We start from the raw sequence: 72,089 nt of genomic DNA, 5'->3' as shown, positions 1-72,089 counted from the left end.
TTGTGGATACAAAGGTAAGTTGTTAATTTTCAGATTCTTTGGTTTACTTGAAGCAATTATTGACGTCTCTGAAAAACAGCACACTGTGTTCCCTAAATTGACTGTAAGGAAAAGATTTCCATGTTTTATACAGACCTAAGTCACTGGCATAGAACAACCAAGGTACCACAAGTGAATACATTTCACTTAATTGCAGGAGATGTGTGATTCTTCAAGGGGAAAAATTGAAATAGGTAACATTTCAAATGCAGGGAACTTTTGTTTCTTTAAACTATTAAATTAATAATAAGCTAAATATAAAACCCCCCAAATTTTTATTATTTGTTGACTGGAAGATGTTTATTTATCTAATTTATTTAGAACAAGAAACATTTTAAAATGTGATAGCTTTGAGTTTGCTTGGTCTGTTTTCTTAAGAATTCTTCATAACCCAGAGTGAGGGTTGAGGATAAGAAAGGTAGGAGGTGAAGATGGTAGGGCAGTATCACCAATTCAATTTAATCTTCAATTCTAAAAGCCTTTTCAAAATCAAATCAAACATAGAAGGAAAAATTAGCATAAGAATCACCAGCAATACAAGTAAAGAGAAAGAATAGAGTAATTGCTTTTCACTGAAGTTTAAAGCAAAGCAATAACAAAGAAAATACTGCAGCTTAAAAAATTATTTTCCATTGTGATGATTCATGTCTAGCCTCTAATAGGTGTTATTTCCCTGCTTTGCAGTAATGCATTCATTACATGCCCAATTTAGAGCAATTAGCCACAGAATTCTTTATAAATATGCAACAGACACTCTTCAGCTCATCTTCAATGCTACATCAGCACCACAACCCAAATGGTAGCAGTGCAGCACAAGAAAATGTGCACAATCCTTCTCTAGCACTGCCTTATTAGCTGAAAGAATAGGCAAAAATGACAGCAGTTCATTGTATAATTCATTAGTCCAGTTTGCAGTCCCTTTGGAATCAGCATTAAAATGCTTGTTGTTTGGAAAGAGTGCAGTGTCAGGAGCATTTGCTTTTCACAGGCACACCCTGGATAATGGTTAGTGCTGTACTGGGAACACTGACCTGCTGGAGGTCTTTGTGTTTTGGCGTGTGTCACATGCTGTGAGTCCAAACATGTCCTGTCAGACAGGAACCGTGGGTAAGGCCATTCTGATCTAGCAATACTTCCACACAGTCTTTGTGTCACATACAAGGTGAGGGAAAGGGGTATCCATTCAGGCCAATGAAATTACACTGAGGAAAGGTGGGCTTGGCTGAAACTAAACCCAACAGTGATTTACCACCATAACTTCATACCCATTTAGTGGTTACTGTCATTACATTAATTCTCGGATGAAAATGAGGCACTGGTTTACTGAAGGTACAATCCTGAAGAAAACCTTTTTAACTAATGTAGGTAGCTAACTTTCTCTTTGTTAAAGTCTAGGAATTTCTAGAGTATTCTACAGTAAACAGCAAGGAGTTTTCAAAGACAGCTCTGTCTTGCTCTGCTGACTGCCTATGAAACTCTCACATTTATTTTCATTGCCCCAGTCTTTAGGGAACTTAAAATTTAGGTGAAATCTGGGTACATTTGTAAACACCTCCAAAACACTACATTTTTTTCAGATGAATGGGTTATGACGCTCATTTGCAAGAAATTGTTAAGAGAAGCATTTGAAATGAAGCTTTTGTTTCAGGAAGCTTTTAAAGCACCTGTTTTTTTTACAGGTTATCAATTGTATATTGCATAGGTACTAACCTGCAAATATGAGGAACACAGTATCTACGTTTACAGTTTAACAAAGAAAGCATTGTAAAATATGTCACTCAAAACAATAGTCCAAAAAAGGTTGATTCCGCCACTTTGGACATGCCTTTGCCTACTGTCATAAAATGATTTTTAGAGCGCTCCCAGTTCCTAAGGATTGTCTGTTGAAGGAATAATATGAGGAAACAATCTATCTGTCTGGAAATGCCATTGTCAAAATAAACCAGACATATTTTCAACTCTGGGATGTAGCAGTGATGAAAATGTAATAGTGCTGAATCAATGGCAGAATTGTCCATGAGTTCAGCAGGACTGAGGTTAGCTCTGAGCTCATCTCAGAGCTGCTAATTTTCATGAGTTTATATATTCATTTTCACCCCTAAAAGGACATGTCAAGAAATACAAGCATTTAGTTATTCTGATGCACAAACCAGGAGAGCAGGCCAGGCCATCTGGCATCCAAAAAATTATGATTACTGGAGACTTGTTTCCAAAATATGAATTGCTGAATTGGTATTTTGATTCCAGCAAAAGCAAACAGGTTAAGAGCTTCCTCTCTGAAGCTGATGTTATTTCTGCACGATAAAACAGATGGAAGTGCTTTTCACCCCACTTATCACTAAGCAGGAGCATTGAGCCTTATTTTGAGAAGTCTACCAGCTGAAGTTTACAGCTTCATCAGGAACACATTCTAACTTCTGCTATCATTTCTTGAACAAGTTACAGCTTTGTGCATTGTGTTTTGTCTGGGAAATGTTCCAAGTTTCAGAGACCTGCTCTCCACCAATTTAAAGTGGATGTCGTGTGAAAAGTAAAATGTCTTTCTAATAAGGGTCTGCAAAGTCACAGCAAATTAAGGCAGTCAGCAGTGCACAGAATGACACATCTGTGCCAAGTACACCTTTGTGGGAAGGCACTGGCTCTCAGTTTGCTGCCTGGGAATCTCTGCTGCTCCTGGACAAGGTCCTCTTGCTGCAGGTTGGCTACAAAATAGAATTGGTTTAGCCTCATTTTTTGAAATAAAAAAAAAAAAAATACAGATGCTGTTAACCCACTCAGCTGAAAAAGAAACCACTGGCTCAGCTGCCACCACTACCACCATTGGGCTCCTGACTTTTGGACATCCAGTGTAAAATCAAACCAAATCATTGAACACAAAGGGCAGTGACCTCAGGTCCAAGTCAGATTCCTGCCTTAATTCCACTTCCTTTGTAAGTCCTGTGCATTAAGGACAATAATTCATTTTTTCTCAGCCGTCATAAGTGCACATAAGTCATATCTGTACCATGCATATTTGTAGGCTGTTAAAGAAGGCTGGACAAATTATTAACTCCTAATGTTCTTACCAGCATTGCATAGCTATATATGTTTGGCTGGAGATTGCTATTGACAGTAAAGGTACAAACTCTGCACTCAAGTCAATGAAAACTTTTTAAATATGAAATCCCATAGCAACCAAACTAGAAAAAGTTGAGCAGCTCCAGGAGAGCCAATAAATACCATTGAGTTTTATTACTCTGAGAACTGAGGAATGAAGAAAGTTGCACCATGAGCTTTGTGAGCTTTGGAGAGGATATTCAAAAATTCGGTTGAATTATTTTGGACCTGAGCTTTGATAGGTGGAGTACAATGGGACTGAATTCATATGAACTTTCTCTGTTACAAGCCTTGCTTTGCTGGCTGAAACTGTAACCCAGGACGAGAAGAATAAAGGAATTGGAAAACCTCTGCCTCCTTCTGCCCCTCAAGTCATTACTTGTGTAAATACTTAGGCGAGAAGAGGGTACTGTAAGACACACTGGGACAGAAGACAAGTATTTTATGACAAATTAGCTTCAGAGATTACAGGAGTCTGTATTAGGAAAATAAAGGGATGCACAAAGATCTTACCACGGCAGCCATTTAAACCATGCTGCAGCCTGGCTGAGTGCTCAGGACTGCCCTTGGTGCATTCCAGTAGTACAAGGACTTCTGTGGTTTGTCATTATTGATTGGTGGGGCACAAAATATCAGTTTGTTGTGATTTCATTTCTCCAGCCCTAGACTGTGGAAGTGGGCAATCCTCAAACACATTTACAAAGGGCTGTAGATGTAATTAATAAGCAAACCACCCTGCAGTACAGGTGGAAAAGCCCATACCTTAGGTCAAAGATGCTCAATAAAATTTCAATCTCATCTAACCCATTGGAACTTGCAGATTTGTGTTTCCTGAAGGCAAACTCTGAGAAACTGAAAAAGTATTTTCACTTACTTCAGTTTAAATAAGAAGGTGGCCTCTGTTCTCAGCTGCTGCAGCAATCTGTGTCTTGTGGTCATATCAAATCCTACTGATGCTAATTTAGATGGCAAAGAATAATATAATGAAGAGTTAAGTTTATCAGTCAAATGGATAAAAATAATCCGACTTCAAAAGAAATTATTTTTGTAATTCTCTAATGAGTACCTGATTTACATGTAAACAATGGTTATTGTTAATTAATTAAATGCCACACGATTGTTGAAAGTGCACTTTCTGCTACTTGTGATGCAGTTAAATCATAAACAACACAGCCAAGGAAGAATATTTGATACACATTTGCTTGGGCTTGCTGCTACTGGAATATCCCTGCAATTGCATTTTGCTTCCTGAAAATGGGACCTACATGGGTAGCTCCTTTTGTGGCTGTAGTACCAGCATAGCAGCAGGGCTGCTCTCCTTTACTACTGAGAAAGGAATCTGCAGTGTGTGTTTGATGTTATTACTGTACTTCCTGATTTAGAATGGAGATCTGTAGCACAGAGTGGAAATTCTCTCACTTTGGTGTTTTGGTAAACCAGAACCAACCACTGCCAAAAGGCTTTCCTGTGTTCTCAATGGCACGGTTAATGTCTCCTCCTTAGGCTCACTTTGCGGCTAGAAAATTTGATACTGACAGCTGTATGTCTTATTTTTGTTTGCTTTGTTTTCTGATGTTGATCTTTGCTGATTCTTCCCTGCAGTGTATCCTTGAATTTGAATGAATAGACAGTTCATTGTGGAGGAAGAGGAAGAATGTATGCAGAGGACAGAGAGGAGGGGAATCTGAAGGCTTTGTGGCCTTTAAATTCTGTCATAGCAATTTCATTTCTAATCAGAGACTTTGTTTATTATCCTGGCATCACCTGTCATCCTGATGAGGATAATGATGTGTGGTACATTTGTACTTCCTTTAAACTAAAAATAGGCACCTTTTAGTTCTGTGTCTTTTCAGGATGTCTTTCATTTTTCTTTGACAGCTTAACTCTGGCTTTCATTTTAACTCAGGAAATAGTTCATAAAATACAAGTAGACAAATTCTTCCAGGGACCATGATTTTTAAAAGCATTTAATGATGTAATTTTTGTAGAAGGACGGCTCTGAATGTTTTGTGCGTAAAGTAGCTATTAATCACAAACTACAATAGGTAGCAAACAAGCAAAACAAAATTGAATTCATCTCTTTTCTTAAAAAGGAGCTGTTCCCAATGATGGAAATTAGAAATATTTTAGCAAAATGGAATGCTCTCAATCACAGAGCTGAAACCCTGGACAATGCACTAAATGCTGTGAAATACGACTGGAAATTCTTATTTTCATAATCTATTACAAACTTGATGGATAAGGAAGTCATGGTTGACCTTTCAGGAAAAGCAAATCATTATGTTTTTTTCCAGAGCATTTATTATGTCCCCACTGGATTCCTTATTTATCTGGTGTGAAGAAATCATACTCATGACTTCTGTTGAAGACCATGTGTAACTGTATATATTTCTGCTTGGGCTGAAGTTCTCCCTTTATTATTACTATTGCATGGATCACCTTGGTGGGATGTATTTTTCCATGCAAAAAAAAAAAAAAAAGATGTTTTTTAATGTAAGGAATGCATGTATTCCATATCTTGAGGCTACCTTGAGCATTATTGGGGTTAAAGGAAACATTATTAGGGTTAAATTAGGATTAAATGTTAGGATTCCCACTTTGAGGGGATTGGCCTGTATTTATCTAAAGGACTGGGAAGTGTAGCATTTTCAAAACCTTTGTCTGAGGTTTCTCCCCCTTGTTTACTTTCTGTCACTGATATAAATGTATCATTTTTGGAGTTGATATTTGTCATACCAGACTATGTACATTTAGAAGGGAACACCCACATTCACATCACAACAGAACCCAAACACCAGCAAAGTGGTGACAATCCTTGAAAGAAAATTGTAATTAAGTTTTTAATTATTATTACTTCTATAATCATTTCATGTCTGAACAGTAGCTTATGATAAAAAAAATCTCCATCACCTAGAGCTGTGAGGCAAAGGCTTTCCATTAGTCATCATACCCTGCATAATGAGCAGCATTGCTAATGAGACACAAAACACTTCAAAGTTATTCAATCAGCAGTCTGAATAATGAGATTTTACACAAAAATGTAAATAGCATGCAACAAAAGCAGTAAGGTGGATTATAGCTTTTATCTTTTAAGCCACCATGAATGGATAGATTTAAAGAAAATTAATTTCATTTTATAAATAATATAATGTTCCACAGATTCCTAAGAAAACAGAACCAGCCAGGGCACTTGGTGCTTTAGAAGACTATGAAATTAAATAATAGACTTAGCTGCTAAGAATAAGCTTTATTGGAATCTCTAATATTGCCTTTAAATTTTTGTGGGAAACATCTGAAAAATGTTTCTTATAATAATCAGAAGAGTTTTAATACCATATTTGACAATTAGGTCAGACTTAGAGATCAGTCTGTAGCAAACATTGATACAAATTACATTAAAATATATATTCTAGAATATAATGGGCATCAAGCCTGTCAGAATTCAAGGAGCATCCAGACAATCCTCCAGTCATGCTGCTTAACTTTAGGTGGTCCTGTGAGGAGCACAGAACTGGACTTGATCCTTCTGTGTCCCTTCCAATCTGAGATATTCCATGGTTACAAAATACCACATCACATAACAGCAACCTGAGAAAGGATGATGGGTGACTGAGAGTTGAACATAATTTTTTCACATGTACAATCATATGGTTTTTAATCCTACTACTTGAGAGAAGCAAAATTAGAGGAAAATGTTTCGGTTTTATTTAAAATGCCATGAAAATCAGTATCAGAACTGGTAAAACTAATGGCAGCTTCATGGTAGGTATTTCTGAAAAATAAAAATTTTTACTGATGGAAACCAGGAACATTTGGGATTTGACTTTGGATGCTTTGGAAGGTCTGTGTTGCAGCATCATGCTTTTTTCAGAACAATTCCTGTACTTTTATATGAAAGAAAATATGTCTTTTGATGTAAAATTCTGCAAATCACAGAATCACATGTTCAGGTGGAGCTTTATAAATCAATCAGTAGATTATGATTATGAGCAGTAGCAAACTCAGTTTTATAGCAGTGTGCTCCCTTCTCCCTTTATAATCATGTCAGCAGGGAAAAGCTTTGCTGCTGGCCATCTGCTGTTCAGGCAGGCTGCACTAACCTTGCACCTGCCTGAAAGAATAAAGGTGTTCTTTAGAAAGAGACACCAGAATTGTATTCAAAATTATTATTTAGAGCTCCAAAATATTGTCAAAGTCTGAACCAGCAATGGATAGAGTATAACTTAGGATTACTGAGTTATGTTGCATATAAGAGAAATACATTATATGGGTCTGAATTTCTTACAAAGTCTTTTATCCCTTATGGAACAAACAAACAAACAGACCCCAAACCAAAAAAAAAATGGTCTGAAAAATAGATCAATTTCTAGTGAATATTTTTTTACATTGCTGATTTCACTATATCTGTTTTAAAAATGTAAGCCACTAATTATCTCTGGTTATCAAACCAGATTCAGTGGCTAGGAGCTGCAGTGTAATTTATTCAGACTTTAAATGCAAACCATTAAGTTCTTACTATCCCCAGTTTGGTGAGAAGCAACAGAAATCAATAAATAAATTTCAGTTGTAAGGGACTTGTACAGAAGAGACTGGGATTAGGATTTCCAGGTTTATCTGTTACACAGGGCAGAAAACTACAAAGGGCAGAAAACTTATTGAGCTGCACTTTTTGCTGCTCATAAATATCTGATGGTTTAAATACCAGTCCTCCCAAGATTCATTGCTTCCAATGATGAAATGTGTTTTTAGCTCAGCAGCACATCTCCTGGTGTGGGATAGGTAGCTGTAAACTGGACCAAGACTTTAAATAATGGCCCTATCATTTTTAATTGTTCAGTAATAATAATCATTGTGAACTCATTTAGTATTAATTTGGTTGTTATAAAATGCTTCTATCGATCCTCTCAACTAATTAGTTTGACCTTCATTTTGTAGGGTAACCAGTGACTGTCTGGTGTTCAAGCTTGAATTGGCGCAGAAGGCAGGCTGGGAGCAGATTCCTGAGCCCCAAGTTCAGCCTTTCCATATTTCCTTCCCACCCCTTGACAAGAACTTGGTTGGATAAATGCAACAATGACCTGGTTTGCTGGTTATATATGAATAATGAGACTTTATGTTCAAAATGAAAAGATTTTGTGGCTCTCCTGTGCCCGTGGATCTCCTTAATTGCTGTGATGTTTGAGGTAGTTAAAACTTCTCCACTCTTCTGGGGGTAATGATGCTTGTGCATCAGCACAGGAATGTTTAATGAAGAGTGTCTGGGATACAAGCGTATGCCTTAACAGCAAGTTTAAACAGAAAGAAAATAAGGTGTAGTTAAGATAAATTTCTTCAAAAGGGGCAACACCAGACCAAGAGGGAGAGACAAAATTCCTGAAAGATAGTGATTTCATATGTCCTACATGACTTCAATGAGATCATAAAATTTTTTTTTGAGAAATAGTGATGATTTTGCGAAACTGAGCTTTTAATGCAAAGCCAGTGACCCATCCTACACTGACAGACAGAGATGGATACTGCAAATACAATAATTTGATTGCCAGAATATGACAAAAAGTAGATAAGATATTTTATCTTTTTAATACACTAGATTATGCATTCTCCTTACTTTGGTATTTCTGATATATTTTCTGAGAATCAATTTTCTCTCATGTAAATGGTTCTCTGGAGAATTTCATAACTAGAGGCAGCAGAAATAAAAAACAAAACCTGCCATTAAGACAAAAATATTTTCCATTGTTGGCACAAAAAATAATCCAAATATGCACATGGCCAGGTTTGAGTTTGTTCAGAGAAATGTCATGCTGTTCTGTCAAAAGCAGCACAAATATCTCAAGACATCAGTCAAGATGAGCAGCCCAAGTTGTAGACACTTGGTAAATCATTCATGTTGTTAACCAAAGGAGTCTCAGCCTGAGAGCTGTATACATTTTAAAATCAAGAAGCAGTAGGAGTGATGATCATTTGCTAACAGATATGGATGCATCTCAAACCCATTGGGAAGCCAAACATTCCCTGTCTGCCAAGAGACAGGAAAGAATTTTGAGCAGAGTTGAAACTTTTAAAGGACAACAGCAATTAATGCCCTTCATTCATTACCAGGTTACGGCTGAAATAATAAGTGCACTGAAAGCAGTGACCACACAGTGAATAGAGAACGTTCCACAAGTAATGGCTGCTTCAGTAAATTCCTGGGTGCTCTTGGTCAGGATAGAACTAAACTCAGTAATTTCCAGCCCTCTTTCTCATTACCCAGCCAGGGCAATTGGTATCAAATCCCACCAGAGGTTCACATCCCACATCATTGCTGCGCAAACTCAGGCTGCATGGATGCAACTGATAAAATTTACTCACCACCTTCCAAGGAAGAGGAACATGAGAGATCCATGGTAGAAGGTACCTTTGTTCTATAGAAGGTTTAGAAGAATTCAGGGGAAAAAAATTACTTGACATTATATAGGGCTCACAGCGTTACAGGGCTCGTTCTGCTTTCTCAAAATCCAGGTTATATTTCTTGGCATCTCCTCAGACTTTATCAGAACAGAGATTCTGATTCTGTTCTGTTCATTTTCACTGCAGCCCAGATTTTCTCCTGTCACCACATGTACCATTGCTTTCCTGCTTTACACCTTCCCTCCCGTGGAAACTTCTCATTTCCATTTGGCACTTCTGTTCCCTGCCTTGCAAACTGCTATAGTTCTTTACTTTAGCTACTTTCAGGTGGCTTTGACCACCATCAAGCCTCAACACATCCACATCCCCAGACTAGACAGATCTCTTCCTGTGCCCAATATATAGACATGAACTGAAAGCAGCTGCTGTCAGGTTTCGCTTCAGCCCAGAAATTGTGACTGGAATTTAAAATCCATCTAATCCATGTTAGCAGACACTGTCAAAATTTCCTCAGATCTAGGTGTTTGGATTTCCACCTTTTATTTCCAGGGTGATACATTTTTCTAGTTAGAAACTAGTTCAGATTTCCCTGATTCTTGTTAAAATACCCACAAAGAGGTGCCAGTCTTGGATGTCCTTCCAGGAAAGTTTAAATCTATGTGCAAGAAAGAGAAAAATACTGTTTCTTTTTTTATTTTTCTAAGGTGATGAGTTAATATTAACTGTTTTCCTGTTTCTTTTGCTGTGCTTCCCCCTTCTGTGCAAATATGTGCAGAGTTGTTGCTGTTATATAAAGAACGCAAAGCAGTAGTTTATTTTCTTCTTCCAAAATAAATATTCTGAACATTTTTTTCTTGTGTTCTTTTCCCCTTTCCTGAATATCCTCGTTGCTGTTATTTTTGGTAACATGACCCTGGTTGAAAATAAATAATCTGTACAGAAACAAGAGGACTGAATTCGGGCAGAAATTGCTGCAAAGAATAAATGCTAGACTGATGTTTTCAAAAGAATAAATGCTGTTTTCAACATTTTTGGTAAGTGCACAAGTAATATTCTGCTGTAATCTATTTCAGAAGTCTTTTGCATTGTGTAAGTCACTCCTTTCATGAATGTCTAGCTGGGCAGATCACAACATTGTCAAAAGGTGTTCAAACATGATTAATATTTCTCATGTCAATGGTTATTTTCTGAGCAAATGGATTCTTGAAGATTTGAGATGTTAATGGTATATGAAGACTGAACTCAGTAATCTGCATGCAGATTTTGATGTTTAGTAAGAAACATGGCATAAATCAAGAGGCATTGTAATCTCTAATGGGTATTCTTTACCAAGGTGCTATTATTAGTTTAATTTTTAATTTTTTTCAACTTTCCTCATTCTTACTTAACTGGTCTTTTATTTTCTTTTTCTAATTAGAGTTTAATATTCCACATTTGGTTGCCAAAACTGAAAATGTGTATTCTTTGCTTACAGTAGATGTTGGAATTATTCCTTGCCATAGCACTGGTATGAAGTTTGTTTTAAAACATGAAAGATCCATTTTAGTTTCCTGAAAAGTGGCATTAAAATTTCTTGGTAGATATTGCTGATTGTGATTGAAAACCACTTCATTAAATTACAGTTCAGAGAGATGAAGGACATCTTGCAGCAATGAAAATGGTTGCAAATTTAATTAAAACATTAAATTATTGTTGGAATAAAGGTCATAATCATAAAACCTAATTGAAGGAAGTGCATTAGCATGTACCCTAAGGTATCCTTTCCATTTCCAAATATCTATTACATATTTGACATTTGAAGAGGAAAGAGGTTCCGTTTTATCTGGATGGATGAACGGCGATGGGGAGAAGTGTTATACATAATACAGTGTAAGAGCCCCATTTTTCAAAACATCACTTGCTCCTGGCATAGGTGCAAAACTCTCATTTTATGTCACTGACTGAGGAAATTTCCCTTATTTATTGAGCATCATGGACCTGCACAGGGCAGAGGACATCATATCACGTACTTAGACTTTTCCCTGTGGAAAAAGTGGAACTTTTCCACAGCCTTCAGAGAGTACCCTGGTATAACTCTGGGTATATTTATGCAATTTTTCACTCCATTTTCTCTCCCTGCAGCAGGTGAGGGAGCAAACACTGCATAGGGAGAGAAAGTAGAATCTGCGAAACATCTATCTATAAAACCCTGCTGCAAGTACACTGCTAATGCTGCTACAGGACAGCTGTCACCTTATCTCCTGGGAATCACTTTTTCTAAATAGAAAATACCCCAAACTGGAATAAACCTTCTTATTAATGATTTCTCCTAAATACTCAGCAGTAGTCTCTGAATTCAGATAAAGTCTTGCAAAATGTTATCCATACCTTTCTGCATTCACTGCTATCTTTTGGAAAAAGGAGAGGATATTTTTTGAAATATCTCAGAGGGGAAAATCAGAGTGAGTAACTTGAAAAATGAAGATATCTCTGTATAAATATTTTTTTCATGTATATTTGGGAAGAAAGTCAGGATGGCCAAACTGGATTTCATAAATCAGCTGCAGATTGAAATGCTTTATTGCAGCAAATCACTTTACACTGTGGAAACAAAATAAGAATCATGCATCAGTTTCTAACAACAAAGTAATTCTTAAGATCCTTAAATAGCAGAAATCCTCTAAACCTTCTCTAATGCCCGTCATTTTTCCTTGCTGTTTCTCCAGACATTGTTCCAGTGGCCATTTCCTCCCCTTCCTTACCAGTTCTGCCAAAGCCGTGTGAGGAGCAGCTGAAGACAGCTCAGCCTGTCTCTTCTCATCTGATAGTTCAGGTCCGTGGTATTTGCTAGAAAGCTAATGCTGAGAGAATTAGTAAAATACTTTGTAAAACTCAGGTTTTTTTGAAACTTTAAATCTACTTGTGTTAAATTTTTTTTCCTTTTTCTGCAAGTGCCAAAGGCTTCTTTGCCCTCTCCTGCTTTACCTTTTCTTTTTTTCCCTATGCTTTCTTATATTCAAATGCATTCCTTTATAAGCAAAAATATTTAATACCAAAACCAAAGGAGATGAATCAGAAATTGGAGAACATATCAGATATTGCTTCTTGAAATTATAATATGTATCCTTGTTTCCCAAATAGACGATTTCAAGACCCATACTGCTATTTTTCTGTTCTATTATATGGAAGCTTCTTCTGAATCCTTCATTACTTGCTTTACAGAGAATTGTGACATGTGACACAATGGGACACAGATTTCAATACTGTTTGGATCTGCACTGAGATCTCTAGGAACCCTGGCATGTAAGTGAATCCTAGAATTTGGCTGTTTTGGCAAATGTCAGCTCTCAGCAAACACTTAAATGAGCCAGTAGAAACCCTCCATAATAATCTTACAGCCATTATCTGAATAGGGAGTTCTGATCTATTGTCTTAATTGCTGGTCTAAATTAACCCACATATCCTGAAAGGTAATAGAAAGCATTCAGGATCATTGTATGAAACTCGTGCAGCTGCATCCTCCAGTGCTGTATTCTCTGTAGGTTATCTCACTGCTTTATCTCTCTATCCCCCTGACATGAATCATTTTTAAAAAATTAATTTTCAAAGGAATTCAGCAGGAATTATTTATTACAGTCTTTCTGCTTTAAAAACTGAAAGAACTAGATTAATTGCATTGTATTTTATAGTATTTGAAACATCAGAAAGAAATATGATAGGAAAATTAATATTTGACACTTGTGTCCATTAATGAAATTGGAAGGGATTTCCAGTTTACTGATGAGGCACTTCTGAAGACCTATTTAGAGTTCCAGCCTGAGCATGACACTGATGAAAGAGGTGAAGGAAAAAATATACATGGACCAAATGAAAAAGGAGTAGAAAGCAGAAATATTTAGAGCACAGGGGGCTAAAATGGCACTGGGTAACTGCAATAATTTCAGGGAACAAGGAAAAAATGAGAAGTGCCTGAGAGGAAGCTATATATTTTAGGAACTAAACTGAACTTGAAATTAAGATTGAGGTATTGCTACATTTCTGTTGCTCAAATAAGCAGAAGATTTTCTCTGATAAATAGTTTGGGCTTTTCTCCTTCTGCTTCCCAGCATCCTAAAACTGTTCATTATCACCACATAAAAAAAGATGGATAAAGGTATTCTAGAACAGATGAGACATGAAACTTAAGTGAAAAATGTGTAGATTTTGTTTACTTGTTCTTTTGCCAATTACTGACAAAATCTAAATGTAGTTTATTGCTAAGTGAGAGAAGGGTTGTCCTTAATTACAAAAGTCAAAGTTACTTTTCTCTTATAACCTGTATGGGTTTATACCTTTTCTGTCTATTGTCTCTGAATCAATCAGTATAAAACATACCTGTGGTAATCAGAATGGTCTCGTGGGAGCTGCTGAAACAAATTAACAAAACTGAGGGACATTTACCATTTAGAGATTAGCAGCACAAGAATTCAAAATTCCTATCACTTGCTTTAGCATGGAGAAAAACCTCTCAGCCTACAAACAGAAAAAAAAAGGAAGCAGGATGAGTCTCATGATCTGTTTATTTTTGATCACTTTTGTGGGTTCTTATCTATGTCAGTTTTTTATGTAGGTAAAAAAATTTGCAGTTTAAAAGTTTTCTAGTTTGAGTTATTGGCATCATTCCATTCCATTTGAGTTACATAAACAGATCACACCCCATCACCAGTTGTCAAACCTAGCTGGTTCTTATGACATTAATTTTTCCAATTTCAAATGCACATCATCCATAATTACTGAATACCTAACTTCCACTTCATTCATTTGAATTTGAGGCATAAAACAAGTGCCAGGTGCTTTGCTGAATCAGGAAAGCTGAACAGCACATAAGAAAATTAGAAGGAAGAGCTGCAAAGAAAACCAGATTCACTTCTACTTATTGTTTGTAAGTACTTGCCAAAGCTGCTCGGAGCTCACATGGAAGCTGCAATATCAAATCAAATGGCAGTAAAGGCAAACAGATAAGGAAAAGGAGAAATCTGGTGGCACCCAGGGAAAATGAGGCAGTGCTGCTGCTTCTGCGCCTTCAGTGAATTGCCAGTTTACATCTTAGAAACCTTGCAAGACTGCAGTGAGGCATTTAATGTAATACAGAGGGTTCTGAATGCTGGCAGAGAAAAAATCACAATACCTTGAAGAGCAATGCCATTATCTCAACATTTACAGTGATTAAAATTTTTCTAGGCTTTTTATTTTCCCTTTCTCGTCAGGAGTTTTTTCCCTTCTGACTGATAATTCATTTTCAGTCAGCTCTTGAACAGCTTTATCAAATGAAGGCTGGTGGCTCTGTAATGAGAACGCATCCAATAAAAGTGCTCTCAATTACATTTTAAAACTGCAAAATATCAAATTACTGCTGCATGAGGATACTCCATTGAAAACCCCAGGATTACAAGAGAGGTCATTTTGTTTCCCTGCTATGTGGCTTTCAAGTATAATACCAGGGTGTCTCCTTAACTATGATTCATTGGAAATGTTCCAGTGAACAAACCAATTCTTCATTTCTAGAGCTCTGCAATCAATGAAAGAGTTTATACAAAGCAAGGAACAGTGTAAACTTTAATTTCTTTATTTTGATCACTACTGGAATTTTTGGATGGTAAAATAGAAAATATTTTCTTAAAATGTGATCTAGTTTTCACTTTATCTGTGATTTACTGAATTCTAATATTTCTCCTCATTCCAGTTCTACCCATAAGTGCTTCCTTTCATCTTTTGGTTCTCTTTCACCAGCTGACATTGGGCTAGTAGAGAACTGATGGACTTGCAGGAGATCCAAGCTTAGCTCCTTATTTTGTCATTCCCATGATGCCCCTCAGAAATTAGTGTTCCAATGTAGTTAAGTTCCATTTGCAAAAGACATTTAGATACTCAGAAAGCAGTGGAGCAGAAGTGCTGAATCACCTCACCCAAATCTCTCTGTGGTCAAGTTCCCAGTTTCTCAAGTCAGTCTTTCTTTATCACTGGGATTACAGATTTTTCAAAGACGCCACGTCTGGCACAAATCACTTTTTTTATAAGAAAACACCAAGCCTCAGGCCTTTCCATTCAGCATTAATTTTACCTGCCTAAGCATTAATATCACACACTTATTAATAAAGTTGCTTAGGGCAACACAGCAGTTGTGTTCCCTAGAATAAGCCATGAGTGCAGTTTCCAAAGTAGGAAAGGTGGGAGTTGTTTCCTGCAGTATCACCTGGAGCACCCCAGTCTCAGGGTGGGCATGAGACCGTCCAGCAGTTTGTTCCCTGGGCACAAGGAGGGTCCTGTCAGGAGTGAAATGTTTGTGCCTTGCTCAAGGTTCAGATCATGAGGGGCTGTGAAAGAGAAGCAGGAAAGTGGATTTCATTACCAGCAAACAAAAATGGTGACTGCAGTTCCCAAGTGGAGCACCAGACCAAACTTAGACCACTCAGTAAAGTGTGTGCATGGAAGCAGGAGCAGCAGGATTCCTGGGTGTGGGAATTCAGAGCTCTGCACAGTGCACAGGTCACTCACAGAGCTCTGTCCATGCCCTCTGGCTTTGGAGCAGATGCCACAGAGCCCAATGGCTCCACCATCACACACAGATGAGGGAATCTCACCTTTCAAGCATCAGCTTTGTGCAGTTTTAAGAGCATACTTTGCTTTTTACACATTTTTGTGGTATCACAGAACACTATATTCCTGCTGGCAGATGGAATTAATGGTTTACCAGAACTGAGTTAACTCTCAAAAGCAAATCTGTTTTCCTCTCCCCTTGGCAGATCCTGCCTAAGAGCAACATGCCTCTCTTTAAGGCTGCATAGGGCTAAAACCTCAGGCAGCAGGGCCTCTGATTCCTGCACTGCTTGCACACCATAAAGGGGTGTTTCTGTAGCATTTGCTCTTCTAGACTGCATGAAAAACATCACATGGTACTGAGATTCCAAACAATTTTTACTTATTTCCTGCTTGATTTGTATTTTACATTAAGGATTGTTGTCTAATGATTTGCTTTCTGTTGTTCATTGAGCAGCTCAGCTTCCAGCTGTGATAACAAAAACATCTGTTCTTTTGCTGCTGCTAACGTGGGAGGCCATATGGGCACTGAGAAATTCACAGTACAAGAGCTGCATGGTAATGATCAGCAACTTCCCTTCCAGCACAAGGGGTTTTGTGATGATATAAAGTGTGATAGAATAGCAGAATAAAATACCAGAAAAATTCAGGTGAGCTCTCTGGAGGTCACCTAGTCAGAGCAGAGCTGGCTGGGTCAGGTTGCTCACAGATTGGTACAGTCATAGTCCAGGTAATTATCAAAGGTGCATGAACTGGACTAAAACCTATGGAGAATAACTCTGTCAGTGCCCCTCAGACCATTCATCCCTATCCAATCAATCCATTAATATACAGAAAGGAGTATTAGGCATGACTTCAAATGTTCCATCCTCCTTAACATTAAAAAAAATGTATTTGTGTAGTTCCAGCTATTGATTGCACCAAATGGGGATTGTGCCAATATTCATAAACACCTGAAGGGAGGGTACAAATTGAAAACAGGAAAAATGGCATTTTTTAAAGCCAGCATGCCAAAGCTGCAAGGAAATTGTGCATGTGCAAAGATATTTACAGTTATTAGTACAAACTAAGTAAAAATGTCCATGATTGCTCTGACCTTCAACTCATTACATTACTAATTATCTTCCATATAAAATAAACATGTTTTAATTATATTTATGCACAAGTGCATCTGAAGTTTGGATAAACATTCATGAATAAATTAAAAACCCAATGAACACCAGACTTTATAAGAAAAACACTGACAGAAGATTTAATTGTAGCTTTGAGAGTGGTTCTGATGCAACATCAGCCCACCTAGCATAAGTTTTAAATTATATTTGATTACAATTATTATAATCTTTTACATGAAGCAATCACTTGACTGACAATTGCATGGAAGAGAGAATAGAAACTTAGCAACATGGCAATTCTTGTTATTATATATGGACCCTTGCAGAAAGCAAAGTCTACTTGAAAACTTTGCCTTTAGTATTTGATGTGAGCTGTAATTCAGCTCAGTGAAGAATCTTTTAAGTCCTCTATGTCTGTGGTCAAGACAGGAGTTGTGGTGTTCAGGCACCTGTGGATCAAACCCATCATTTCTGAAAGATTTGGCAGGGGTTTTGTGAATGATCCATTAAATGATCCTGAATTTGACGTTTTTGACACTATCCCTGACTTTGCTATTTCTCTTTACCTGCCCATGTCTCCTTGCTAGGATTGCCTTGGTGTGTGATGTCCCTCACAGAGTTGGTTTGCTGCCAACAGGGAATTATACAGCATATGAAAGGATGGACCTGTCATACATAATTCCAGACATTATAAATCCAGCCTTAAAAGGGCTCCTAACTTTGATTTTAAGTGCTTGTCTCCAATTTTCCAAAGTGGTGACTACTTTTGCTACTACAAGTACCACAAGTACTATACCACCAACTGGTGCAAGTGCTTTTAGTGTATGCTACTGCTTATAAAATAGTTCTAATCCAGAATTTCTCTTCTCTGCTTTTCATGCTGTCTGGACTATTAAGCACAGAGATACCAGGCTGCTTACAGGTCATATCAGATATCCTTTAAGTGCATTGGGTTCCCAACACTTTTATCTTGGCAGACTGAACAGTCCAGTGCAGGACATGTGGGACAGCAGTACAGCTAAATCCCAGTGTGACTACTTCTTCAAGGCTGACAATTCCCATCTACCCCATTTTCTTGAATCATTAAAACCATGCAAATATAAAAATACCCTGTTTACAACTATGAACTGAGAATCCCACATTATATCACTCTTCTGCTGTGATCTGTTTAGGGGGAAGAATATAAATTAAGCCTATTTATTCAGCTTGAAGTTCTTGCGACTTCTTTATGAAGCACCATGAGGTCTGCAGGCCATGAAGATGTGTCTACATTTTTTTTAGGATTCAGTTAAACTGAGCCAAGAGATATCAAAACCCACCCTCTTTGCCTATAAGATAAAGGTTAAATTGTCATAGTTTTAAAAGTCTCCAGAATACAGAATTTCAACACAGAAACACCAGTAAACAACTATGTTATATTTATAGTTACATTTATATTTATTCACTAATCAGATTTTCAGTGGAGTCTAGAAAAACTAGACACTTGCTATGATAAGAAGCAATTACCACATCACTTTCAGGTTAAATTATTTTATCCAAATGTCAGTAAGAAGTTTACTCAGTTATTTTTATTGCATGTTATTTTTATATACATGGCCATGGATTATTCAGCACACATACAGAAACAGATAAATTGAGCACTTACCAGATTGTACAGCACTGCAGAAAATCAGATGGAGTATCAGTAGCTTAATTCAAATTCTTTAAAAGTACATCAAGACTAACAAAATCATTCTCCTTTTCCCATTAATATAATGTTCCTTTTTCTCCTCCTGAGCTTGACAGTTTTCCATGATAAAAGAGATCTTTCAAGCAATAAAACATAATTTTTTAAGCAATTAACAGGGCCAAGAGTTTTCTAACAAAGCTACACAAATCGATTACTGATAAAGAAAATATTTTGTGCCACTCAGATTTTCTTCTCAAACACACTTCAGCTTTATGCCCTTCTGTCCCTCAGATGTGTGTGAGCTGTTCAGGCTGTTTAAAATCAAGGAGCTTCCTCACAGCCACAGGGTGCAACAAGGGCCTCGTGTGGGAAAGTAGAGCTAGTTCTGCATGGCATTATGTGATTGCACAATAGAACTTGGGAAATATGGTTTCTAATATTCAGTTTCTGCTATTCCTATCCTGAGGATGATAGCAACCAATGAACACGGGTTTTTCAGCGAAGTTGAAATTAAAAACAAAATGAGAGGCCAGTACTACCCAGCTGGGAGGTCAAGGAACACAAACTCAGTGTGGCCTTGTCCTTCCTGCCTCTGGAAGGAGCCCCTCTGTCTCCTGGGAGCTGAAGGCTGCTGCAAAGCACCCTCCCATGCTGAGGGTTGTAGGGACAGACACACTGCCTTCCATAATGCTTTCCACCAGCTTTGCTTCCTGGCTCCTTCTCTGGAAACTCTCCAGCTGATTTGTTTGTGGGCCCTACAGGAAATTTTCCCAGACTCAGAGGTTTTGCTTTTGAGAAAGTTGAGTTACTGCAGAGAAAACAGGCACAAAGAGGGGAGCAAGGATAGAGATGTTGGGTGACAGCAAAGACACTCTCTGATACCAAGTGCTTCCAACCTGTCTGTTATATTCAGCAGTCATGTTCACTGCCTTGGAATTACCAATTAAATTTGACTTTTATTAATGAATCCTCTCAAAAACACATGACAGTAAATATCCCACACTTATATCTAGTCAGATAAACAAAATGATAAGCAGTGCAAAATAAATACTTTTTGCATCACACCAACACGAATTTCTCCCTCAAATGGGGAAAACAGCCAGCTGCCTTTGGGTGACTAAGTTACAGTGGTTGTGCTGCTCATGGAACTGAGCATCTGCTCCAGCTTCTTCCTGTCCTCAGACACCAAACAAGTCAAAGCACTGTGGTAAAATCTGTATTGGATATTGAATACTCTCACAGCAGGCCGCTCCCCTGGTGTGATTCCTCTCTTATTCCCTTCCCGCCCACACAAAAAGGGACAGTGTTAGTTTTAAATAAGTTATTTCATTTGGTGTATTCAATAAGTTTTTAACTTTGTGTACAATTCAGAGCAATTTAAATCTGTGTGTCCTGCTTTAGTCTGCAAACGCTGTTAAGATATGCTTAGGAGTGCTGGAAGAGCACAGGCTCCAGAGCCTCCTGCTGTACCCCGTGAGCTGATTCTCCATGAAACCCCTCCCAATAGTGCTGAGACAGACCTTTGCTCACTTTGTGAGGCAGCATCAGTGCCGCTTGCTAAAAATGATGAGTAATGAATTGTCAATAATGTAGATTTTCCTGCCGGCAGCACAATGGCAAGGAGCCCTCACATCCCATTCCTTTCTGTGTTAAAAATCTTCCGAGCTTAGCCGGCTAAAATGTGACCAGTTTACTGACTGCTCACCATATGCTGAGTTTAGAAGCAGTGAGGCCTTCCTGAGGGATTCAGTACATATAATGTGTTTGGAGAATGTGAGATTAACATAAAAAGTGAGCTCTCTGCTATGAGATGAGATGCTGGCAGTGACAGCTTCTAAAGGTGCTGCCTTCTGGAGATGGCATTTCAAATAGGAGCTCATTGAAAATGAAATGCACAAAGGCTTGCTGAAAAAGTAAATCCAACTTAAATTTTGGATCCTTGTGCACTCTATGCTTTTTTTGAGAAATGAAATCTTCAGTGATGTATTTATACCTGCAGATGAAAATACATCTGATTTGTCACAAAATCATTAATGAATATCCAACACTGTGTGCTCTGCCTGGATAAAATTGATCTGCTGGCATGTGAGCCCATGTGATGGATTTTCACTTGAGTAGCTTCAAAAATATTTGGGAATGTGTTTTCCTTTTTCCCTTCCAAGTTCCTTCTTCCTGCATCTTTTTGTTGCTTGTGAGCTGCACAGACCCAAAAGCTGATTCAATATCGTGAGTCAAGCGTTCCTTTCAGGATTTCTTAGCCAAGAATCAACAATGGAGAAAATCATTTGCATGGGTTTCTAGTCCATGAAACATCATTCTGTTCCTTTGAATTCAGAAACACAAAGAGAGGATTTTAATTCACCTGCAAGGTCCTGTCCTTTGAGTTTTTTTAGGTAAATTGACTTTGTGTAATGAAATTTTCATTGCTTCTGGGAATAACCAGAATAATATGTTTTTAAAAGCATTGCCTACATCAGAATTGTTCCAATTCTAGTTGTAGACTATATCGAGGAGCAGTATTACAAACCATCAGATAACCAGGACAGCATTTTAAAGGGTAGCTCTTAGAGATAAATTTATGTCCAGTGGGAAGGGCTGCCTGAGCAGAGCCCCCAGTTTGGGAGGGTGAGAGTCAGGCACTGCAGCCTGTCCATCCTAACCCTAACCCCGTCCCCTGCACAGGCAATGCCCAGTCAGTGGAGCCATCTCCTGCTGCAGCAAGGCTCCCAGCACTGTTCCACACACACCAGGGAGGAGAGGAGAGTGGCAGGTGGGGCCCTCAAAGTCCTTTTCCAGCACCTCCTCTGAGCGAGATCAGGCGAATTTTTCAGGCACTCCCGGGTTTTTGTGTAGCCCTGCCGTGGTGCTGCTGCTCTGCATTCCTGGTGAATTGGTGCTACAGGTCTGAGCGCTTGAGAACTGCAAAGCGCTGGTGATAATGGCACACAGTGCTGCAAAAAGCTCTGCCTCCCACTGCACATCTACATTTTAAAAAGGAAGGGGATAAAAGGCCCCCACAAATGCCAGGCTCCAGCATCAAGTCTGAATCATTAATGCGAAGCAGCAGATTCAGTTTCTCCTTAAGTGCAAAATTTATTGCAGCCTGAACTGCTGTACCTTGGGCTGGTGCATGCACAGTGCTCTGTTGATTTCTGTCTGGGTCACTGATTTTCCCTGGAAGATTGAATGCCATTTGAGAGGTGAATTTGTGGGTTCTGGAAACACTCTCAGCTGTAGAGGTAGAGGACAATGGCCATTATTTCTCAGTCCCTTTCCCCCTGGTGGCACAATGTGCAGTTACGTGCTTGGTTTCAGGGTGAACCTGTTCACGCTGGGTTCCTTCCTGTAGGAGAGCAGCAGATGAGGATATGGCTCATCTTCTGTCTTTTCCAGCCCTTCCCTAAGGAGTATAATGGCTACATATGGTTTTGTGAGACTTACTCCTCAGTCCATATGGAGAAACTTCTGAGCATGTGTTTACAAACAAAAACACACTTTCCTCGGGGCTGTGAGGGAGACTTCAGGATAACTGCCTGTCCAGGTCTCACTTCTTTGCCAAAACAGATGTTATCATGGGCATTTCCTGCAGCAGGTTTTCCTTTAAACAGCATTTCACTCCCTCTCCTAGTGAATGCCTCTGCATTCATTAAATAGAGTTTCAATATCTCAATATCATGTAAAGTTAAAGCAAACAAACATCAAACCTCATGCATTTTCTCATGGTAGTCTTTGGTTCAGAAAGCAGAGTGGCTCAGGGATTCTGCCAACACCTCCATAGTTCACTGTGCATCCCAGAGATCAAAGGATGCAGCTCTTGTTCTCTCAGTGTTACAGGTAAGGTTGGTTTGATTACAATGGATTTGCTTCCAGAAAAAGTGAAAATCCAGTGAAGTACCTCACACAGACAAGATTCATCAGCCTGGGAAGATCTCATTCTGCTTCGTTGCACTGCATAATATTTACCTTACTTTTTACAGTTGAGTGCTATCTAATAGACTCTGTTTAAATGAAAAAAGTGTCAATTATTCAAATACAGTATTACAATAGTCCATGAGAAATAAGCCAAGAATAATTTGTGCTGCAAAGAACTTGGCAGAAGTTGGCGAAGCCAGTATTTTCCTTGAAAATCATGAAAGATAAAGCCAATGATAATTTTTACATTATTAACAACTTATTTGTGTTTTCTATAAGCACAGTGTAGGTGTATGACATTAAGGCTATTTCTCCTGCATGAAAACCTTGCACTCATATATATTTGCTTTATTATGACTGGAAAAGTGAAAATGAAGTGAGGCAAGTAAACGTCCTGCTTGTTTCTCACATCTCACTGTGCAGACAAGACCACCTGCAGTTTGCAGCACTTTATCTCTTTCACAGAGCCTTGTCTCTAATTCTGTCTCATTAAATGGCAATACAACACTGAACTGGCACCATGCATGAGTGCCCCTCTATCACCTGCTTGGGCTGATCCTCTGTAGCTAAACTGTCAAACCCTGCCAGTGCTCTCCAGCAAACACAGCCAGCAGGAACGCTCCAAGGCTGATCAGGATTTCAGATGTGCAGGTGTAGGTGCAGCTCATGGGTCCACTGAGAACAGGCACCAAATCATCCTTTGTTTTCTTCAGTAGTTACATTAATACTGCTCAAAGGAATTGAGCATTCAGGTATGGGGTCTGCTGAAAATTAACAGCTATTCTAATCCTGTTACTTTTATTTCACGTACTAAATAGTAAATTGCTTTTGACTTTTATTGCCCAATGAATTATTCACTTCAAGTGGGAAAGGCAATTTTATAGTATCTCATAAAAAGCATTTTAAACACATTGGTTATTATACACTGTCTCTGCCACAGATTGTTTGGAATGTTTTAACTATGATATGAGATTTTAAATATTGAACATATTGGGTGCCAGTGAATATTTCAGAAAACACAGACAAGCTTTTCTGGCTTCACAGTTTGTATTATTAAACTGTCATAAAGTGGGAAAAAGCCTCTCCTGTCACGAGACTGTCAAAGAGAGAGCACAGAAGTGACTTTGAAGAAAACCTGCAATCGTAAAGGTCTGAAAGAAGGCAAGGGAGGAAGAGAATAACAAACATGATTGTAATGGAACAAAAAGATACAAAGCTGGCTGGCATATTGAAAAAGGGGGTTGAGTTTCATGGAGTCACAGTTCTGAGCTGTAAGGCTGCCTTGGCAGATGAATGGCACAGGTTAGAGAGCTCTCTGTGCAACTGTCAAGCTGTAGGATTTAAACTGGGATTCCAGCAAGTGTTTCAATCAGATAGGGAAATTTAAGGAGGAATACTGACTGCAGGGCCTCACTCTTGGGCAGATAGGTGAAGATCTTATGACAAAGCAGTTCTCAGTTTGAGGAAATAAAATGTTACCTAATACCTTCCAGACCTGTGGGTTTAGGTTTTTTTTTTTCTTTAAATAATAAAAATAATTATAATAAAAATAATTAAAATAATAAATTTAAAACTAAAATTTTATTTTCAGATTACCCTGAATTGGTCGTGGCTGCTTGAAATTCCTGAGTCTCACAAAGCCATTCTACCTTAACAGCAAGTACTTCCCTTGTGTAGGCTGTCCCAGGAAGATGTGATGTTTTCCACTACCTGACACCAAGGTAATCATTTTGGGGGAAAAGTTTTTATCAACAAGCTGACAGTATGGAACTGGATGTATTCACAGATCAGAGAAACTGATGAAAAGGGTTAACCATGGATCTAGGAATGTAAAAACTCCCTTTCATTGTTGAAATTTCATAATCAGCAAAAATTTACTTTGCCTGTATGGATAAAAAAAAATAGATATGTAAAGAGAAACAAGTCTTAAAACTTAGCAGATACACACAAATATTTAAAGCATGCCTACACTGTAGAACTGTGTTGCAATAACCTTTCTGAAGGTACTGACACATCTGCTGTTACACAACCAGGCTTCTTTTCATGCTAATCTGGCAAATCTCCTTGATCTTGAAAAGATGAAAGACATTGCAGGGGCTGTCTTTTACTTTCATCTTGTCTATTACCCGAGTCTTTACCTTATAAGTCACCTTTGTCTCACCTGCTCCCTACCCCATAACTTTCCTTTTGAAAGAGCACATTAACACAGTAAGGAGATCCACAAATTGCCTCTTCTTAGACAAAAATTATGACAGTCTCTGGAGTACAAGAAGAATGATTGTCATTTATCTGCTGTTTAGACATGCTTACGTGGGCATACTCCTTAGTGTCCTGAAGAGTCATTTTAAGGTCAATACTGTGTGTAAATAATACAATTCAGCCCAAGTTTAACTGACCAAAAAATGATGGAGGCTTCCCCATTAAGGTTCAAGATGAAATAGCAATTTTCCTACATATACTAATCATCCAATGGGTCGCTGTTCCCTTGAGGTCTAACCCTTCTTAAAAATTCCACAATAGAGGATTGCCTTTGCTTTTATGCTCCAAGTTTTCCATCCAGAAAATAATATCTCATATATATTGCATAAATAGAGAAAGGGGAAGTCTCCTCACTAAAAAAATTATAAAAAGCCAACTGAATTCCAACATAGCACAAGCTATTTTTCCCTGTAAAAAATTTCCACAGTTACTCTTGTGCGCCTATTTATACGCCAGTTCATATGGGCTTCTGATACACTTTCTTTCTTTCTGTGCAAGTAATTAATGTTTCCCTGGATCTCACTGAAGGATTCCCAGGAGCAGACCTACGTGTTTGTGAGTGTGCAGATACATGTGTAAGAAACATTTCTCCCAACAAAGACTGGTTTTTTATTTGTGGCTTAACCAAAGACTCACCAGCAATGAGCAGATTTACATAAATGCAAACATTTCCCCTCCACTCAGATTTTTCACATCTACACAGCAGTTATCTTTCTAGTGAAGATGTGTTATTTTCCTCATGAAGTTCTCAAAGCAAGTGCTTTGTATAAGAAAAGGTAAGGAAATTTATACTGCAGACTGCTTGCTGGTTTACTTTTCTTCTTTGTGGGAAAAGGACTGAATTGTTGTTACCTAAAGCCAACTTAATCCGTTAAAATGTTTCCATCAAGCACAGACTCCATGCTAAATAAATTATGAGTAAGTAAAACCAGAAATCATGAAGAATTGGGAGTTTCCCTTGTGCACTGATCTTTGTTCATGACTTGTATTGAATCTCACTGTGAATGCTCCAAATTTGAAAAACTGCCTTTCCAAATAGGAAGCAGGACTGGAAACCTGCACCATTGGTGAAGGAAATTTCTAGCAGCTCTGCTTCCTCTTGAAAATGAAGCAGATTAAGTGAGGGGGAAAGTGATGATACTCCTTATCCAGGGGGCATTTTCTTTTTTCATGGAGCCTTTTATTACATGACACAATTACATGGAGAAGTTGGAACAAGCAAAAGCAAATGCTAAATACCTGGTCTGATGTATCAAAAAGCAACCTCTTAAGAGCAATGATGTTAAATAGATGATACTGTGTAAACAAAGCTGGATCTGGGGATTTTTAGAAAAAGACTTACATTAAATCAGAAGTCAAACAATGCCCTTGAAAGAGGATTTTTCATTGTCATTATCAGGAGAAGGAAGGCATTTTCCAGTAATAAATGGTGAGGTAAAATGGATTTTCCTGTCATGGTGTTAAATTCTACTGTCAATAGGATTAACTGGATGTTAAAAACTTCAGGTGTTTCCTTCTGAATTATAAACATTTTTAAAAGAAGAAAAATTGCCACATAAATTCCAAGGAGAAGCTAAAACACCAGGAAGTACAGGTGACTGCTTTAAACTGGAAAAGCAGCTCACTCTGGACAATGAAATGGAGGATGATATGTTTTGCTTAGAAAGCTTTTTTGTTTTTCAGCCAGATGAAAGATTTTGCATGAAAAAAAAAAAAAAGGTGATGTACACAAAGCCCTCTGCCTTTCCTGCTCTATAAAGTAGCTTGAGTGAAGTCTGAGGGGCGTGGGGCAGCTGTTAAACAGCAGTTCCTCCCTTCCCTGGCAAAATGTGATGCCAAGTAGCTGCATGGTCCCAGATTTGGACAGACCAAAGGAAAAGGCAAAAGTAACTTCCAGTAGTAAGGAAAAATATTTTTGTGATGTGTCAGCAGACATGGATTTAGAAACCAAACTGCACTAACATGAGAAGATCCATTGAAACTCCAGCATGGGTGTTGAGCCACAGCAGGCTGGATTGTTTCACACTCAGCTGGGGAATTTTCCAAGGTAGTAAAGTGTGCAAATCCAGAGATATGAGTAACACTTACAGGCATCTTACAGCTTCTGTAAGAAATCTCATTCTTTCCACGCTTCCAAGTTCTCAGATAAATACAACAATTGCAGAAATTAGATGAAGACAGGTGGAATAAATGGAATTTAATGCGGTCATCACAAATTAAGGCTCATGTAAAGCTAACATTTATTATCATGGGCTGATAATCTGCAGGCTACCTAAAGTTCCTTTGCTGCCATACACCCCTTACTTTAGCACAAACTCACTGTGGCCATAGCAAAATCTGAGTACAAACCATCAACAGTCAGGTTTTGACATTAACAGAAGGGGATTTCTTGGGCCAGGTGCTCTCATTGACTAAAGACAGGCTTATTAATCTTTCATTTCAAGTGTACTGCTTGACAAGCCTGCCCTAATTTCCACACTACATGCTCACCTGCCAGCCTTCTCCAGCCTGTGACACCAATTCCTGAGAACAGACCCAAATTAGCATTTGACCTTTAGAAAGTTAGTTCAGAATGCAAGTGCATGTCCAAAACCCACATAAAAAACTAATCTTTTCTTGGCCAAAACCAATGAGAAGCTAGGAAGACACTGCAGGTCATGAGCACAAGGAAAGAGCACAAAAATAGGGAGTTTACAGGGTGTGATTTACTTGTGGCAAAAATTGTAACTTGCCTGCATTCACAGCCCACAGTTGCAAGGAAATAAATAGAAAAAAAATACTGTTCAATAACACCTGAAATAATTAAATTACTGTCTTCAGAATGCTGAGGAAGAATGGGATATAGAGAAAAACATCTCTAATTTTTGAGCAAAATTGAATAGTCTACTGTTTCACGTCAAGTGTTCTGGTGAAACAATGCTTTAACTTTGGTGCCTTTTTTTTCCAATGTTTTTAAGAGGAAAACATAAACACAACCTTACAGAGCACTTGAAAAAGTAACTCTCTCTCTCTCTATATATATATATAATATATATACTTATCTATGTATATAATAGCTGTATCACAATTTCTTTCCCTTATGTTTTTTTCCTCTCTTCCCACATGATTGGAAGCCCCAAGCAGAGGCATTTCAATCAACTTGCTCTGGACTCCCTCTATAGCCAGTGGAGGAAAAAGGACCTCTAGAGAGCACTGCAGCACATAAATTCTGAACCACCTTCAGCAGGGCTCTCTCCCTTGTCTCTCAGCTCTCAGGAGAGCCTTGGAATATTCTCAGTTAAATGGGAAAAAAGGTAGATCCACATTCCTGTTGTGAGGCGGCAAATAGGTCTCCGTTGCTTTAAAGATATGAAGTGCCTGTCTGAAGCTGCTGGAAAAGAATTCCTTGTTTCAATGATTTCCCTGATTAATTTTCTTTTTTATTTTCCATAATTAACTGCAAACTAGACACATTTACCTGATTTAATATAGCATCACCAGAACTCAGAGGTCCTGGCATTTTGAGCCGACCAGGTTCTTTTTAACTTGAAAGAAGTGGAATGAATTTTCAAATATTTGGGTCGCACAAACAATTTTTCATGTTCATTTATAAAATCAAAAACTTATACCAGACTGTTGATCCAAAAGCTACAGTTGCTAAAAAATACTGTTGCAAAATACAAAGTTGAAAGACATGATCTTGAAAATTGTCTTTATGCCTCTACTGGTAAGAAACAAAATACAAAGTTTTATATTTTATGCCAAAACCTTTGCAACACAATGTGCTTGAAGAAGTGTATTTTTTTAAATACTGGTATTTCAATGGAATCAAGGGTATGATGCACAAGTCTCTTCAAAGAATAATGTCCTGATTTTATCTATTTTTCTAAAAGTTGCTTCAAAGAATTTTAGGCACTTCACAAACTCCAAGCCAAAAAACTCAGTACTAATGAATTGGTAATATGATCCTTTTTAGAGGCAATTACATTTTCTTAAGTCTAAAATGATTGCAGTTAAGATGAATCTTTAATTTTCATTCCCTACCCATGCACATTATCCTTTAACACAAAAACAGTTTTTCCTCTATTTTTTTGTGCTAAAGTTTTCTTCCCACAAATCAAACCTCCCTTTCACTTTCCATGGAAAAACACTGAACTTGTTAATGCTTTTGCAAGATTTATCCCCAACACCTTCTGGAACGTTTAATCAAAGGTACCAATAGATACCACTTCTGTTTCTTTTAAAATAACCAGTCAGCTTACAAATAAGTGACATTTTAAATACTTTGTGCTACTTTCAGCAGCGCTCTACTCCAGTAAGCAAAATGAGACATGACACAAGCAGTGTAACTCCATTAAATGACAAGTATTTCCCATGTCCCTGAACTCTCAAGGTATGTTAAAAGACAAAGAATTCTATTTGCATTTTGTCTCCACAATCCAGGTCTATACATTGCAGGTACCTGGATGACATGCAGAAATAAAAGAAAAATAATTCAGGGCACAATAGTTTATCCTCAATAACCAGAAGTCAAATGTTGCAGTAAAAAGCTTTTAGAAAATCAGCAAAGGAGTAAACTTAATGTCTAATAGAAGCAAGAAAATGTAGCCCTACCTAAATTATGTTGCCTGGCATGGTGAGGTAACTGATAAAAGCTTTCAAGCTTTTGTATGATTAATAGAATTCCAACACAATGAAAATATGATCAGATTAGTCTTAACATTTTATGCAACAAGCTGTGCTTTAGCAATTGTCATTTTGTTTTGATTGGCAGAGAAAATATTATTGATATTGACATAATAACATTCTTGTTTTACTAACTTTATTAAAAGTAGCTACAAAAGAGAAAAGTTCATAAATATATAATTCAAATTAAATCAAGCAAATGTGCCCTGCTTTATCAATGTGATTTCTTTTTCCACTGGCAATATGAATTAATGACTCCTTTGTTCTGCTCAAAACAAGATTGTTTTCTCATTTGCTAAACAGTTGTTAAATTGGTGAAACAGACCCAACATATGGGAGCCCCAAAGGACTGATGTTCTTCTGTCAGCCTTTCAGGACTCAGGGTAGGTAAGGACAAGTGATAACTAAATACAACGCTACAAAAAAACTGCAGAAATACCAATTCATCCCATAATCTGTCTCCACTCTTCAGTTGCACAGACACCAACTGTAGCATTGACTTCTATTTCTCAGGCCTTCCTTCACAAGGGCTGCTATTTGGATTGCTCTCTCCTTTGAACATTACTCCGTCTGCTTTCCATCTTTAACTTCCTCACAAACAGGTTTTTGCTTTTCCTCACCTATCAGGTCACTCCCATTTCAACCTATTATGGCTCCCTTCCTTATTTCATTTTTTCCTTTACTGTAGAATTCCTTCCAGCCATTTTTTACAGAGAGTGCTCTTCCAGTCACCTTTCTTTTCTTTACAGCCACCTTGTAGGAAGGAGATGTTCTTGATGGGGTCTTCACACAAGTAACAGATCCAGGATGAAAGAGATTCAGGTTCTGCCAGTGGAGGTTTAGGTTATTTGGAAACATGTCTTCAAAAAGAGGTTAGTCAGACCCTGGAACAGGCTTCCCAGGGGTCAGGGGTGGAGTCAGTGCTCCCAGAGAGATTTAAGAAAAGGGTGGATGTGGCACTTGGGACAGGGCTAGGGAGTGGCCTTGGTAGGGTTACACTTCATCTTAATGTTTTGTTTCCATCTAATTGAATCTGTTTCTATGGCCCCTGTAACTCCTGTAAGAGTTTTGTTGTCATCTTATTGCAAAAGCTCCATACCTTCTTGGTGATGGCTCATGAGCAGATCCTCACAGCACTGACTCTTTCATCACAGCCAACTGCTCCAACTCTCCCCTCACCCAGCTCACCCACTCTTTTGTAGCACTCATCTTCTTATTGGGCACAGATGTGGCCTGTTAAGGGCAGGGCTGTTCCTGATCTTTGGTGATCAGTACAGCTGCAACCCCTCAGGTATGAGACTACCTTCTGCACTATTCTCTTACATTCTGTCCCTCCACAGAGTTTAACTGAAGAGAATTTTCCAAATTTATCTGGAGGGGAAAAATAGTTTAAAAATGCCTCACCAACAAGAAGATAAAACCTATGAACTTTTTCTACTAAACATTTTGTAGAACTTTGCAGTGACAGCAGCAATCTTACGCAATACTACCCACAGAAACCATTTGTCCATTCAAGTCAGTAAAAGTAAAGCTCTTCAGGGAAAAAAGAAAAACTAAGTTTTAATACAATCTGAAACATGCTTACCTTTCAATATTTTTTTTCTTTAATTTCATTCACCTCAATCATCACACTTAAAATAACATTCATCAAGAAAATTATTGTGGCAACATTGACAGCTGTGGAATATCTATCTTTTAATGTTGTATCTGAGTTTTAAAAACATTCTTCCTGCCTGATACAACCTAGAGACTTCTTGTACTTCAGAAATCCTATGTTCCTGTGGCATTTCAAAGTTCTTTTCCTTCCTGCAACTGCTGCAGGTTTCCTTTGTGGTCCTGGAAAAGTCAGTCCTCATGACCCATGAAAATAGGATTTAATTTCTTCCAATCTCATTCTGAAGCAAGATCCAGCTTGGTGTTAAACTTGTTGGGTACAACTTTGCAATCAATTCTGCCATCAGATCCTGCTCAGGGTCCTGGGAACATCCTATTATCTGGGATACCTGGGTGCTCTCATAAAGCCAGCAATAATCACTACCAGAGAAATAATTGGCACAAAGACACACATTAGTGAACACTCCAACCTGGCCAGCCCATGAGGCACTGAGCTGACATTAATTGGGGAGTTTCAGTGATTTGGGCCAAGTACTGTAATGCACACATGATGGGAACTCGCCTCAGTAATTTCTGCTCACAAAACCAGATGAATTTTAAGGCTAAAAACTTCCCTTTTAAAGCCCTTTTCACATCTACTGACAACCTTCATTGTTAGCTGCTAACTTGCTTGGGTGTGTTGATCTGCAAGTCTCATTTGAATATATTCATTATTATACTGCCAGAAGAAACAAAATAAACTTAATTAGAGGTCGCATCACTTCCAGCTCAAGTTAATTAAAAGCCTAATCAAACCTTTTGGGAAACAGTGGCCTGTCAGTGAAAAAATGATAAGGGGAATAAATGGCATTATCCCCACACTAAGGACAGTAATCTCTCCGATTGCCTTTTCTTCCTCCCCCACCTGATGTTGAACAAGTATAAACACACAGGATAGTATATATACTCTTACATAACATTCATACTAAATAAATGAGTTTGCCAGCTTTCCCTCAGCCTGGGAATCAATGCATGTTGCAGAAGGAAATGCAGGAATGATGCTGCACATCTTTATGCTGCCTAGCACATAAAAATGATCAGCCATTACAAGGTCAACTTTCCAACCAAACTTCATTTGGGAGAAGTATGGAAACCAGCTGGAGGCCTAACAGGACTGAATCTCCAATTAATAAAGATGATAGGCAGAACTCATGGGGTGCACACTCCAACTGCTGCTGTCAGCACACCTGAGCTCTCACAAATCACTGACCTGCTGTGTAACCTGGAAAAGCCATTGCCTCTCTTGGATCTTGGCTTTGGCCTTTTAAATCTGCTCACAAAATGTGCATTTCAGACAATGTTTGCTTCTTGGTAAAACACTCTCTTCACTTACTGCTATAATACCAATTAGTACCAGTCACATTGTAAGGAAGCTACAAAGAAAGTCATTTCTCACATAGAAAGTCTAATGAGGAAAAGCTTTATCAACAGATGCTGAAAAAATGTGATAGCCACTTGTTTCATATCACCAACAACCTCATGCAACAGCCTTTCCCATCAGGAGCCCACAGATGAATTTTATAAAAGATAAATACTGATTTTTCAATTAAAATTGTTTATTGGACTCAAAGAGAAGTCCTGAACAGAAAGCACCTAAGGAGAAATCTGGGATACTCAATATGTTCATTATCTGTATTTCTTCAACCCCAGGTACTTTCTGAGTCCGGCAAGAACCCGTTAGTTTTAATCCAAACTGCTTCCTTGGGCATTGTAAGTAATATTCATTATTGAACACAAAATCTCAAATTGTGTCAAACTAACAGCTCAGTATCATGTCCCTGTTCCATACTGGATTCATAAAATTCCTAAAAAATGAGATCCAAATGTGTGCTTCCAAATTTTTCTGCTTGTCCTCACCCTTATTTGCTCCTCCTGGAGAATGAGGAGCTGTTCAAGCTAAGCTGAGCTGAAGTTTTCCCCAAAACAACTTTTTATGCCAAACTCTGAGAAAACACATATTGATTTCAGTGTTGATTTGGAAGGAAAATCCAAAGGAAACTTTTAGAAGACTATTTTGAAATTAAAATTCAGAGACATGAAGCTTCATTTAAAATTTTATCCTTAACTATGCTGTTCACATCTGTTCTGGATTGCTCTTTCCATAACTTCATGATACATAGAATATTATTGCTACTCCTGAGGGCTCCACTTAATGTTGACTGAAAGGCATTATCTACTTAAATGAAAATACATTTCCTACTTGTGGGAGGAGCAAAGCCACAAGCATGGCTGTGTTTTCCTGGATTGTCCCAGAGCAGTCACTTTTCTTACACATTTGAAGAATCCAGGTTTACATGAACAGAGCAAAACCAGCTTAACATGGAAAAGCAGAAAACAGATCAGGAAGAAATTGCTAACATTGGATATATCAGCATTTTATTTTGGTATTGTTTTTCTCTTGTGACCTGTTTTCAGGGAGGGAAAATTAGGACAACACACAAATTTGATTTTTCACCTCCTGTCATTCTCTCACAAATGTTGTTCTCAATTCCAGCACAAAATGGAAATATCTAACATGGCTTACAGATTTTGGCAGCTGAGCAAATTCTTCATACAAATTAACATTTCAGTTGCAAATCAAGACTAAAATAGAGATTTATTATGTCTGGAACTCAACTGGAAGAACTTACATTCCATTTTCCTTCTTCTCATGACAGTTCCCACCCAGTATGCATAGTATGCTGCTCATAAAAATACATCTGTGCTTAGAGTGAAGGTGGGCACAAATCTCTTAATCAGATGAAAGAATTCAGGTCAGCCTTCATCAGAGCAAGTGAAAGAAAATTCAGGACAATTTTCTTCATTCAGGAGAATTTTGTTTATTTTAAAAATAAAAGACTACTGAGATCTACTAGAAACCATGGAACCACAGAGGCATCATAAGTGTAGGGAGGCCAATATCTAGGAATGCTAAAATTAGAAGGAAAAAGCAATCAGTGCTAAAACAAAGCACCGGAAATGATGGATGTCAGGAATGAAAGAGCTGTGTCATGAAAGGAAAACAGGTAAGTGGATATTGAAAGGAAGGTTCATTGGAAAGACAAAGATGAAGGACAAAGTAAAAATCAATGAGAATAAAATATACATAAAGTGAGTCATAACAGGATGCTTGTATTTTGTCAGATGGAGCCATCAGCCTGTGAAAAGCAATAAAGATGCAAAGCTGTGGAAAAAAGAACCAGCAGAGCTGCATTGGAAATGCACTGGAGCTTCCCTGGGGCAGCACAGTGCCAGGGGCTCCCCTGAGCTCCACTGTCCCAGCATCAGAGTTTTGGTGCCTTCCCTTCAGGGGGGAGCCATCTCACAGGGATTGTTAGCTCTGAGTGTGAAAGGCAAAGCTGGTACACAGGAGCTTCTTGGGCAGGCAGAAACGTGGGCTCCTTGGAGCGCTTTGCACTCTTGAACTTGGGCAAGCCAAGCTGAAACCAAAAGCAGAGTTTGTGTAACCTTGGTGAGGGTAGGAAGCCAAGTCAGCTATGGTGAATGGAGACAGATCATGGCAGAGTCCATCAGAGAACAGGACAAGAAGCAATGGGATACTATTGGCTTCTTGAAAAAGCACAAGACGACAGCAGTCCACAAAGACCTCAGTATTCAAGCCATTTCTAACACATTTCTGAGCTCTGGGAGGGAATTTTGGCTGTAGCTTGTATACATGAGAGATGGAGTTCACAATAAAGACTTGATGTGGAAGTCACTGCTATAGAAGCAAATGGCTTTGTGAAAAGAATCTTGGAAGTTGTTACATCTTGAAACCTCTCCTCCTCTAAAGCAAGCTTTTGAATGAGGAAATGTTGAGGTTTGGAGCAGAAGAAATAAAGCCATTTCCAGGATTATTTGCCAAGGGTTCTATGAAACAAGAACAGACACTGATGCTACAGATCCTGCAGGTGCTTTTCCCAGCTGCCTGCCAGATCAAGGGCCTGCTTAGCTGTGTCCTCCCTCCCTAAAATGTGCCAGAGTCAGCTCAGGTGGAAAAAACAATTTTCTCCCTACCAAGAAGAAGTTTCCAGGCAGATTCTTTTGTAAGAGGGATTTAGCAGCAAATCTTCAGCTGATGTTATGCACATATGTCTCCTTGGCACTCCTCACTGGAACTCTGACATGGATAAATTTGCCTCAGATATTGAAGTCAACCTGGTAACCAATACATATGTGTAGAATTTAAAGTACCAGCCCCTATTCTACGGAAGCAAGATAACCACATTCTTTTTTGTTACAATATTTTCCTCACTGATAGGAAAAAATAAAGATGCAGGATTCTCCATCCTCTTTTCTCTACCCCCCCACAAAGGCCTGATCTTTATTTCTCACAACTGCTGTTCCTTGCTCAAACACCACCTTTATCATTGCTAAATATGGTCTTTCAGTTGCAGAGCCATACACAACTTTACAGCATACAGACACCACAGCACTTTGTGCTTGGTTTCATACAGGTTTGTTTAATCTTTTCATCTGAAACTTTCAAAAGAACAATGTATGGTGAAATTGCAAATAAACCTTCAGAAATACCTAATTCATACCAGAGAATGCTTGTTAATCTTAGGAAACGTACTTGATGCACTACTTTAAGATATTTAAAAAGCTGTTTGAATCACTGCTTTAAAAAATTCCATAAGCTTCACAGAACAACGAAATAAGTCAGCTGTGAAAGGTTCCCTGCCTTTAACAGGACAGGAAAGGTTCCCTGCCTTCAGTAGAAAAAATGAAGGAGTCTGAAACACAAGACCTCATTTCTTCTGTCACAATGATATTTCTTACTTTCATTTATATTAAATACTGTTATCCTGTCTCAAAAATATTAATATCTGCCCTGGTACTTTACCATTTCTTAGGAGTCTGTGGAGTTTTCTTCCTCTCACACGCTAATTCCATTATCCTGGGCTCAAAACTATTCCTGCTACATTCAGTTACTCTATTTACACCTGAGAGATGGGGAAGGAGGAATAAATCTCTATGCTAAAAGTACGCAAAAACTTGAAAATTGTTTTAAAATTAAATCACACATTTGTTTTCCTTCAGGATTTTGCCATTCTGTCACTTCAGAATAGCTCTTTACCTCTCTACATTTTCCAACACACTTTAGGGGAAAGGGTGGGCATGTTCTTGGAAACATTGACAGCGATGAGTTCCAGATGCAGACACTGATGCATCTCCTCTTTATTGACCATTTCCTTCAGAAATAGGCTGTGTTATTCCATACCAATAGAATTACTAGTTATTCATAGAGCATTTGGCTACTCCAACTGGAGTTCTGGGTGTTGTCCACATGCATACTTGAGTGTTAATCTCTGTGCCTGAATCTTCTGCAGGACAGTAAAGTAGAGCTTACAGAAGAAGTATACAAATTATTTTGGCAAATTAATTGATTATGTAAAACATCACATGGCCTGAATTAACAGGCTTAAAGCAGCATTTCTGAAACTGAGACTGTTGGGAAGGTGGACAGCATTAAACATCTGCAGCTAGCCGTAGTTCATTTGCTCTCAGGCTGAGCATAGGAAATCACTAGCTCGATGTGAGTATTCCAGCCAGGAAACCACTAATGAGCCAGGGTAATTGTACAAGAGCACTTCTAACCAGTCATAATCACAATTCATTGCTTTGTCTGAGTGAGTGCAAGCCATTCCCACTTTCAGGTCCAAATTGAGAGTTTAAAACTGACCTGGCAGCTTTGGACAGCTTCCCCCTTCCATAGTTTAGTGTTTGCCATGGCATTGATGTGGCATCTCTTCATCGTATGGATCACATCGCTAATGCGGATCTGAATCTACACAAACCTCAGCTTTGATGCCCTTGGTAAATGTTTCACATTGAAGAAAAATTTCATATTTTCTTGTGACTTGTTGACAACTGATAGTGATCTGACACCATTTTCCTCCCCAGTCACATTCTCCCCCAAACATGCATTTCAGAACTGGAAAGAATAAATGAGGGGTATAAAAGGAGACTATTAAATGTGAACTGTTGTGGGTTAACCCCTACCTGGCAAGTTAGTGCCATGCAGCCAATTGCCCACACCCCCCCAGGGAACAGAAGAGTGTCACCATTACATTGCAAGAGTTCTATTATTATTATATTGCAAAGGTTCCTCATTGCTAGAATCTCATACCTCCTCAAAGTTTATCATAGGCAGCTCCTCAAAGCACTGACCCTTCCTTCTTCTCATAGCAGCCAACTGACTCCAGTTCTCCTCAGCCAACCAGCCCACTCTTTTATAGCACTCTTCTTATTGGCTACAGCTGCAGCTCCTTAAGGGGTAAGATTACTTTCTGTACTAACTTTATTTTCTTATCTTGTATCCCTCTACAGAAGGGTGTACGAGATTTATGTGAATTGAGATTTCCTTGTCACACCAAGTACAAACACTGAGCAACCCCTTCCCCCAGGCACAAGCTCTCCTTCCACTTCATAAGGTCTCATATGACAGAAGGCTGACAAGTTCCTGAGATCCTGGGATCTTGCCCTGTCAGGCCAGCACAGAACATGGGACCCTCTTCTAGTGCCCAGAAAAGAGCTGAAGAAAAGCTGAGGGGCAAGGGCTGAGATGCTGAATTTGGTGGAATTTGCTTTCTACTGATGCATGAATAGATCTGCTACAATTCATGTGGGAATTTTGTTTTGCCTTGGTTTGTTTGGATCATGAAAAACTGGGAGGTCAAAGCATTGCCTTAATTATAATCTCTTTCTAATTCTTGCAATTTTAAAAGGAAAATGATATTATTATTTTACATAATGGTATGCAGCAGAATCTGTGTTTGAACAATAACCACTGCTAAATGCATTAATGTTTCCCCAGACAACTAGTTTTTACTTTTTTCTTTTCCATTTATATGCACATTCTCAAAGGGAACATAGTGCTCATACTGTAAAAGGCTTGAATTGCTCTTTTTTTTTTTTTTTAAGAGTACTGGAATTAAATGAAGACAAAAAGGGGTATGTACGAAATGCAATTTGGTTTTGAATACTATCAGTAATCTCTATGCACCTACCAAGACACGTATCTCTCCTACTGAAGATTTGCTTCAGAAAATGTTAAAGGCACATCATAGCCTGATGTCCCCTGTGTGTGTGTAATGAAGGATGGTGAACATGCACTGTTGAAGCAGCTGCAATTCCTTCTACTGTTTTAAATTCTCTGGGAGTAGGAATTCTGTTCACTTTGCAGTGTAAATTTTGTTGCCCTTTCACCAAACAGTTAAGAGAAAAAAATCCCCACCAGTATTGAAATGGCTTTGCTGCTTAAGTCAAGTCAAGGTTTAGTGAGTTGATATAAATTGGCATATTTGAGTCAGGTTGTATTTTCTGCCTTTTTAATATATGTTATCTTTATTATAAGGGTAACAGTATGTTAACCATATTATCAGCCTCTTGCACATCTTGTAAGCATCCACAAAATCCATATGGATTTCCTGCAGACAAAATTCATCCATTGGCCGAACCTCCACCAAACACTTGATTCATTGATAAAACCAGGTAGCAGCAGAACAGAAGGAGGGAGAAGGCGTCAAAAACATTTTGTAGTCGACTTGGATCTTATCCCTGCCAGTCATGTACTAAGGGCTGAAAGGTAATTATTCTTTAATTCATTTTCACACTGTACATCTTCTTTTTTGAACACTACAATGTGAGATGAAGATAATGGAAACATGTCTGTTCAAAAGCTGCAGGGAAAAATGAGTCAGCAGCTATGATAGATTTTACTGAATTTTCATAACTTCTATTTTAGAACAGTGTTAGCTCTGCATGTTATTGTACAAGTGCACAATGTATGCACACCAGATGGCAATTTGGGAATGGATGCAGGAGCTGAGGATATATGTGACCATTTCAAAGAACATTTTCATTTTTTTCTTTCCTTATAATGAAACACATCTTTTCAACAAAGGTGTTTTCTGTTAAGATTAATAAACTAGGAGTGGAGGAACACATCTCTTAAACAATGAGAAGTTCTTTTTCATTCTCTTTCCACTCCTGTGAAAGCATTAATATTAAAAGCTGAAGTGGCTTGTGGTTTAGAGTGGTTATGAAAAAAAATCACAGATAAAAGGACTGAAATAGCTGTAAAAACAGAACCACTTTATATTTTTATCAGTTATAATGCTCTTCCATTATAAGACAAGCAAAAGTTCTTTGCCCTGCATTTAAACTTTAACTAATATCTTCTGCTCCAACTGAATCCATTGGTTATCCGAGGTATTCTTAACCAAAAGAAGCAATTAAGATTTGCTATTTTTTATGGACATCAAAGCTCTCTTGAGGCCAATTAAGATCTAAATAATCAAAATCACTTGGAGTCTGTATTCCAAGGTATAATCCCACAATGGCAGTAACCTCATCTGCAGTGGGGAAGCAAAGCCTTTCCCATTCATTAAGGCAAATCCTTTTGCAGGATAGGGTATGAAGGGTAGTTTTGTGCCTATATCCAGCACATGGATTATGAAATCTGAATCTCTTGCATGAAACACATCTGTAATTAACCAAAACTTTCTTGATGAACAAAGCAAATCCATCCACTCTTAGTCTTTTGCAACTGCTCAAGTTTGTTTTTTCCATTTCATTCCAGCCCCTACATTCAAGCTCTACCTCAATAAATGGCAAGACAACTCTCTAACAGAAACAGAATTACTGGGCTGGGTTTTTTCTCCAAAGAATATCTGCTGCCATCTGTTGACATCTGAAGTGCTCTCGAGTCTTAAATAAAATACAATCAGATTATCAGATGTTACAAATACAATTGAACCTCTCAGCAGCACTTGTAGATATTGTCAATTAGACACTCGAAGTAGAGCCATGTGTTTCCATGCTGCAATAAAAAAGACACAGGGAAGGCTGGAGTCTGTGAAAACTCCCAATTCCTCAGCAGAGAGTGGTACAAAATCATTTGTGTAGCTGTTGAGGAAAGTATTTGTAGTGAAATCAGTGGGAAAAGACAAAGGCTGCAGGGTGATGTTTGCAGGGAGGTACTGAGTCATTAGAGGGCACAGGGATGGAAGAGCAGTGCATGGCAAAGCGGGGCCCAGTATGCAGCTGGGCTGAGCATGAGTTTGGGAATAACAGTGGCTTTGTGCTTCCCTATGGAAATGTACAGGAGTCATTTACAAATTCAAATGAGGAAAGAAGTACTTTGTGAGAGTGTAGAAAACTACAACAAAGAACCTCAATGACTTCTGCATAAACGCTGTTCTGCTGAGTGCAGGACTTAATTTTTTTTGGGACTCTTACAGTTTTTCTCCCTCAGTACAGCATTTAGAAATCTATGAAGCCTTATTAAGAGAAGGAGGCCTCTTTTTTTTCCATTATTACATCAACACCAAAAAGAAAAAGTTATTGGCATGTATACAGACTTTTTCAGATGTCCTGTGTTGCAGTTAATTTGAAATAAGTTAATAAACTGTATCTTTCTCCAGAGTTTTATTTTTAAGACAATCCCCTGTACATCTCTAATACAGTCACGGCCTGTTGTACAGTGTCTATGGGCATAAAACCCCCATAGATATTTGGGGGTTTCTCCCTGCGTTGAATTATACCCTTGCCTGATAAACTTCTTCATCCAACAGACAATCCTGCTTTCTCTCTATTCCTTTCCCAATCAACTTGTAAGAGGAAATATTGGTCTAAGTGTGGTGAAATTCTGTCCAGTAAGTGCATCTTCCCCATCTGAAATGGTAATTTTTCTTCTGATTCCTTGCATTGAGAGCACCTTCAGGAGAGTATTCAGATCTTTAGTGCTAACACAGGAGCTGAAACCCCCCTGTAGCAGTGGGGAAGTGCTCCCCAGTTATGGGCAATGTGCACAACTGTTTCCACTGCCAAAAGGAAGAAGTCACTCCTGTGGCTTCAGAGCTCTGCTCACGTGGCAGACTGTACATTTTAGAGGTGTCAGCCTGATCAGTTGGATTTATTTGGATCCAGCATGTATTTGTTGTTGCATTTGTTTCTCTGTCAGTTGCTTTGGCTCAGATGGATCCAGGCTCTTACAAGGCTCACCAATGTCAGGCGTGGGCTCAGCGCAGAACCTCTCCTGGGAGGTGATGCCTACTTTCCCCAGAGGAACTGATCCTGCTTTCTGCCAGGAAGTGACAGCTGGGAATATCCTACCAGAGGCTCTAGAGATCCCCACCAGCACACTGAATGTGCAATTGCAGCTTCACATTGCATCTTTGCCCCAAAAAGAGACTTCAGGTCTTTTCAAGGGTATTCTGATTATTTTTCTATGCTGTTAGATAGAACTTTGTTATAAGAATGCTTTCTCTTTGAAGTTCCCAGTGTGTTTTTTATTTTCTTTATCCACCAGCTGTAGAGTAGAAACTGGAGGCTTGCTAGTAAGTGCTATCAATAAAAATGGAACTAATTAAATTTCAGGCATAATCCCCTATTATTATAAATGAGTTCAGTGAGAGATAAGATAATGGAGTAATAAACCCCTAAACCCTAAGATTTAGCAAGGAAATACCAATAGAACTTGGAATGCTGCATTCTGACCTGAGTGATAAAATAAATGCTTAATCAACTACTACTGATAAGTTTTAAGCATCAGAAGAAGCTGGATACAACAGCAATAAAGTTAAGTTTTGATTTTTTGCAACAACTTTACATCTCTTTTGTTCTTAATAAAAAACACCAGCCCTGATTTAGAGTTCTTCAAAGAATTTGAAAAGTTAAGAGACAGCAGAAATTGGTGCCAGCATCACTAGACAACTCTATGGCTATTGTAGTGTATATATAAACAGAGTTTGGATGACCCTCTTCCATGGGTATCATGATTGAAAGGACTTCCAAGCTGCTAGATGTAGAATGTTGAGATTTCAGATCATGCACTACTGTAACCTCAGATTTATCAGAGCAAAATGTTCTGATCCCTGTTGAAAAGTTTATTTAGAAGCTCAGTTAACACCTGAACAGCAATGTCAAGGGCCATAATGTTAGATTTTTTCCCCTACAGGATGCAGAACACTGTAGATGAGAATGTTTTGGTTCATCTTCCATGCTGATTACAGAGGAAATGATTTCTTATGCAGCCAGCCAAGAGCAGATCTGTAGCAATGATTTCCAGAGTATTATGGCACACCAATGATTAATTGACAAAACTGTTCAACCAAGATGGCAAATGAAATAAAGACTGATAATATTTTTTATTTGTAAACACATTTTATGTGCTTACAAAATGGCACAGCAATTGAAAATAATTTGGAAGGTTGCAGTTGGCCCTAGGGTGTGTTTATCAAGCAGATTTACTCTACTGTCTTCTCTTACATCCAGATTCATGTGTTATGATTAATTGCTCCTTGATTCTCTGTTGCATGGATGTTTATCAACATGATGTGCCAGGGCTCTGGAGTTTGTAGGTAAGGAAGAATTATAAGAGACATTCCTCTAGAGGCTACAGGAAAATTTGTATCAATAGAGACCTAAGGTATGTCTATAGAAAGGGAAGTGGAAATCACCTTTCTCTTCCATTTTCTACCTTGCTTTTCCCTTTTCCAGTCTCTCCTGCTCTCTCTCTATGGTAGAGTGCTCCAGAAGAAGGGCCAGTTTCTCACAGTACATTTTTCTCCTGTTCAGCTTAGATTTCACCTTGGATAAGGTGGTGGACAGGTGAGAGCTCCCTGCTTGACACAAGTGTGAATTTGTTCTAATAAAAAGCAACAGAAAGTTAATAGGCAGAACAGCTTCCAAATCCCTGTGGTCATCAAAGCCAGATGCACAAGGAACACATCATTAATGTCTCTTCCAGGTGAGGGGGAGCACAGTGAGCCCATGTGAAGGTTATTTCACAGAAATCCTTCTTTTACCCTCAGTTTTTAAAACTACTTTCTGCTGTCTCTCATTTTGATTTGATTTTCTTAAATGCTACAGAATTGGAGGCAGCTGTGGCTTTTCACTGATTCATACAAGCATCAGGTGTGTAAAATCTACTCATACAAGTATCAGGTGTATAAAAGCTGTTTATGGGCCTTTATGTGGGCTTTTTTCTGGCTTTGAGGAACAGGCCTGTAGGGTGCTCTTCAGGAGGAGTGTTGGCTTTGGAGCGCCTTGGTTGCTTGGTTTGTCTGAAGGAGTGCTTTTCCCTGGCTCCAGGAAGAGGTCAGTAAATTCTTAACTTCTTGAGGTTTTTTTTGCTGGTCCACAAATGTTCTGAGTGGAGAAATATCGGCATGTTAAATCCAGATGCTCAACAAAGGACTTTTTGCAAATGGTATTGTGAGTTTTGGGATATAGAGCTACCAGAAAATGGAGCAGTCAGAGGGGTGAAAAGATACCAAGGTGAAATAATTCCACTGAGTAGACAAACCAGCGAGTCGGGTTTGTGGTTGCTGGCTTCAGGTGTGTAAAGGAAAGGATTGGAGAAGGCAAGATGAAATCTTGTGGCATTAGGAAGTGATAGATTTGCCCAAGGGTGGGTGAAATGCAAAGGGAAAACACAGTAATGTGGGTAAAACAGCCAGTGGGAAAAGAATACTTGGTCTCTAGAAGTGAGTAGAAACAGGGACTTGAGGCTATAAATTTGGAGTAGAAAATACCATTAAAGTTTGACATTTGTTTTAATATCAAATGTAATGTTTCCTTGGCTTGAGTGTAAAAGTTCTTATCCTGTTTCAAATGTATCTTTCTTTTTTTGCTGTGCTTCTTGTGATTCTAATCCGGAATAGTTTTGGGATCAAGTGTAAATATATATTTATACTTTGGAGTAATCTGCCTGAATAATTCTTTTCTAATCTTACCAACTAAGGTTAACCAGTTATTTTGTTTTTTCTGTTCCGCAGTTGTTTGTTTTTCTTTGTGGTCTTGAAATATGTGAGAAGCTGAAAGTTAATGTAAAAAAATTCATCTAGGTTCTGATCTTTTTTTTTTTGTTCCTTTGTTTTTCCTCAGATAATGGTTTTTCCTTGGGCTGTATTTATGAGGGAATTCTTTTTATAAGGAAGTTGACATCTGATGAATTAGGTGGCATAGATATGTAGTCATAGTGTTTCAGACAATTTCCATGGGAAATGAAAATAAATTAGAGGCAGGGTGTGGTTTTTCTGGTCAAATTTCACTTGTGGTACTTGTGTGTAAAGCAGAAACAACACATTTCTGCTCTTTTTATTTTCACGGAAGGTTTATATTTTGCATTAATATGTTTGTTAAAGTGTAAATAATAAGTGATCCAGACCAATAGGTTTAAGATTTCACACTGTAAGAATTGTAAGCTTGATGCTAAATGTGTAATTCAGTTCCTTTTGTGAGGTTTAGGGAGCTTTAAGGGCACTTTACTTGTGCCTCATGGCTTTGGGTTCAGTGAGCACCATTGATCTGTGACACTTCTGTAACTCTCTAGCAATAATGTGCTGCTTTCTCTTACTAACTGAGAACCAATACATGTGGTCAAATTAACCCAGTCTGATTCCAGGCAGGCAATAAAGGCATACAGGGAGGGAGGAGAGGAACACAGCTTGGTACAAGTATCAGGTGTATAATGTATAAAGGTGCAGAATGTTGGCAGGTTGCTGAAGGCCTCACAGTTCCCCACTTTTCTGTGTCCAACTTAAATCTGCCATTTTCACAAGATGTGATGCTTTAGCTAGGTGAGAAATTGTTTTAGCACACATAAAGAAAAGCTGCCTTAATTTCAAGAAATCCCTCAGTTGGTGTGGATGACATCAAGACCTCTCAAAGCTTCAAAAAAGCAGCTGGTAAGCCTGACACCCTCATTGCTATGTACCAATATGCCTTTGCCTGACACTATAATTGGTACGCCATTAAATAGAATATGCAATAATTTAATTAGTATTTAGGGGGGTAAATATGTGTGGGGACAAGTTCTTAAAATAGTTGATGGAAAAAGAAATTTTGTGAAGCTTTCAGGGCTCTTTCAGGCAGCTGCCAAGCCTCGTGCCAGCTGATACAGCCTGCTCAGTTAACCAGAAAGCATTTGGACAAAATTCCTCCCCAAACTGCCACTGGGAATGGAAGCAACCAAGGGATAAGAGCTCTTTGTGGAGAAGGATGCCAACTGCCTTGGCTTGTCAGGGAAGGCACTAAAATGCCATAATTTTCTTGAGAATCCTTGCTGGGGACCCCTATCCAGACACCATCTGCCTGTGGGTTGGAAGCTCCAGGGATGGGCCCCAGCTGTGCCTGTCCCTGTCTCCACCAGACCTGGTTTCATGGCTGCTTTCCCACTTGTGTGATGTTTTGGAGACCACTGTGGAGAGATAAACAGGGTGGGTTATAGAAATAGCAGGGAGCACTATCTACAGGCCTTACACTTTGGTTAAAGACTCAGTGTTTCTCCCTGCCCATAGCAATAATCACCCATGTTAACATTTAGCCATAATTATCACACTGATTGGAGCATTTTTTACTTACTGTGGAAATAATAGCTCTTCATTAGGCTTCTGGTTGTTATTTAGAAAGCCCAGAAAGGGAAAGATGGTGTCCCCCTGCAAGGGAACAAGGTGGCTATGATGGGTTTGTGTAACTCAGCACACAGATGATCAGCAGGGTATGCTGTGGAGGGACAGAATGTAAGAGAATAGTGCAGAAGGTAGTCTCACACATGAGGGGTTGCAGCTGTACTGATCACCAAAGATCAGGAGAAGCCCTGCCCTTAACAGGCCCCAGGTGTGTCCAATAAGAAGATGAGTGCTATGAAAGCGTGGGTGAGCTGGGTGAGGGGAGAGTGGGGTCTGTTGGTTTTGCTGTGAAGAGAGTTGGAGCTGTTGGCTGTGAAGATCTGTCCACGAGAAATCAAGGAGAAGGTATGAGAGCTTTGCAATATGATGATAACAGTATACAGGGCTGGGAAGTGTTTTAAACAGAACTGAAACAAAGCCTAAATGAATACATAACATCTTCCACAAATTTACAATACATTTCCTTGATGTATGCGCAGCTCTTCTTTCCTTTGCCTATTTGTTTGAAGCCTTCCCCAAGTGAGTCCTGCCTGGCAAGCAGCACTGGAGAGTGGAATGCTGATTAGGAGCTCTAGAGAAAGGGTAGAAATGAAGTTTTAACTAAAAATCTGCATGCTATGGATGGGAGTTCCAGTGAGGGTCTGAAGAGGTGGGGGACAATTAATCCCCACTGAAAATGTTCTTTTAATGGTTTAAAAGTTGCACACAGATGGATGCAGGCATGGGGTGAGGAGTAGTTCACTGATGTACTGTGGCAGTGCTTGAGACACAAGACATGAAATCTTTCACCATTATTTAAATGTTGTTTAAGAAGTGTGAGAGTCCTGGCGTGCCTTTGCTCCAGTACTGATTCCAAATAATCCTTCTTGAAAAGATGAAACAGCAGCCTCACAGGTGCCTTCAAGGTGGGAAGTTCAGTTGGGTTAACCATTTGCTTTTAGCTCTGAGTGATCTCTGAAGGACTGAGGCTGGGGGTTGTTTTTCCAGCTCCCCACTTCTCCTGGCACAGAGTTAAATTGTTCTGCAATGTTCCACAGTACCTGGTGTGAGTGTGTGTGCACAGCGAGTAGTCTTGCTTTGTTAGGAGCATTTGGGTGCTTTTACTACTCTTGAGCAACAACCAGAACATTCAGCATCAATTTCATTCCCCTTTTAATTTAGAAAGGAAAAATTATGGTCCCGAATGTGCTGCTCACCTTTCATATAAAGTATTGTATTTCTGTGATTTATTGAGATATTAACATGGAAATGGTGATGTTAAACAATTCTTGGAATAGCTCTAAAAGTGTAGTGGGAATCATGATTTCATAAGAAGAAAATTAGTTATGTAGGTAACATTATTGTATAATTTCCCAGGGGATTTCTGCATCCGGCAAGGTTTTATTGCATTCTGAAACAAAGTTGCTTGCACTCACTTTAAAATATAAAGTACTGCTGAATATGACAATATCGTAAGGCTGCTCACAGTACAAGCAAAGACATCTGTTAATGGTACCATGAATAGTTATGAACTATGGTACTCCAATGGCTTTGCCAGCAAAGCATTGCCTCCTAATTTATTTTTATAGCAAGCGGATGCCTCATTTTTCATGGTTTGGTAGTTTGCATTCAAATGTACCAGTAACTTCCAGGACAATCACTTCTACACAACGTGTTTGATTTCCAAGCATAAGATGCAGGAGTGGATGGTGTGGTGGCTGGTAGTCCTCTCCATCAGCAGTTCCGTATGAATCCTTATGGAATTTTTTTTACTCCACTAAAAAGAAATATATGTTTATGGTATGTAGAGTTTAATTTCATTCCTTATTGCACAAATTAGGAGGGACAAAGGCTGTGTAATGCCATTGTTCTGCCATCCAGGGTGTTACCGCTGAGCTGGGTTTGTTATGAAGCACTGAGGCCTTGGCATTTGGAAAGACTCATTTTATCCCACTCTTGGATAGAAAAGGGGAAAAAATAAAAAAAGGTGTTCCTGACAAAATCTTTCTCAATCCAGCTTTGTCACTCTGAGCCACTCAGCTCTAAGATTTCTATTAATTGAAGATGTTTCAACTAGTTCACCAAAGCCCATTTTGCACAAGCCTACTGCTGCTTCAGCTGCTGCAGGAGCTCCATTGTGATTCCAAGCAGTAGCTGGAGGAAAGATGCTGCCTTGCCTGCCCCTGTGTTCTGTAACTCCAAATAACAACCACTGCAAGCCTCTGAATAGCACAGGCAAAACAAAAGCCACATCAAGATCCTCTTGCAGCAGATCCCAGATCCAGTTCTTGTAGCAGATGGAGTTTGGGATGTTGTGGACAAATGCCAAGCAGCAGCTTGGCAGCTCAGTAACTTCATTGTCTCTGTTTTGCTGCTCCTCTCCCTTTCCAGGATCATCACCACTTCATACCTGTTATAAAGTGCAGCCCGGTAGCTCCCATTTAGTTCTTTTTGTGAAATACATGATGGTGAAATATTCTGGTAAAAAGGCATTTCCCTTGTGTGATTCTGAGTGTGGGTTTGAGATACAGTACAATTAACCATGCTTATAATAGGTATTTTTAGAGCAGTAGCAGTAAAAAAAGGTGGGCCTGCACAACTTGAGAATCCCAGTAACATCTTCCTTGCAGGACTCCTCTGGCAGAGACCTTCTCCTTGTGCTGGAGCCAAAGTGCCAGAAAGTTCCCCAGTACCCCACAATGGACGTGTGCCATGGGAGCCACCCTTGGCAGAGGTGCTGTGCCACTGCTCGGGCCATCGGCACCCAGGGGTGCTGACAGGGATTTGTCACTCCTGAGGTCTGGGGCAGGCTAAACACAGGAGCTGCTGCACTGCAGGGGACAGGGATCACACCTGGTTAGTGGTCAGTGGCTGTGCCACACAAACCAACTGGGCAGATGACTGGGGGCTCAGTGGTGAGTGAAGCTCAGCTCAAGATGTGATGGATCCACCAGTCTGTAGTGAAAAAGAAAAAGCACATTAAAAGAGATTGTTCCTTGAGCTGCATGAAATCAGGTTAAATTTTTGTCCTTGGGTCAGTTAATTTTACAGAAACACAATTTACATGTGATTTCTTCAGTTTCTGTGAAAATTCTTTAAATGCTGTGTCTTGCTTTAACATCTTCCTTGCCAGGACTGCTTTCCAGTTTTCACCCTGTGCTGGGCTGAGTTTTACCCCTGAGATGTGTAATAGTCATTTTGTGAGCAGTGAGTTCAAAGTTAATTGTGAACGTTCTATGTGAACTCCTCCTTCAATATCAGTCTGCAGTGTTGTCCTCTGAGGGTGCCAAAGGGCAAGCAGCTGTATCAGTTCAGATGCTGTTTTATCTGTGTGTCTGGCACAGATTTGATGTCTGTGAGGATGTGCATTTTTGAGGGTGCCCTGCTTCATCTTTTTATACTTGTATTGGGGAAATGGCACTGTCTATGGTGACTGTATGAAACAGTATAAAACTGTGAAAATTAAATATTATGGATTCAGTAAGACTTGTTTTTTGAGAGGTGGAAGTGTGGTGGTCTCCTGTATACATCTGGATGGCAGCTGTTCAAGAGCTATGTGAAACCTGTTGCTGCCATTGGGTGTTTTACTTTAGAATATGTTGGGAAAATGTGCCAATAATCTCCTATTGGGCTGCCAGTACAAGTCATGGTAAGTACAGCACACTGCAAGCTTGTGATCATCCAGTTGGGATGCAGAGTCTGCTGCTGGGGTGTTGGCTGTAAATGGACAGCAGTAGGTTTAAGGACATCTCCAAGGAAATTTATTGTTGTCTTTGGTGTATGTGATATCTAATAAGATTATTTAATTACTGTGTCATGCTTAAAAATCACATTCCGGTTTTTACCACCTACAGAAAATCCTGTTGTTCCTGTTGGTAGTTAGTCAGAGTTGATTGCATTTGTCTGTAGAGCCCTGTGGCAGCTGCCCTCCTGGGCTGGGCTTCATGGGGGATAGAGGAGGGGAAAACAAATACATGTGAAAAATAGCAACCTGCCTGTTCTGCTACTCCAACCTACGATGACAACTTTGTGATCTGAGGATTAGTTTATAAGAGAGAGAGCTTGTACAAGAAAAGAGAAAAATAGAATTAGTACTTGCAACATAGAACAACTGAGTTTTCCCTGTCATTCTCTGACTATACAATGTATCTACTTAAAAACAAATGCACATAATGATTTGGATCACAGCCTGCTTGATTGTAGAAGTGCCAATGAAATGCTTGTCCATGAGTGACAGGAAAATGCCAAACATCTAACTATGATGACATTTGTATCTAGAGCTTTCAGGCTTCCTTTTAAAGGGGTTTTCAGTATGTGACTGATGTTTGCCAAAGTCTTTTTTTGCTAGCAAAATACATAATTTACCCTGCTGAGTTATTTGAGGAGTCTGTAATGTTTCTTTTCCATCTAGTTAATTACTCTTGTAGATTTTATCTGCTCACATCCAGAGAGAAAGGGACAAAAGAGAATTCATGTTTTGTTACACAAACTGTCACAAAGGTATTTAATGGGAAGATAGTTCCACTTCTCTGTGGTTAGGGTTTAAATGAGGTTATGGCAAAGAGACACTTTGCGATGGCTGAGACTTCATCCTCATTGGGTAATCCTGGTTCTGTCTGCACCTCATACTAAGTACTGCTAAATAATTGTGGCTTATGAAATCACAAGCATAAATTTCTTTTGTTTGTACAGCAGCTAGGATCAGGAAATCCTAATTGTTTCCAAAGGCTACTTTAATTCCTTAAAAAAGGGAGGGACACATAATAGATAACAAGGTCCCTAGAATATATAGGGGAATTAATTCTTCTTTTCTATCATGGTTTCCAATAAGATAATTTTTTTCTTCTACTTGCAATCCAGGAGGTCATAGTCTATTTTTTCCAACCAAAGACTGGATTGCTTAGAAGTCCTGAATTAGAGGAGAGCCCAAAAGTCCTTGTCCAGGCTGTTGTAGAAGAATGGTCCACGCATTCCCTTTATTCTCTTTGGGTGGGGAGGGTGCTAGCAAAAATTCATTAATGGAGCAAGCAACCCTCTGGGCTTCTGCCACGCTTAAGTATATGAAAGTGAGAAATGTATGAAGTAATAAATACACGTAATTAGAGTAGTCTTTTGAGGCAGAAAAGGTACTTTTGGGGGTTTGTGTTCTCTTGTTTTTCTCATCTGGTTTTGACCTTTATTTCTGCTTTCCTCCATTTCTGGACTCCTGCTGTGCAGCCCTGAATTTCTCAGCTTTGCAGGGAATTGATGGGGATAATTCTTAAACAGCTCATAGCTTCATTGCTAGTCATTAGTCCATCCCATGTTTGACTTTGTCCCCTAATTTTGTAGTGAGGCACTTGATTGTCAGTGTCTTATTGTTTCATGGAAAAGCAACAACTTAGTCCAAATAAACACTTGTAATCTTCCATGCCTGAGGAAGAGTGAGGCAATTCAAAATGCATCTCTTGAAATGGATGAGTGCACACCTCTCAGGCTGCTTGTAGATGTGGCCCTTGCAAATTTAAGGTGGTCAAAATTCATTAGGCTCTGAAATTCAGTCATGCAGGTTTGAAATGTGGGTGCTGCCTGTAATAACAAAGGCCATTTCAGGTTTGGGAATATGGCTGATTGTTATGGGAAGCAGTAGTGGTGTGCAGTTCTCTTGTGGCCAAATACCACACGTTTTAAATGCATCAGCTTTCATGCACTGTGCCTTCCCTGCCTTCACCAGGCTGTTGGATTTCTCTTGCTTTGTCTGGGGTAGGACTTTGCTGCCAGCCCAAAGGTTCTCATGATGACTCCAGCTAGTCAGAGATTTAGGAGTTCAGCACAAATCCATTGAACTGGCCTGAGTCAAACAGGATACACCTTGACATCCTTGTAAATTAAATTACTGTGAGGGGTCCAGCTTAGCTTAATTATGGTATTCCTAATGAGAGAGTTCAGCAAGTGTCTTTAATCATCTTCAGCTTTGGGAGCACTAAATACCAATTGTTTTGGAAGCGCTGGGTGGATCTCTAAGCCTTCAAATGGAGAGGTAGAGGAGGAAGAGATGGCACAAGTGTGTTGCATTACAGTACCCAAATAAGCAATTTTTAAAAGGCTGGCTTTCTTGTTCAGAGTGCTGGGATTCTAGAGAGGTAAAAGAGAGACTCCTTATTTCCTCTGTTGTCCACAGAGTTGGGAAATGCTTTGCTCTGTGCCAGCCCAGAGAGGTTTTCTGGCTGGCTCTGTGGATTCCTTTCTCCTGCTGGAAAGGACCTTTGCATATCTTTGTAGAAGGAAGGGAGCCAAGAGAAATAAACACATAAAAAGAAAAATCCGTTATTGAGTACATAAAGCATCTAAGAATTTCTATACATTTGAAGCCAGAAAGTGCATTTTTATCTGTTCTGCTGCTTTGATTGACATTTATCCATAGGCATTATGCAAGAAGAACCAGAAAGAGATGGTATTTAACAAATTACTATCCTGTTTGTTCTGAAGGTCAAGAGCTGGGTGCCAATTTTCCTTTTGTAAGAAAAAAATTAGAAAATAAGTAGTAGATGATTATAGTTAAATATAGGTGAGAAACGGTAATGCTTAAACAAAATAACTCCTTTTCCCTTTCATTGCTTTGTTCATGGTGTGCTGTACACAGCCTGACATTTCTGGCTTGGGGACTTCTTGCCAGTCTAAAAATTGCATCCTGTGAATACTTATGTTGCAGTTTCCTCCACTTGTTTTGTTGTTAAAATTGATATAACTCTTTCAAGGTAGTTCTTTAATTGATGGGAAAACTAACTTTGTGTTCTTCCTTCCCTGTTGTTTTGGGGGTTGTTTGTGAAGTTTTAGTTTGTGGCATGGATCTTTTCCTGCTTGGAATCCACCAGAGAGTTGTTTGTTACTGCTCTCAAAGGGTTTGTTGCACTGCTTGTGCATCCCAAGTTTCTTAGTCCATAGTCAAGTGGAAATGGGGAGGGAAATGAATTACCTGTTTTGCTAAATCTGGGTTAATCTGAGATGGAAGGGATCTGAGCAGATCTTTAGCCTGGCCCCCTGCTCACAGCAGGGGTGACTCTGACATCAGCAAGGGTCATTCTGGACTTTTCCCACTCAGTAACTGCAGTAACCTCTGAGGGTGAAGCCTCTGCAGCCTCCTTGGGCAGGAGCTTTGTCAGATGCAAAGGACATCTCAGCTGCAGGAAATGTATTGCCCTGGAGAGTACTGAACTTCAGGGGTGTTTTAAATGAAGGATTTAATGCTGCAGCGAGGACTGGAAGTGCTCAATTGTCTTAACATGTAATAGAGATGTCAACTAGTTTAATTGTTGTTGAAAGGCCAAAAGTGCATGGGTTTAAACTAGGAAAATAGGAGGCAGAGCATCTGGGAGGTTTGTACTTGGAGTTCAGCTCAGCACTAGAAATTTCTTTTGTAGAGTAATCACATTTGGTTACCAAAATCTGTACATCAAAGAAACAAGCCATAGATTACATTGCATACATTCTTATGTAGCGGGGTAATTGCTAAGTGCAGTTGCAAATGATTGACAGACTTTTGTTAACCTTAGATCAGATTTAAGCAACAAAAGGTAGTTCTGTGGGAAAACTTGACATAAGGAGCAAGTCTCGTGTTTCCCAGCTCTTGGAGCTGCCTTTACAGCAGAGGCTTTGAGGAATACTGCACAAGTGTAGTGAAAGCCTTTTCCTCTGCCTCTATTCAGTAAATCTTTGATTCTGGCTCCTCAGGCGGCTCTAGGAGCTGGAAGCCTTCCCTCAGTCCTGCTGTGTCACTGGACATGGAGCTGCAGTGGGACACTGGGTGACAAGGCTGTGAGGGGCATTTCCCACTGTGCCAAGTGCCCCTCAGGGGAGTCCCTGTGTGTGTCCCCTTTGCCCCTCAGGGGAGTCCCTGTGTGTGTGTCTCCTTTCCGTCTCACATCCTGCCACAGCTCTGGGTACCTGTGCCTGCACGGGCAGCCTGGGAGATGATGCTGGCCTCTGGTGATTTTTGCTTCATTGCAGGCAAAGGGATGGGTTGGGTTCTTCTTCCTGTCACTGCATGGAGTTCTTTATTGCAGTCTAATGTTCAGTCAAATGAGTATCTCTTTAACTGAGGTGTTCTCAGGTGTCACTTGTAAGAGCTGCAGGTCTCTTGCTCTTTAGGCCATGACTGGAGTTTGGGTGGGAAACTCCAGGAGCCCACAGGGTTGGTGCTGTGCTGGCAGGTGGCAGATCCTCTGCTCAGCCCTCAACTCTTTCAGATGGGAGCAACTGGTTCAGCCTGAGTCAGCATTTCTACTTGTGTCATTGTGTTTTTACTGGTGTTTGGATTGTGTGGTACATCCGAGCACATCACAGGAGGGAACTGGGAATATCACCAAGGGCTGCAAATCTAGAGTTTACTGGTGGATGTAGTGCTGTAGTTTGGATCAGGCTCTTCTCATTTCCTCTGGGTTCTACAGTTTGGGGGTTCTGGCTTTCTTTGGCAGCTCACCTGAGGGTAAGAAATCCATTTTACAATTTTGTCTTCAATATACTGATGAATATTTAAATTAGTAATTTCACTTGGAACCAAGATTAAACATGCTACATCTTCAGGCTGTGTTTTACTTTGGCAGTCTTTTGGTTGCCTCACTCCAGCTGCAGCTCTGTTTCGTCCTTGATAACCCCAGTTCTCTACTTTTCCCCCATACTGTGTGATACTATTATAAATCCATTCTTAAATCCACTTTTGCTTAAACAAAATAAACTTCTAGCAATTTTTTGCTGAGCAGAAGTGTAGAGCAAGGATGTGAGGGAAATAGCTTTCAGCAAAACTTAATATTCTCTAATTGTTCTGATATTCTCTTATATGGGGAACTCAGCATTTTAAGTTTCTGGCAGTTCTTTGCCAAATAATGCAAGTGAAATATTTAATACATTTGTAACACTTTGCACAGGCATTAATAAGAGCTATAGAGTAATAAGGGTGATAGTAACTCCCCAGGCCTAGGCAGGGAATATTAGTGAGCATTCTCCCTCTGAGTCATAGAATACACATGATTTATTTAATTTCTATTCAATTGGTACACTCAAAAATTATTTGTTGTGACTTGTGTGTTCAGACAGGAGGAGAAAAGGACACTTGTCTGATGCTTTAAAAAATGCCAAGGGTGAGAACTTTCCAGCACCTTTCCAAATGAAACTGGCAAATGTTGCCCAGTCTTTGATTTACATGTGGCAGTGACCTTTACAGAATTTCTGTACCTAACCCGTGGCAATTGTCATCGGCACCAAGGACAGCAGCTGTCAGCCTTCTCAGGTGTCAGACTTTGAACCTTCCTGAATCTTCCAGGTGTTTGTGAGATTGATAAACAACTCCAGCTTCCAAGTAGCTTCCAGATGTCTCTTGTGCCTGGTATTTCATTTGATGTCTGGAAGATTTCTTAGTCTGCTGAGTCACAGCTCTGGTTTAAATTGGGGTAAAAAAATTCTGTGCAACTATTTATCACGGATCCATGTTTGAACTTGATGGGAAATGGGAATTGTTTCCAAATCATAGCAAATAAAAAAACTCTAGCCTAGCAGGCTGTTTTATTCACAGAATACTACTGAACTACATTTTAAATTTGCACAGAATCTATTTTGTTATCTGAAGATGGAAGTAACCTCAAGGCAGAAAATTAAACTTATGAACAAATTCATTCAACTAAATCTGCATGTAATTTAAAAGGAAGAGATATGCCAAAGATTTTAGGAAGAGTGTTGCTTAATATCTGAGAGGTAAGTATCACAGTAAAATGTATTTCATTTATGGGGGAAAATTCACTTTATTGAATAATTTGGGGTTTTTTTCCTTGAATAACTGATATTAAAGAGCTTTGATCTCTTCTTTGGCGGAGGCTGGGGAGTTGTGTTGGTTCATGCTGGCTGTCTTGAGCTTCCCAGGTCTCAAATGCAGCAGTTTTCCATAGGCTTACTGTCAGATTTTGGGGGTTCGATCCATGCACGTATGGGCTCTCCCTGTTCAGCATGGACTAGAAAAAATGTAGACAAGGGAGGGTGCTCAGCTGGGGTTTGTGTTTTGGCCCAGAGGCAAAACTGGCAATGTCCCATCACCACCTCTTTGATGTTACAGGGGGCCAAACTCGCTGAATTAAAAATGGAACTGTTTTTTTTTTGTTTTTAACCTAGTTCTTCTCCAGGAGCAAAGCTGCCAGCGGCAGTGCAATACCATAAATTCCGGTGTAAAACACTGCAGGCAGTGATGGCAGCTGGACTTGTGGGGCTGGAAATGTGAGTGACTGATCATGAACAGGGGCTCTTGAACTGTTGCAAGGGCCAGAGTAAAACCTAAATTAAGGATTTCTCATGCTGTGTAGGATGACAGTCATGTTTCACACCTGTTATAGCAGCACAGCCAATGAATAGAGCTGTCAGTCTTTAGTTTTGGCTTAAATGACAATCTTCATTGTTGGCCTAATTGTTATAATTTGTATTCCATGCAGTCAGAAATGTAAATGCCTTAAATGTGAGCATTTAGTGCTTAATCCTGTTTGTTCTACCCAGCCTGGCTTTTTAAACTCAACAGTTTCATGGGGGGAATTAGATAACCTGTCAGAGATTAAGTTTCTTCTTTAATTAAACAATATCCCTGGAAGTACAAACCACTTTCCAAGAGCTGTGAGACTGCTGCAGACACACCAGAAAATTAATTGGGTAACTCCCACCTCTCCAGCAGCTCCTCTGTCTGCCTTCTCTGCATCTTCCACTCCATTTCCTGATAAGCCCTGGAAATGCATATTCAGAGCAGCCAGTTATCCTCAAGCCTCAGTGCAGCACTGTCTGAATTTCTAATTAACCCTTCACCTCCCTCCAGCAGGGCCAGTGCTTTGCTCACGGCTGTGAAAGGAGCAGTGGGACGTAGCTGCTCACATCACACCTTGCTGCTGCCAAGGGGGTCACCTACAGGTGAAAGCTCTTCCCATGACCAAGTTCTCACAGAATGTAAGATCCAAAATGGTTTCTAATTGTCTCAAGTCCTCACACTGGCAACAGCTCCGTGAGCTGAAGTTTCTCTGCACGTTTGCCTTGTCTTTTCAATGAAATAGAAGAGGGAGAGGTGAATATGTTGAGAGTAGAAGATGTGGGATGGCTCCTAAGCAGTAGGAAACAGGACTGGAGAGAAGGAGGAACTGGAAAGCTATGGACTGTCCTTAAAATTTTGTTACTAGACCATTCATGGCTGACCTGCGTGCTAAACCTTGATGTATTTATTTTTATTCTAAGGCAAGAAATTATCTAAGCTTGTTCCCCAATAAGACCTGCCAATCACTGTGCACTGGCACGTTTCTCTAAAGGGGCTTTGTTTCCTTGGAGCTTTGAGGGGCTGCTCATGGAAGCTCAGGTAGATCCTGTGGCTGGTAAATTCATGCCTGACCAGACAACCCAAACACATCAGTGGAGGGGTGGATAAAGCCAGTGTGGGGTCTGCTGCCTTCTGAAACCAGGCTGCAATGCTCACAGGGACAGGGTGCCAATGGCTGGCAGTTGGTTTGCTCCTGGAGAGAGCTCTGCAACCCAAGCATTTCTTCTGTGAATTTGGCCCAGAGGCATTCATAAAAAGAGAAATGAGAGTTGCACTGTAAGGAAAAATAAATTGCCTGTTGCTAGCTGGTAGACCAAGGGACTCATCCATTGAAGAGGAAGTTGTTGCCATGAAAATATGATGGATAACACATGTAACAAAAATGTAAGAAGCCACTTTGTTATTCTTTGCACTGTGAATTTTTCTTAATCCCATCCATGATGGGGAAAAGACAGCGAGCAGATGGAAAGAGCTCTGCCAGCTCTGCTTGGCTCTGAGCTTGAATTAGAGCCAGCAGTTGCAAAAGTTTTTTGCAAGGAACCCTGCTTTTCACTGCAGTCAGACTTCAGCTAAAATACATTTGAGATAAATGCAAATCTGCCATTGTCTTCTGTGTCTGTATGTTCATGCCTACAGCTGTTCCCCGTGCAAATAATGTGAATTTTGGAAAACTATCTCATTTGCTGCAGATCTGTCTGCATGGATCAGTGCTAACTTCTATGCAGCAGAACAAAAATGCTCTTTATAATAAACAAGTATTTCTGAATTGCAATTTCCCCTCTCCAGTTCTGAGACAGATAAATTTACTGGGCCTATGGTTTACTTAAAGCTACTGAAATAGAAGGTTTAAACAGATAACATAATGAATGAACTGGTTAGCAACTATTTGTCATAAGACCAGGTTGTTTTGGTTCTGTCTTTACAGTTTACAGTCAGTTTTTCCCTGGTTGACCAGTCTTTGGATTGTGGGAGTTTTTCTCTCTGAGTTTTTCTGCCTGCTTATATTAAACAGTGTGACTTGTCCTTCATTCCCAAACCCCTCTTTTCTGTCTAACCTGGCTCTGCTTTGGTTTTGCTTAGCCTTCATTAGTTATCTTAATTATTTTCTTATTAATTCATGTTTTCTTCTCTCCCTAATTTAAAAATGCTCCTGGGTATTATAATTGATAATTGTGACTCTTGCATGAGAAGTACTTGAGCTGATAATTTATTGGAAGATTTTGAAGAACTGTGGTTTTATAACAAATGCATCTGGCCCTCAAGATGCATGGAGATGAATCAGTACTGAAAGAGTTTCAGGTCCTTGCAGGAGTTTGCTGCTGTACATGAGATTGATCCCTGATCACACCTGATCCTAATCCTGGTCATTGGCATGGGGAGGTCATTATAATGAGTTTATTGCAATAAGAAGTAAATATACTAAGTTAAAACAGCAAGTCACAAGGATGAATGATTTTAATTGAAACTTATAGTGCCTGTGTTATTAAACTTTCATGTCATCATGGAGGTGGACTGACATGGCTAGTATCAGGCATTGAATGCTATGTACAAGTTAATAGGAGCTACCAAGCTCTGTAAAGTACAAATTATGGAGTACTTCCAACTCTTTTTTTTTTTCTCACTAAAATTCTAGCATTGCAGGGAAATAATTTCATTTGACAGCTGTCTGTTTGCTCAACTTCTACAAAGTGCTAATGGGCCATTTGGGGTTGATTTTTAAACTCCTTTTGTGAAGTCATGCTTTATCTTTTTGCTGGTTGTTTTGATGTACTGTCTCCCTCAAGTTTAAACTCTTCCTGTTGTCCAAAGTTAAGCTCTAACAGATTTTATTTGTGGCTTCCTTTTCTCATGGACAGGTGGAAAGGTGGTTTATAATCACTATTGAAAAGTGGCTTTTTTGCAGTCACAACCTGAAATACCATATAGTTGTGGCTGCCAAAGAGGTCCTTCTCTCTTGGGAAGATTTTGGACCAGTGTGGCATTTTTTTACAATTCAACACCCACGGCATTGTGTTAGAGCAGAGTCCTGCCTGCTCTGGCTTCCATAACAAGGAAAGCCAGATGAAAAAATTCATTTAAAACCTGGACCTCATTTTAGTTCATGCTGTTATCATTTTTACAAAGACTGTTTTGCATATCTGTCACGGCTTCTGCATTTGACTTCTTTTTCATCTCCTTTTATTTCTCAAGATTATTTCACCTTTAATAGCTGCACAGTCCCACAGAGCTTGTTCCTCTGTAGCCCTAAGTGCCAGCCAGGCACCTTCCCCAGTGTGTTTGGTGTCTCCTGCTGCTCTGTGGGCTCGTTGGTATTCCAGAATATTTCCTTGTTCTCAAAACAAGATGTTTATTTCTGTGTGCTGTTACTCAGCCATTCATAAGGGTTCTCTCTGCGACTCTGGTTTTTAGTGCACTTGTCATGTTCTCATTCATATTCAGTCTTCTCAAAATGCCACTTGACTGTACTTGAACAGAGGTATCCTGGATTTTTGATTTGTTGCCTCCTTGGGCACTTCCATCAAGTTTGCCTGTTGTTCTTCCCATGGCTGGGAAGTTCTTTCCTTTTAGCCTGTTGTAGAAAATTAATTTACTGGGAATTTTCTTTGGTGTTTCTCCCCAAGTAATAGTGGAGGGCTACCAGAAAGCATTAGGGAGGCTGAAACAAATGGGAAATAAGGGGAGCCAGAGTGCTGGGGCTGTTCAGCTTTCTGAAGAGAAGGCTGGGGACAAATCTGTTTGGCAGAATGTTCTGTATGGCACATCTTAGGAGGCACACAGTAATAGGATGTGGTTGCATTGCCAAAATATCGATGTTTGTGGATGTATAGAGCTCAAGCCTGGCTCTTGTCTCAGTGGTTTCCAGGGACAGAACAAGAGGCAATGGGCTCCAAGTGTAATGGAGGAAATGGCTTTTGATCTCTACTGAAGTTAATGAAGGCGAGCTAGATGTGTGATGTGCTGGGCTCCTAAGTTATTCTATGTGAACATTTTCCCTAAGTTGGAGATGTCTTATTAAACTAAGCAAAATTTTCCAGTGTTTTAAACCAGAAGATGACAGCCTTCAATAGTGGGAGTGTAGCTCATTTCTGTAAGTGCCATATGTATTTTTTGTCGTCCTTCATCTGTGGTGTTAGTGAAGGGTAACTAGAGAAGCACAACCAGTGTTTTTATTCAGAAAGTAATTTTCAAGATCCCAAGGGAGTAATTTGGATTCTTTGCTCCTACCTCGCCTTTCTTGTTGCTGTACTTGGTGTTTTTTTAAAAACTCAGTAGAAAATAAAATTTGACCAGGTAGATAAAAAAGTGAGTAATTGTTTTTGCCTCAAAAGATTCTTTCAAGCAACTGATTATCAAGTAAAACCCTGAGTGAGAACAAGGGTGCATCCTGTCTGCAGGCAGGTGTGCAAAACTTTCCCTTCATTTCCTTGCTGTTGTTCTCCTCCAGACAAAAACATTTCTCCCCTTATCCAATGTAGGCAAAGGAGGATTTTTGTGTTTAGTAAAAAATGCTACTTGACCGTATGTTTGTGGAAATGACCATGCAACTCTGACATGATCTGAAAAGGTCCAACTGGATAATCAGCAGCAGCTTTGAAGAAGAGCTGATCTGAACAGCCAGCCTGTTCTCTCAGTTACGTGCTCTGCAGAGTACAGAGGTGGCCCAACACTGCAGTTGTTTGCTCAGCTCTTGTCTACTTTCTCCCTTCAATTTTTGTGTCCCATTTGCTGCTTCTAAAACCTTCTTGAGTGTGAGACTACTACAGGATGAGTTGTTTCCATTTGTTATTGGATGAGATTTAACAGAGCGTGAAAGAAAAAGAGATGGCAGAATAAGAGTTTCAGAGTAGTATTTGTAGTTTGTTGGAGCTGATGATGGCTGTTCTTATGTGGTGAGAGGGGAGTGGTAAGGGACAGAATTAATTCCTTCAGGACCTGTTGGTGCTGTTTGCAGCCTGGCTGAATGCTGTCCCATTTGCTAAACATGCAGTAAATCAGTCTTTCTAAGAATTACTGGGTAACTGTGAATTTATTTAATGATGAGTAGTTTCATTTAAACAGAAGAAAAAAACCAGCAGTGCTTTTAACTGATTTACTGATCAGGAAAAATTGTTTTAACTGATTTACTGGTCAGTTAAAAGTGGCGTCAAATCTTTGTTTTAAATATTTCTTGGTATTTGGGAATCGTGTTCCAGTGATTTATACATTTTAGCCTCAGTCTAGTTTTACCTGCAGGTTTTTTTTAAAACTGTCTCCTATAACATTCAATTTAGCTTTCCTTTGTTAAAGGAAGATAAGACACAACTCCTACAACCATGTTGTTTCCATGCCTTAATAATAAAATAATGGGTCACTCCTAATTGTCCTTGGTGGGGTTGGTGTTTTTGTTTTGTTTTTAAAAAATATTATTGTTGCAGCAATTACACAGACTTGACTTCTTCCAATGGCATTGATTTTGCACATCAGCTTTATGTATGAGTGGATTTTTTAATTTTATGCAAGTCTTTCCTCTTTGACATAAAGCACCAGACTGACAAGATGCATCTTGAAATTGTGCAAGCTCTTTATCGTGTTTAAAATTGAGATTAGTCTCTGATCTGAAAGTTGCATCTCATGGCAGTAGACCCCTAATGATTTCCACACATGTAGGTTGTGGATAACCAGATGGTCAAGAGTTTACTGTTTTGAAGAAGCCAGTGTAATTTTTTTCCACTATTTGTTAACCATTTTTTGGAGAGGATGTACTGAGAACATGGAGACAAATATTTGGAGGAAGATGGCAGAATTCTTGACTAGAAAAATGACCAAGGCAATCTCCAAGGGATGATGTCAAGGGATTAAAGACAGCAGGAATAAATATGATCTGCCTGATGCTCATAATTTCAAAAGTGTTAAGGATAACTATAGAAGCTTTTAATATGCTGGATGTCAGGTCAAAGATGGATTGTGAGCCTTCAGGTGATAAAACTAATTTAGTTATAGTTAATGACACTGATTTAAATGGACCAGAAGAGCAGGAGCCTGCTCCTTAGTAGTAACCACTGTTAATAGTTTTGTTGGGTTTTTTTTTAAACCAGTGAATATGATACTGAGAAGCATTATCAAAAGATCTAAATTACTTTGATTTGCTGTATTTTAAATTGGGTGTGTCAAAACCTGTAAAATTGCTTTTTAGTTTCCAGATGATACCTGCAGAGCTGTGCGAGCTCACAGGGAAGGGAGAGCAGGACTGCAGCAGCAGCTAACTTGCTGTAGGTACAGATGGGCTGTGCTGGGGCAGGCAGGGGCTGCTTCCAGACCCCTCTCCTGATCTGACAGTGGGGCTCAGACACCTGGTGAGAGAATCAGAGCTCTGCACACTGCCTGCCCTTTCTGTCTCAGGACTCAAAAATACAATCCGCGCCCCCAGATAGAGATTTGACCCCTAATTCTTTGGAAAAACCAAATGCAGGGGTTGTGTGAGCAGATGGGTGTGCATTAGTATTGGAAAAGCTGTAGCAATAAATGCCAAGGCACCGGAATGTGATAGACTGCAGAAATGGTTGTGATCCATTCTTGTGAATAATGTGAGTGTTGTGGGGGAGGCCGCTCTGGGATTTCTGTGCAGCAGAATGAGAACTGCCCTGAAAGTGACTGGGGGTTTTTCAGCTCAGGACAGGGGGGTGCAGGGAAAGGAAATTCTTGCTTTGTTACAGTTACCCTTCGCTTGCCCTCTGTGAGATGTTCCTGGTGGAACATGGTTAGATTCACCCTCGGGAGGAAGGGATGCACCATTTGTTAGAAGCTCAGTGTTTCAGAACTTGTTCTTCCTGGCAATTTTGACAGTTTCAAGGACTCTGAGCTTCAGGTGGTAATGGATCCCTGACAGCAGATGGGATTTGCTCAAAGCCCTGGAGTGGAGGGAAGCTTGGCCTGAGGCAGGCTGGGAATCTGGGCATTCCTTGGGGAAAGGGTGATTGATGTTGGAGTTCAATTGGGGCCATTCAGCTTTCCAAAGCACTGGAGTTCAGCTGGAGATTTGGGTTTCCACACCACAAGCCAAGAGTAGAACCATATCAATGGCTTTTTTTTCCCCACCTTTTTTTCCCGGACTATAAAAGGTCCTTTATGAAATGTGATGAGGACTTGTGAGATTTCAGGTTTGTGATAAGTGCCTTGGATCTTTAGTGTTACTCGTGGGAGGATTAACCACAATTGTTCCAACTTAGAGGAGAGGTTTTCTTGAGAAGATTTTATTCACACTTTCATGTCTGTCCTTCAACAATTTCAGCATATGAAAGGAAGCTAAGGAGATTAGGAATTACATGCTATCCACATTTTCAATATTTCTGATAGCAGTATGGGTCTATTTGCTGTAATTTCTAATGACTAAGATTTGAAGAATAGCTCCTGCCTGTTTATGATGTTTTTAAGTCGCCAAGTTGGAATAATTTAGGGGTTTCAAGAACTGTATTGCTGTTTGGTTAATACCTGCTTCTTATCAGGACCAGAGTAATTTATTGTTGGTTGGATGAGCCCAGCCTAGACCAATAAACCTCCATTTCAGCTTGTGTTTCTGTGCCTGTTCAGTGCTAATGCATGCAAATCCCTGATGATGCTACTGGAAACTGGTTGGGGTTAGTTTTAATTAATTACCTTATCTTTTGTACTGAAAACTGGTTTTCTCCCCTCTTGTAGACAGAATATTTAATCCAATGATGCTTCTCAGCCACTTTGAAGTAAAATGTGTGTTTATCTCCTTGACAAAAGTGGAATTTTCTGTACTTATTCCAAGGATAGAGGAGAGCAATCAGAACAATTTTAATTACAAATCCTGTTTCCTCAGTTTATTTTCATTGTGGGGGAGCCAAATCAGTGGTAATGTGCATTAGAGTTACTTTTCCTATAGTGCAGACAACCTCAAATGGTCTCAGGGCTTCTTAATAGGTAGAGGTGTATCAGTAGAATTTGCATTTCCATTCTTGGTGACACTCCCTGCTACCTGGATAGAGACCCTCTGTAGGTCCTTGCATCTTTTTTCTCCAAGGTATTTTAGTGTTATGACCTTTGGGTGTGAGCAGACCATTACTCAGATTTTTGCTTTCCTCTTTGACCTTCCTGTTTCCAAGCAGGAATTCCTGTTTGAGACTTAGGACCTGAGAGGAAGAACCAAAGCAACCAGGAGAGAGGGATGGAGGGAACTTGGAGCTCAGATTTCATCTGAGTTGTGATTAAATTCGAATAGCTGAATTCCTAAATGAAGTGTTAATTGAGCCCCTCCTCTTTGGATAAACATAAATAATTTCTTTCCCAACTCCTTGCCACTTGTTTAGCAGATTAAATTATCACCTAGCCAGAGGGCAGGAACACCATTGCACCTGGAGAGAGGGAAGCAGTCATTTAATGGGATAGAGAAGTCAGCTGGGTAGGAGTACCTGTGTGACTTGCTGCAGAGCTTCTCTGTGGGTGTATATACACGTAAATACATTTATTAGTGTAATGAAGGTGACATGGACTGTTGAAGCTTAAAGCATCAAGCTTAGGTGAGCTGAGTGATGCTTTGCTTCCCTCCCACATTTTGCATAGCTGCTTTCACTCTTTTCTGATTGAGACATTTAGCTTTCTTCAGTGGTTATTACTTTTGTTAAGATAATATCTTATTAAAAAGCAGTATTACTCATAAATTTCAGTTTATTAGTCTCTTTGTAATAAATTGCTACTACAGCTATTTGCTTTTAATAAAATTATTTATATTAACACTTTGCTTTTGGAACTACAGGGTATCTCTACAAAATATATTCTTTTATTTTTTAGATTAATAGCTGTTGAGGTTAAAAAGGAAATGACTTCTCAGTTTCTTGGAATCCCTGGTAGTGTCTTTTTTTTTGCTGGACACAATACTCTTAGGAGGCATGTGTGGAAAAGCAATGGGATGACAGACTGGAAAGAAAGATAATGGGTGTAGCAAGGAAGTTACTTTTGCCTCTGGGGGCCCCCACTCTAAATAAGTTTACCTTGTGATCTGTGTTGTTCTGTTGCAGCTTCCTGGTTCCTACAGAAAAAAATTACCTTTGCAAGCAGGTTGTTGATTCACTGACATTTGGGCTCTCGAGACTGAATATCTGTGTGTTGCTGTATTTCATTAGTGGATTGATTCCTGTAGTATTAATCCAACTAGTTCCTGATCTCTACTCTTTGGAATCCCTGCTTAAATTCTTTATAGCTATTTCCTGCAGGTCAAAGGAATAATTTCTCCTCCAATTTCATAGGTTAATTAGAATAAGTAAGAGAGATAACATGTTGGATTACTAGTAATTTCAGAATGCCATTTCCCATAAATTCAAATGCTCTTCTTTCAACTACATGGAAAAAAAGATGATACAAAGTGGTTGGTTTGAGTTTTTTCAGTGAACTACAGTCATTCCCCTTGTTTGTTACCATCCTCAGGCCTGAAAGCTTATTTTATTTTTCTTTATCAAAATCAGAAGACTCCACACTGCAGCAAACCATTCAAACCACTGAAAGATATTCTAGACTTTGCGTAATTCCCTCTATTTTACAGCAGCAGTGTAAGGGCAGTTGTTGACAGCCAATTTTCTTGAGATTTGGGGAGAGCTGGGGTAGCCAGTGCCTCCTTTGATGGGAGTCGCTCTATCCTGAATTAACCTCACTGCAAGGGGAGGACAAAACTGCATCCAGTTGGAAAGATGCAGCAGTGTGGTGGATTTGCACAGGGAGCTAATGATATTTCAGTTTGCTTTTTTTGCTCCCTTTTTAGTAATTGCTGATATTCATGTCTGGTTTTGCACTCCTGGGTACTGGATTTGTTTTCACAGCACTGTCTACCCTGACCTTAACATCCTGTTCCTGCGTATCAGTGGCTGGCTTATCATTGTGGAACTAATTTTGTTTTCCTTTGTGCATCATTTTACAACAATCCTTCCTGAATTTCATCTGCCATTATCTCTCCCCATCCCTGGGCTGCAAGGATTTTTGTACTCCTTCAATCAATTCCTATCTTTACCACCATGAATAACAGTAGCATCCTGAAAGTTTGTCATCACACTCTCAGCTCCTTTTTCCAGATAACTTAAAAACATGCTGAACACCAGGATCTCTCATAAATCCTGGGAGACTCTGCTGAGTAGCTCTGTTTGGAGAGAGAAATGGCTTGTTCACTGACCTTCAATATCTTCCTTTTTTAATCAGGATTTTTATTCATGTGAGAACCTTCTTTCTCAGGAGTGACTGCTCAGCCTGTTTGGAAATGCTTTGAAGGGTTCTTGTAGGAGGCCTTTTGGCAGTCCATGTATGTATATTAACCTCACCTCTTAGACATGTTGTTCTTGGCTGCACAGGCAATCAATATGTTGTTGATACATGCCTTGCATTTATATAAGTTGTGCTGATTGCTATGTAATAGATCCTATTTGTTGTGTCTTTGCTAATTTGGCATTTTTTTTCATTATGATAATGATTTTCAGAATGGTTTCCTTGGACCACATTTAAGAATAACTGGGTGAAATGCTATCAATAAAAAATAGTGATATTAATTTGGGAGAAATTTTCCCTCAAGTTAGGCTGGTAAGTCTTTCTAGTCATCTCCTAGTGTTCTGCCAGCAAAGTGGCTTAGTGTGACATTGCATACCATGCATAAATAAAGAGTACTTCATTTTCAATCCCTAAATGCAAGCCCTCTGAATTTGGTGTACTGATTGCTGTTCGTGCTGCCATGGACTTTGGATGTGACGCTTGGATATGCTGCAGGTCCTGTGGCACAGGGCCTGTGGAAGGGATCTTTGTCTTCTGGGGGTTTCTTCTCTGTTGTGGCTCCTGAGCAAAATTTTCCTAAAAGAAAACAAAACATTCTAAGGCTTGCTGCCCAGTACAAAAAAAACCCCAAATACTGTTGAATTTCCACTTCAGAGCAGGTGTGACCTTGCTGGGTTTTGGACAGATCAATAAACAGCCACAGTGTCCTCAGTCATTTAAGTTGTTTTCACAACAGCTTTCTGGGGAGTTAATTCTAGTGCTGTGACTTTATATTTTATCGCACTTTCTTATTCCTCCTTTCCAAGCTATCAATAAATAGAGTTATGCAGCTATGTGTCGGATTAACAAACAGAGTCACTTCTTGGAAGTAAATTTCTGGCAGGAGCCTGTTGCCTTACTGTGTTTTGCCACATTTTTGAAGCAGCAAAGCCTTTGGAATATGATGCAGCCTTTGGGTCAGCTCCCGCTGCACAGCACTGAAAATGCACTGCACTGAATCCCCAGTGAAATGGGCTTCCCTGGTTTGCCTTTCTGGAGTTCTGGTGGTGGAACTACAGCTGTTCAAACACCTGAATCCTCAGCAGCTGTTGGAGAGGTATACTGTGAGATGGTAACTTTGCATTTGGACTCGACAGAGTCCAACTGAATTAGAGCAACTAAGTAAGTGTCCAAATATCCATTATTTTAAATGAAAAAGGCTCTAAAACAGACCTTTTACAAGGATAAACAAGCTATTAGAACCTAGATGTGTACAGGACAATTTAAAGGTAATTATATCAAAAACAATGAAAACCCTTTAGTCTTAAGAGAATTAAAGACTCAAGCTTCCTCTAGTATTTGTACAGAGGAAAAACTCAGGTGCTCCAAAGGATGGATGGGTTCTGTTTTGAGAGCCTTATGCCTGGTAGCAAATTGTAATTCCCAGATATTTTTTACACTGCTTCACCTTTTTACAAAGCATATGTAACATGTAACTAAATCTGAGCTGACACCCTGGTTGCAAATGCATTTTGCAAAACCACAGCTGTGCCAAAGGAAATTAAGTCAACAGTCATTGCAGCCATATAGCAAAGTAATGGGAAATGTTCTTGCTGCTAATTTACACATGCAAATTAGATCAGGTTCTTGTATCAATAAATCAATACAGCTTAATGATTTCCTTGGGTAGAATTCAAATGTGGGAAGCAGAGTTTGTTAGGAAGAAAATTGTTGTGGTGTGTTGGTATGTTCTGTTTCTTCCCCCCCTTTGTTACGATGGTTCTGTCCTCCCAGTTTTCCCCACCCTAGTTTCTGTCTATTATTTAGTTGCTATGGTTGCCCCCATGTCATGTAATTTCCCCACCCTGTATCTCCTAATATGTATTATTTTCCCTCCTCCCTGGGCCCAGTCAATCACTCCCCACCACTCCCAGTCTTCCAGAATGTTCCTCTCAGTGGGAGTAGTGATTGGCTGAGGTCCCGGGGCCCCTCCTTTATAATGTATTGATTAGTTCTCCCTTACAGTCTATTATGTTAAGCACGTCCCCTGACTTCCCCTGATTGGTTTTTTGTAAATCCCACCTCCAGTTACCACCTCCCTTTATAATCCCATGCCCAACTTTTTTTTTTCTCTCGCGGTCACTCCCTGCTGGTCGCCCCCCGGGACATTAAACTCGTTTGACCCCAGAGAGTGTCCGGCTCTTTTCTGCTCCGCCCTATTCAGCAGCTCTACCCCGAGACCTCGTCCTGCAGGCACAGCCCAAGGCTCTTACCGCCGAGGGGTGCTTGAAGCTGCCAGTCCTGGGGGCTGACACCCCCTGCTGCAGTGGGACTGTTGGCCACCTTCTCAGCTAGCCAGGTCACAGGGTCTCCGGCCAGTCATCGCTGCAGAAAATGGTCTGTACCTTAGTTTAGATGCTGTTTTCAAATCATGTCCTGAGACATTGTGGTAATTTTGTGGGCAGGGGGAGAGGTTATCATCACCAAACTCACTTAGTTTTATGGTGAACTCTTCATTTCTGGTAATACCAGCATTCTTATTGTTCCCTGTTCCTTTGACCTGAGCACTCCCATGATTTTCCCATGCTGTGCCTGTCTTGGCCAGCACAGGTGGCTTTTTCTGCAGGTGCCTGTACATTGAAATTCATTTTGCTGCTTTGCCCTTCCCTCCCTTCAGCACAGGTTTGCCACTGGATGGCTGCAGGCAATGTGGACCTGTCGCTCCTATCCTTCCTTTTTCTCTGCCTTCAGTGAGCTCAGGTTTACAAACCTGAATAATCATTCCTGTCTAAAGTCATTCTAATGACAAAGACTCAATGGAGGCATAGTTTTCTGGACTATGAGAGAAATATTTGCTCAAACAGTTGTAATAGTCTTGCCTATTAAAACAAATTTAATAGTCTTGCCTAACATCCTGCCCCACTCCTTAGCGATGCACAGGATAATACTTAAAATATCTTAAATGTGGGTATGGATGCTTAAAGTTTTTGGTCCTTCAAAATCTGCTGTAGTTATCATTCCAAATACCAAGTGACACACTTGTCATTTTGCGAGAGTCATATTGACATTTTATGTGGTTTATATAATAGAGTGCACTTAGAACAAACGGAGGAAATTTGTTCCTTTAGTGGGTAATAGTGTTCCTTTAGTGCTTTCTTTGTGTAGCTGCTTTTAGTGACACAAAGTTCAGGTCATCTCAGCTGCTGTCCTTACAGTAACACAACACGTTGATTTGCTTGTATAAAAAGATGTTTTATGCATCTCTACTCAGAGAGGTGTTTTAGATGATTGGTTCTGTGAGTCAAAAGAATGATTATAAATTTTTTGAGCTCTTGGTTTTTTTTTCTCTGCTGGAAATTGAACCTTATCCAAATGCTATTACCCTGAATGTTTTCCAAGTACGTGGGTGTATAGATATTTAATTTGGATTGCCTATCTGCTTTTTCAGGGTTTTCAAGTTAGCTCACAGGACCAGGAATCAAGGTAATACAAATTGCACGTGTCTACAAGTTGATGCACACGTCTGGTCATCCGAAATGGTTGGCTAAGGATTGTCTCTAAATAAGTAATTGCTTGGTGTTTTGAGATGCTCTTTGAAATTCAGCAGTTAATGCTATTTACCAGTTTTGGTTTCGTTTTTAAACACAGAATCACCATTCACCCTTGAAACCACCTTCACAGCTGTTCAAAGGTACAAATTTCATCAGCATCATACTAAAATTGATATTACAGACTGATATTCCTTAAGTAGTTTTTTTAATTGCTTGTAAAGACAGCCAGCATTCCTTCTCAGGCTGGAAGATGAGGAAAGATTATTATCTTTATCTAGCACTTGGCCCACAAATAAGAACACCAAACAAAGATCACAATAGTTTCTGTGAAATCTGAAATGGAATCTTTGCTTAACTAGCAGCTGACCTTGTGAAAAATGAGTGGCTTTCTAATGTGGCCTTCAGTTCAACGGGATGGGCTTTCCTTGTTGGCACTTGATGATCCGTGTGGTCAAGGACAAGGGATTGTTTTACTGAGAAGAGCCGTTGACAATCAACACTTCCAAATCACCCCGGAGTGAAAGGCATAATGAGGAGGGAAGCCTTGAGTTAGAAATGGTATTGTAAAACCATCTGGATTTATGGAGGGAAATGGAGTTCTGAATGACAAACCTTGCAGAAGATTTGAGTCTGTTACAGTACAAATGTTGCAGCTATGAAAATGACATATTTTGCCTCTTTTGAAGCAGGCCTGTAAAAGATTTTGGGGTGAATCTAAAGAACTACAGGAGGATTACTACCTAAGTTATCCAGGCACTATTACAGGTTGCCCAGAAAACTTGTGGCTGCCCCATCCCTAGGAGTGTTCAAGGCCAGGTTGGAGGGGGCTTGGAGCAACCTGGTCCAATGGAAGGTGTCCTGGTCCATGGCAGTGGAGTGCAACAAGATGGTGTTTAAGGTCTCTTCCAACCCTAACCTTTGTTGTGCAATTCAAAGTTGTTAGTAAGCAGCTGATTTCTCTCCTTTTGGAAATAAATACTTCACTTTTATTGAGATATGGGAAGAGATGCCACTTAAAAAGAAGCAAACACATGCATACAAAACCCACCTCTCCTCAATATATGTATCATAGAGAGAAAAGCAGCAGGAATTTTTCCCTTGAGAAAAATAGCAGTCTGAAATGAAAAGCATTTAAAGCACAGAACAGCTCTGGAGGTACTTGACCTCTCACCAGATGACGATGGTCCTGTCTTTAACTTAGTGGCAGTATTCCAGGGACTTTTTGAAGGTTCTAAGGCATACCACAGGAGTATAAAGATTAACTGTGTGAAACCTAGACAGAATAACCTGGGTTTGAACAGGAGAATCTCACACCTGTCAGCCACCTGAGGGCAAAACTGGGTCAGAGCTCTAACTCATGGTCCATGAGTGTTAAGGGCATAACAAATCTGTAATGTGCTGAATGTGTTTATTGCAAATAGGAAGTAAAGCAAGGAATTTTGTATTAGGACTGGTAACTGGGGTACCCTGCATTTCCACCTGGGTCACTGCTGTGGTGTTCTCAGGATCTGTCTTTGCTCATTTTTAATAGACCTATTTGTGTTGATATAAAACTGCTGTAAGGGTTCTTGTGCTGTGACTGGGAAATCTGGCCCTTAAATTACAGAAGTAAAAGAAATAAGCTAATTTACATTGGTAGAATAGAAATTTGTGTTGCATATGAGATTTGTATGGTTCTTTCTTCCTCTCACTGCTTTGGAGACATAAGGAAAGGATGCATCTGTGCTCATATTTCCTTAAAACCAGAGTATCAAGTCTAATTCTTGCAGCAATGCACCATCTCCTTTGTGGTGCACATATAGTGCATTGTCTTATATGGTGACATTCTTCACAACATTAGCCAAGAATATAGTGAACTATTTTCAAGTGTTGATTCTGGGATTTTTGGAAGGGTATGTTTGAACAGAGGTACTTTTGATGAGTAATATGTCTGCTCAGAATTATCATTACTAAATTCCTGGAAGATGAGGCAGACAGGTGTCCATCCATTGCTGCCAGCCATGGAAAAATGCAGCGAGATGCCATTCAAAGTACGTACCTGCGTGCAGCAGGCATCCATTAAATTCTGTGTAATTATATTTAAACGAGTGCCTCAAGAGCAAGTTGAGAAGGAAGAAGTGTAGTTGGGAAACAGAAGGAAACAGCCTCACCTATTATGGATCCCCTGGATGCCCTTGCTTACCTCTGCATTCTAACAGAACTTTGTTTACCATGAGAAAAAGGCAGCACAAAGGGGATTCAGCAATGTCCATGAAGCATCCTGGT

At 39.5% G+C, this 72,089-nt stretch overlaps 1 long non-coding RNA gene across 1 annotated transcript; it reads left to right on the top strand.

Annotated features, from left to right (window-relative positions):
- The first annotated feature begins 43,332 nt into the window (after positions 1-43,332).
- LOC132072679 (uncharacterized) lies at positions 43,333-57,726 on the top strand. The gene is made up of 3 exons (XR_009418368.1): positions 43,333-43,440; positions 55,315-55,460; positions 56,557-57,726. It is a non-coding gene; the product is annotated as an uncharacterized LOC132072679 (long non-coding RNA).
- Positions 57,727-72,089: the final 14,363 nt, after the last annotated feature.

The sequence above is a fragment of the Ammospiza nelsoni genome, chromosome 4 (genome assembly GCF_027579445.1).
Source record: "Ammospiza nelsoni isolate bAmmNel1 chromosome 4, bAmmNel1.pri, whole genome shotgun sequence".
Taxonomy (NCBI): Eukaryota; Metazoa; Chordata; class Aves; order Passeriformes; family Passerellidae; genus Ammospiza; species Ammospiza nelsoni.
The sequence above is the reverse complement of the archived record's forward strand: the minus strand, read 5'-3'. Positions and strand labels throughout refer to the sequence as shown.